Below are 72,089 nucleotides of genomic sequence, written 5' to 3' on the forward strand. Positions count from 1 at the left end.
TTTTTTTTTCTTTCGGCAGTAATGGTTGGGATAATCTATCTACTTTCATCCTTCTCTGGGACATTGATGGCCGCGCTCTTTGTTCAAAACAAGCCTGCTGTTGGTTCATCTGGACCTCTGTATGGATTACTTGGTGCTGCGCTTTCTGAGCTGGTTTGGAACTGGAGAATGTATATCGACAAGGTTTTTAAATCTGCCCTTTTCTCCTCTACAGCTGATTATTATATTTCCACAGTGTTCTGAATTAGAATGCATACTGATTGGTTTTGTTTAATGTGATCAGTTTACAGCTTTGGCATCACTTTTCTTGGTCTGCATGATCAATCTAGCTCTTGGTTTGCTTCCATATGTAGACAACTTTTCAAGCCTTGGTGGTTTTATAGCTGGAATCCTACTTGGATCAGTACTTTTATGCAGCTCTCAGATCGAACAAAACCCTCAAAATAACGGAAAAGGAGCACTGTTTGAGCATAGTGAAAACAAAAGCTTTACAAAACTGAGGTTAAAGCAGAAGCTGGACATGTCAATTCTCAGAACTCTCACTCTTGCTCTCTTTTGTGTCATGTGAGTACCTTTGAGTTTTGACCGGTCATTTTGGTTTATAAAATAACAAGACCCTTATGAGAGAAAGGCTTTCTTTCTAATAATGCAGATGTACTGGATGTCTAGTAGCTCTTTTACGTGGCATTGACATGAACGACTACTGCAACTGGTGTCGATATATTGACTGTGTTCCTACGAAAAGATGGAGCTGCGAAGACAGAGTAATTTCTTGTGAGGTAAAAATAATAATGGTATTAGATTATTGTTATGTTGTTGAAAATAGTTTATTTATTATTATACGAGGAGAAAGGAGAAGTTAAAGAGTGAAACTTTTTATCTTTTTATGATGCATTGCAGACCATGGTGAGCAAGGCAGAGTTGACTTTGACTTGCTTGAGTAATGGGAAGTTCAAGGTTTTTCCTTACACCAACATTTCAAGACCGAGGGTTAATGATATTTGCAGTGAGATCTGCGGATATTGATGATGGTTCTACTAATCATGTAATAGGGTCAATATTCGTTGATGGCTATTACTACTAATACCAATACTATACCACGTAGTATGTAGTACCATTTTTTGGTTTTTCCAGTTTAAACTTGTGGCCTTTTCTGTAGGGTCTCCTAGTTGGATATCAGTGCAACTTGATAAAACATAAAAGCATGACTAAAGACTTTTATTCTGCTTTTTCCCATGTACATCGATTTTGATGATTAAACTTCACCAATTCTCTTGTCGTTTGAGAAAAAAGCAGTTGTCGTTTCTCATTGAAATGAAGATTGCACACAAATTTTAGTTGAGTAAATAACATCAAAGAATCACACCAAGCGCAAAGCGCCCGTGGCCTAATGGATAAGGCGTCTGACTTCTAATCAGGCGATTGTGGGTTCGAGTCCCACCGGGCGTGCAATTTTGTATTTTTATTTTATTTTTTGATAATCCTAGAAAATTGATGTTACGGATTTTTTTTTTAATTTTTGATATATAGAAAAGGTTTTATAAAATAAAATAAAAAGTGAAAAAGCAATGTGTTTAACTATTCAATAACAGGAGAGATAATATACAAAATGTGTTAAGTTTAGTATTAACAAAACCTTTTCTTTTAACATGAATGTGTTAACCTTTTGTTTCGTTAACTATGTTTTTGTGTGTAGATTATTCGGAGAAAAAGGTTACTTGAAATGAATAAATAAAAATGACTTGGGGGAATAAACATAAGAAGGATTTTGGAATGAGGGTTTTCCATTAAAGCTTCTGCCTTTCCTTGGATGAGAGTTTCTCCAATAGTGATAGGATTGGTTAAATACATAATGTGAATGATTGTATGCAAAGTGGTGTAAAACTCTTTGTTCCGTTAAATTTAACTTTTTGTTGTAAGCATTTAAAAAGTGTAATTTTGGATCTAAAGTAATACATTGAGATATCTAAGGATGCTCAAAATGTTTGGGAGTATTTTGTTATGGTAATTCGCACTCTTAGAGTCAGTGCCCAACTCCCAGCCAATACTAATTTCTCATTGCATAAAAAAAATATTACATCCTCTTTTTGGGTCTAAATACTTCCAACCAAAACAGAAAGGAATAATAGAATTGGGTTACATTATTTCTCTCTCTCAACACTCCAAGAGTCCCACGAAATCCTTCAGCCATCTTGGCTTCGCACGCACTCGGCTGGGACGCACCGTTTCTTTCTCTTTCCCGAGACTGGTTTCTCCTTCTTCTTCCTGGATGTTCTGAATGTTCTCCCGAGCCCCCAAGTCTTCGGCTTCATGAGCTGAATGGTCCATCCACTTCTTTGCACTGGCGTGGGCCTGTTGTGGGTCTAAAGTAATTGGGCTCATCTGTTGGGCTCTGCTATCACTGCCCCCCGTCTCAAACACAACCTTGTCCGCAAGGTTGAGTAAATCATACATCTGTATGAACGTATCGAAGTCCTCCCAGGTAGCGTCTTCAGGGGTGCTGAGAGTCCACTGGACCAACACTTGGCGGTGGGGAATGTTGTTGGAGTACAGAATACGACTGGCCAATATGGCTAATGGGAGCATCACGGGTTTGTTGGCCACGCTTAATTCTCGAAGCGGAAAGCAAGTATTATCCAACGAACCATGAAATGGTTTCAACAGCGATACATGGAAGGTGGGATGTATCCTGCTGTAGGGGGGCAATTTGAGAGTATACGCTACATTCCCGACTCGAGCGAGTACTTCAAATGGACCAAAGAAACGGCGACAGAGTTTGTAATTTAAGCGATGCGCTACAGTGGCTTGACGGTATGGTTGCAGCTTGACCAAGACCAAATCACCAATCTGAAACTGAATATCTGTGCGATGCTTATTGGCTTGCAACTGCATTCTATTCCGCGCCTGAGTCAAGTTATCTTTAAGTTTGGCAAGGATTTCATCGCGAGACAGCAAGTCGTGTTCCACAGCCTGAACTGTTGTCATTCCGCGGTGATAAGCAGGAATAGATGGAGGCTCTCGGCCATATACAGCCTGGAAAGGTGTCATGCCAATAGCGGAATGAAAGCTGGTGTTGTAGTGATACTCTGCCCAGGTGAGGAATTTACTCCACTGTTTCGGGTTGTCAGCCGTAAAAGCACGGAGATACTGTTCGAGGTATCGGTTGGTGACCTCTGTTTGCCCGTCCGTTTGCGGATGGTAAGCAGAACTCATTTTCAGCTTGGTACCCATGAGTTCGAATAACTTTCTCCAAAAGGCACTGGTGAAGATCGGATCACGGTCAGAAACTATAGTGCGAGGCATACCGTGTAACCGTATGACCATATTGGAGAAGAGTTCGGCGACTTTAGTTGCGGTATAATTGTGAGGCAGCGCTCCAAAATGGGCATGCTTGGTAAAACGATCAATAACTACCAAAATATTTTGAACTCCTTGCGATTTCGGTAAGCCCACAATGAAGTCCATGGCCAAATCTTCCCAAACTCGCTCTGGCATTTCAAGCGGCTGTAATAGACCATATGGGGCAGTAGTAGATGATTTCACAGTTTGACAAGTAAGGCAAGACTAAACAAAGTTTCGGACCTCCTGCCGCATCCCTTTCCAAAAAAAATTAGCTCCAAGTCTGAAGAAAGTCCGTTCAACCCCAGTGTGACCCCCCATAGGAAAAGCATGGAATTCATTCAATAGCTGTGTTTTCAGCGAAGAATGCGAACTAATCATCAGACGCTTCTTGAAATACAACAACCCTTCCTGGACTGAATATAAGTTGTTATCCAACAAGCCTCGCTGCCACTGTTCATGAAGATTGCGCAAATCCGGACAAGTGACATTTTCCTGTTTTAATGCATCCAAGAACTCAAATCTGGCTGAACTCATGGCCACCCGAATAACGGAGTCTGGTGTTTCGTCCACGCGAGAAAGAGCATCTGCTGCCGAATTCAATTTGCCTGCCTTATACTCAATGGAGAACTGAAATCCCAGTAATTTCTGGAGAAATAATTGTTGTTCCGGGGTCTGAATAACTTGGGTACACATCTCGCGAAGGCTCTTGTGATCGGTTCGAATGATAAAGTGGCGACCCAGCAAGTATTGCCTCCATTTAGCCACTGCCTCGAGTATGGCGCGCATTTCTCTAGTATAGGCCGAAGCCCCTCTGAATCTAGGGCCCAATTTCTTGCTGAAAAAAGCTAGTGGGTGTCCGTCTTGCATCAACACGGCCCCAATACCCACGTTTGATGCATCTGTTTCAAGGACAAAGTCCTTGGAGAAGTCAGGGAGTCTCAACACCGGTGTAGTTGTCATGGCTTGTTTCAGGCGATCAAATGCCAAGGATGCGGCCGTAGTCCAGTGGAAGTTGTCTTTCTTGAGTAGTTCGGTAAGAGGGGCTGTAATGGCTGCATAGTGAGCGACGAATCGACGGTAATACCCCGTTAGTCCCAAGAAGCCTCTTAACTGTTTGACTGTCCGTGGAGAGGGCCAATCAACCATGAAGCGAATCTTCTCGGGGTCGGCTTGAACTCCATTGGCGGACACCAAATGACCAAGATACTCAATAGTGCGCTGGAAGAATTGGCACTTGCTGGCTTTAGCGTAAAACCTGTTGTCACGTAGTACCTGTAAAACCAACGTTAAATGATGAGAATGCTCCTCCTCCGAGTGGCTGTAAATAAGAATGTCATCGAAAAAAACAATCACAAAACGCCGTAAAAAGGGGCGGAACAGCTGGTTCATTGTGGCCTGAAAAGTCGACGGGGCGTTGGAGAGGCCGAAAGGCATGACTACAAATTCAAAGTGGTTGTCATGTGTGCGGAAGGCCGTTTTATGTATATCCCGGTGGTCCATTCTGATTTGGTGGTACCCAGCCCGTAAATCCAGTTTTGAAAAGATGGTAGCGTGCCCCAACTCATCTAACAGCTCATCAATGGTGGGAATCGGAAATCGATCTTTGACAGTGATTCCGTTCAAGGCGCGATAGTCCACACAAAAGCGCCACGTCCCGTCTTTTTTTTTAACCAACAAAACTGGTGAAGAGTACGGGCTCGTACTAGGCCGAATGAACCCCAAAGCAAGCATCTCTCTGACCAATTGTTCGATGATATCCTTTTGGAAGTATGGGTACCGGTAAGGACGGACATTCACAGGGGCAGAACCGGGTTGCAAGAAAATTCTGTGATCATTCATTCTCGGAGGTGGTAATGCCGTAGGAGTGGTGAAGACTTCAGAGAACGTGGACAACAGTTGCTGTACTTTCGGGTCAGTGGACTCATCCACGAGTGCTTGATGGACATCATCGGAGGTGGGGGTTGAGGTAATCGCCGCCAGTTTAAAAACATCTTTGACTTCGCCTTCCCGTATCATAGCATGGAATTGAGTAAAGGAAAGTTGATGAGTAGCCACTTCTGATGAACCCGCTAGTTGAATGCGACTGCCTTTCCAATTAAACTCCATAGTGAGAGCTTTGTGGTCATGAACACAAGGACCCAAAGTTTGGAGCCATTGCATACCAAGAACGACATCCAACCCGCAGATTGGTAACACGTATAAGTCTACTTCGAAACGATGACCCTGTAAACTCAACTCCACCCCTTTGCAGATTTTCGAACACAGTAAGAAATTCCCATTGCCCATATAAACCTTGAAGCGTTTGGTGTCCTCGGAACTCAGCTGTAATTGAGAGACAAGTGCTTCCTGGATGAAATTATTGTGGCTCCCGGTGTCAATTAAGACCTCTAATGTCTCCTTGCCGTGTTGTGCCATGATACGGAATATTCGCGGGTTCATAGAATTGGACAGCGAATTCAAGCTAACTTCCTCTTCAGTACTCTCCTCTAACCCCTGAATATAGGTGTCCTGGCTGTTGTCAATTTCCTCCTCATCGTAGCCACACAAAATCAACATTCTGTTCTTACATTTATGGCCGAAATTAAACTTCTCATCACACGTAAAACAGAGACCCTTGTCACGTCTCTCCTTCAACTCAGCTGGGGATAACTTCTTGATGGGTAACGACTGTGATGGAATGGGTGTATTCTGAGTACTGGTGGAGGATGCTGGGCGTGGGTTTCCTGAGTTAGAGGTAAACGAACCCGAACTCGGAGAAAACTGGGTTGTGCGCGAAATCGAAGGCGGTCGGGAATCATGGAATCGACTCCTAAACAAAATGTCTTCATGGCGATCCTCGAACAGCTGCGCTTTCGCCATAGCATCTGCTAGATCCACTGGTTTCAACATTAATAATTCTCGGCGAATCTCTAACTTGAGCCCCCATATTAAGAAATTGAGAAACATTGCTTCCGATACTCCAGTAATCCGAGGCATTAATGCCTCAAATTCAGCTCTGTAGTCTGCGACCTTGCCTCTCTGGATGAGCTTCGAGATGCGCCCGAGTGGGTCGTCATAAACGGAGGTGCCAAAACGCAGTTGAAGAGCCTGTAAAAAGGAATCCCAATCGGAGAAGGATCCACCCTTTTCCATCCATTGGTACCACGTTGATGGGATGCCTTCCAGATGAAACGGAATGACCGATAACCGTAGCGAATGGTCAATTCCATGAAGATCAAAGAACTTGTTGATTTTATAAACCCAATCGTCGACATTGGTGCCATCAAAACGAGGTATCTTGACGCGCAGCGATTTCAGTAGTCCATGCAGCTCACGGGGGTCTGAGTCGACATTAGAACGACGTCCCTCCAAGCGATCTTGGTCCTGAACTGTATTGTCTCCTTGACCCACGGCTCTGGATGGTGACGGACTGACCTGAGCCATACGTTCCTCTGTCTTCGAAGTGTGCTGTTCCAAGAGTTGTTTGAAGTTCTCCATCTGCAATTCAGAGCGTTGTTCCCACTTCAAGTCTAACGCCTGCAACAGAGCAGCGATTTCGTCGTTCTTCATGGTGAAGAAGATGAAATGGATCCAATGAAAGCACCAGTGTTATGGTAATTCGCACTCTTAGAGTCAGTGCCCAACTCCCAGCCAATACTAATTTCTCATTGCATAAAAAAAATATTACATCCTCTTTTTGGGTCTAAATACTTCCAACCAAAACAGAAAGGAATAACAGAATTGGGTTACATTATTTCTCTCTCTCAACACTCCAAGAGTCCCACGAAATCCTTCAGCCATCTTGGCTTCGCACGCACTCGGCTGGGACGCACCGTTTCTTTCTCTTTCCCGAGACTGGTTTCTCCTTCTTCTTCCTGGATGTTCTGAATGTTCTCCCGAGCCCCCAAGTCTTCGGCTTCATGAGCTGAATGGTCCATCCACTTCTTTGCACTGGCGTAGGCCTGTTGTGGGTCTAAAGTAATTGGGCTCATCTGTTGGGCTCTGCTATCATATTTGGAGGTGTTTAAGATCATTTTTGAGAAGTTTGACCAGTCTCTCAGACGTTGCATCACCTCCTTGAAGGTGACGCATCGCCTAAGGTTTAAAAACCTAGGCTTGTCGCAATAGACGTCGCCTGTTGCGACGCGTCGCTTGTTAGTAGGCGATACATAGCCTACCTACCAGGCGACATATCGTCTGACATGTCCATACAATGTTCTTACAGTTTCGTGTTTTGGCTCTAAAACTCAATTTGAAATACTCTAATCCTATAAAAATGTTAACACTAATAATGGTGTCTACACTATAAAAATGTTAATTTAAAATTTGAGAAGCCTTTATCACACTTCTCTCTCTAGCTCTCAAAGACCATTAATTTTCTCCAAAAAAATCATCAAGACTTGCTTGACTTGTTGATTTCCAAGGTTTGTAAATCTCACTTCTCATTCCTCCATTGTTGAAGCCTCAAGCAATTCTAAGGGAAAAGCTAGGAATAAATATTTTGGACAACAATCTCAACGAGCCAAGCCTTTGTGTCTCTAATTTTGTTATCTCAACCAAATTCATGTTCTAAGGATTATGTTTTCTTTTCCATCAATTTGTCTTTGAGTTTTCTTCTTTGTTTGTTCATATTGTAAATAATTCCTTAAATTATAATATTGTGACTATTTGGTTCAATCCTTCCCGTCATGTAGGAGGAAGTAGATTATGATCTACATTTAATGTAATTCTACTTTACAGCTAATAGGACAAAGAGAAGTACATTCTGTCAACTACTTTTAATGTTAATCTAATATGTTGGAAACATGCTTCTGAGGAAGAGTTTTGAGTCAGAGGCATGCTCTTGGGGAAACGATGTGCCAGAGCCAGTGACCGAGCCCTAGGATCTTGCAAGGTGTCAGCGAAATCTCCAGAATTCTATTGTCCACCTTTTCTAGTATTTGTAGTTCCTCTTGAGTATTTCTCGCGATGAGTAGGGATCCTTCTCGCGAGGTTTTGTCCCGTCTTGACTTCTGGTTTTATATCTTTCGGGCGACATCCTTCTCGTTTGAAAGGTAGGCGAGAATTTACACAACCTTGAACCTTTGTTGGATTTGTGTTGGTTCTCACGTAATGGATGAGACGATGATTGGGCATATTCTGTGTCCTTCTCGTGAATTGTTTTTGATGGAGTATCTATCTTCTTTTCTTTTAATGCGGGAGATCGAGATTGCTTTGTTGATCTCCTTCTTTGTGCGAGCTCCAGGCCGAGTTCCTTGTTGGGCATTCTCGCTCTTTGGGGGGTGATTCGCCTGATGAACATTCAAAGTCTACTCTCTCAAGGGCATTGGCTATCATGCTGAAGCTTGACTTGGGTCTTCATAACTTTTCGTGGGGAGTCAAGATTCTTTGTGGAGTTGTCTAGAGCTTGCTTATTCTTGCTCGACCCAATGGACTTCTATTTTATTTCTGATGTTTTCTTGGTAAAACAAAATGCATTAGAGAAGATCTATTACAGCTTAACAATAAAGGTATGTCTACATATCATATGGGTTTAAGGAATGGGTATAATTAATTACTCATGTTTACTTTACCAAATTTACTAAGGAATAAGAATGAATTATGAGGGTCCTACCTAAATTTGGAATTATAGAGGCTTATTCCCCTTTAATAATGCATGAACAAATTTGCACTTATTTTAAAAGTAAAAATTGGAATTGTCTTTTGTATTAATTTTATTTAAGGGTATTTTTGTAACTTACAATTTATTTATTCCAATTTAAAGTGAAATAACACATCTATGACTATAATGTTGCATACATTCTGAGCTTTACCAATAAAGTAAACAACTTATTTTAATTTCGATTAATTAATCCAATTTGAAGTGAATCTGATTGCTAGTGAATTCGTTTGTAAGCTATTTAATTTGTGTGTATGTAAATACACTACAAAATAGAGAGTATTGGGCAGGTTAAAACTAAAATTTCAGTAATCTTATAAAAAAAATAAGAGTTATCAACTTTTAAATTATTTTCCTAATTACAGTAATATCAACTGTTTAAAAAGAAAAGAAAAATCAAAGTTTTCTACTTAAATAATTAATACATAAATATTATATAAAATATATATTTATAAGAAATAAATTCAACATACACATATTTCATCTAATTGAAATGCATGTGAAAAATGAAAATGATACATATATGTGGAAGAAAAAAAATCATATAAACGGTTTATTGTTGAAATTTCATCAGGTTTTGTTATCTGATCGTTTTTGTCACAGAAGCTGGCCGAATTTTTATTATTAATTTCATTGTCAAAAGTTGAACAAGACAATCCTCTAAATATTTATTCAATTACTTTTAGATTATCCTAATCATGAAAGAAGAGTTCAAAGTTGAATTTATGTTTATTTGATCCACAGCAGAATTATGAGAATTTTTCTGAAAACAACCCCATATAAATAAAATAAACTAATTAAGTGACATAGGGCGAGGCCTAAAAAGCCCAATTTGTTGATAATTATGGGCCAACTTTTGTTACTCTCGTTTCTTCCACTTCCTATTTTTTTCTAGTGAAAATTACATATTATATGGGAATTTTAATAGATTATGCAAAAATATGTCTTTTTTTCAAGAAAAGTTAATCCATGGCTTTTTTTGTTTTAATTTCACTTTTATGGGTTTAGTTTCCTATATTTTTGTATAAAAGTTTGTTTATGTCATATTTTCACTCTTAATCAAGTTTTATGAATTTTGAAGGGTATGTTTGTAATTTGATTATTTTTTTTTAGCTTATTTGATTATTTTTTTATATTAATTTTATATAACTATTTTTATATTAAATTTTTCCATGGTTGTTTTGCAAATTTTTTTTTTTTTGTAATATGAATTGTGTTTATTATTATTTTTTTTATTTATTGTAAACATTTTTTTTCCTTTTTTTAGGTTGTACGTTTTTTTTTTTAAAACCTGGGTAAGGTAACCAGTTACTTATTTAATTTTTCAAAGTTATGTAAAAAAAAATCCTACAGCTAGCTTAAATAACATTTATCTAGAGGGGTAACCAGTTACTTGTTTGTGTTTTTTCACATTTATATAAAAACTAATCTTAGAGGTTAAATAACATGTATCAGGAGGGGTAACCAGTTACAGTGCGATTAGTAACTTATTTCCATAAAAGGGGTAACCAGTTATCATAAGAGGTTGACGAGTCACTTATATTAGAAATGAAAAAAAAAACATCACATTTGAAGGAAAAAAAGAAGAAAAGTAAGTATGATTTAGTAACCTAGGTAACCAATTACCATATAGAACCTAGAAATATACACACACATCAGAATGTGAAGGTAACTAGTCACCTCCTAAAATATACAAACAAACAACGTGAAGGTAATCAGTTACCACAGATCTCAAGACAGAAAACAAAACCAGATCTGACCACGAACCAACCTCCTCCCTCGCCTCCGACCACTTACCTCCAAATTGAACCAAAGAAGTAGTATTTTCCATACCTGTAATATTTTGTAAATTTTTAAGTAGTTAATTGGGTGTAATTGCTAAAGGTAACTGATTACTTTAGTCTGCAATTAAATACGTCACTGAAAAACTTAATTGGAAAATATAACAGTTTTTCAAGGTAACTAGTTACTTTGTTGTTACTGAATGTTTTGACAATTAGAATTCAGACCAATATCAAATATCTTTTTATCGCAAAGACAAAATTGAATCTAAAATAATCATAGTTCTTGTTTTTTTGTATATTTTTGGTCAATCAATGCAACCATATTAGTAGGTTTAATTAATTTTTTCAAATTTCAAGTTAATTATTATGTTTTTTTTTTAAATGGACATCATGAACTTCATGATTATCATTATAATCTGTAAAATAGCTATGAGAAAAATATGAAATCAGTGGTTCTATATTATGTAGAAGAATTAGGAAATTAATAGATTTTAAGTTGAAGAAAATTAGATTAATATAGTATTTGACAGAGCAAGATTTTACAAACAATCTTGACATTTCTAGTGCCAATCAAAGTTGCTTATTGTTAAGTGTTTAGTATACTGGTGCATATATGTAACCATCTAATTGATATTCCTACAAATTTCCATATTAAATCATATTTAAACTCCAATTCATAAAAAAAATTATTTCTTCTAATTATTATTTTTAGAAAGAAAAAAAAAAGCTTCAGAATCTACTTCGGAGCCATCATTGACCAAATAATCCAAGACCAAAAATTAAAAAAAAAAAAAAACAGAAATGTAATTAGCTTGGTGATGGAACTAATGGGGATAATTCTCAACAAACAATCTAATCAAATAAAAAGCAATCAACGAGATTACAAGTATAAAAGATTTAAGAGAGGGGGAGAAAAGAAACCCTGAGAGATGCTTGTGGGACCACAGGATTTACAATAGCTGCAAGAGCTTCTATTCCTTCCACAATCGGCGACCTTACTTGCCCCGCTGCCACTGTTGATTATATTATTCCTGGTTCTGCTGCTACTGCTGGCCTCGCTCTTCATCTTTTCTTGGATGCTTTGGACGATGGAGAAGTTCTTCGCCGGAGATGGAGAAGGACGTCGCTGGTGATGGAGAAGGACGTCGCCGGAGATGGACGTCGCTGGAGAAGCAGATCCGATTGTAGGAAGGTGTTGTTTCACGTGGCTGGAGGTAACTGGAGGTTTGGGTTTGTGGCTGGAGTTGCCGGAGGAGAATTGTGTTGCCAGCCGTAGATGTGTGTTCTTGCTGAATTTTTTTTTTTGTTGGGGATGTTTTTGATCGAGTCAAAATTTCAGCATTGTAGTATTTGGATGTTTAATTACAATGCTACCCTCCTTAATGGATGATTTGTTTGTTTATTTTTTATTTTTCAATGTGGGATAACTTTTCCCATATTCTGATTTTTTGTAGTTAGATTTTTCCATATAAAGTAAATAAAGTTTAACTTCCATATTTTTGCACATTGATGGCTAAAAAGCCATATTTTTGAAAAATCTCTTTATTTTTACATTTAACTACACAACCCATAATTTTTATTTTTGTGGGTAAACCATGGTTATGTTACTAAATTCACAACTTCCGTTAGTTTTCGCTGATATCTGTAAGTATAGAGCCGCACGGCCATGTAAAAATTGATACATTCATTAATTATTTTAAATTAAAAATTAAATAAAGAATATTTAAATTATATAAATATAAAAAAAATCATTTTAATATAAATTAAAACTAAAAAATATTAAAAAAAAAACCAGATTTCTTATTAACCCCGTTTTCTCATTTACACTTTTTTTTCATCCAAGAACACTAACCGAGATTTGTCAAGAACACCTAATAACACTAAATTAAACCAAATTTAAATTTCATCATGTTCATCCTCCTCTCATTGTTCATCTTTTAAACACTGCAAGTTCCATCTTATCACAAAACATTTCAAAACTAATCTTCAAACCATTAAAAAGAATAAATATGGATATTATCAGATTTTTCTTAATATAAGACTTTTTTCTAACTTAAAGCTAATTGTATGAATTTTTTTTTCCATATTTTTCCGTTTTTTTTAAATAAAGCCATATTTTATTTACTTGTTTAGTGTTTAGAAATTTATGTTTTTTTTAATATTATTGTCCTTCCATCTGACTTTTAAATGATTTTGTAATGTGTACTTATTTTTTTTTTTAATATATTTTTAATTGTTTATAAATTTAACACAATTATTAATATATAAATATCTAGATCTATATGCACACATACAGCTTATAACAATGATGCATTATTTATTTTTAAAGTAGTCCATCTTTTTTATATATGTTTTTCTTTCCAACCAGTAAAAAAAATAATACCAAATAAGTCATATATAAATATAAATTCATATAAATCTCATATCAAAATAGGTTAGCTATTGTATGTATTTATATATTAGCTAATATGAAAGATTATACGCATTAAGCAGTCTCAAAATCATTAAGCTGCAACTGATTTGTATCATTTGAAAGATCAAAATATATTATGTTAACTTTGAACAATTTGAATTACATGTATATATTAAGAATATAGTTTTCAATCAATTCTCTCAAGATTATATGTATTCATAGGATATAGGTTACTTTTTAAAGTAAAACAATTGCAAAATATTATTAAATGATTATATTAGGTTACTTTTTAGTAAACCAAGAATTCTAGTATGTTGTTACTTCTATAAGTAATTTAAATTCAAATTTCACAACTAGTCTAGTTACTTAAATGTGAAAAAAAAAGTAGAGAAACTTTTATAGGTTACTTTTTCATTACAAGTCAATTTTCTTTTTTTATTTTGAACATGATAAACATATTCTACTAAAAAAAATGACAAGTATAGGTTACACTTTACTCTGTCAAGTTGCAATTTAAAACATTCATTAATGCTCCATATATTATATGGATAAGAGAGACAATGTAATGAAGAAAAATTGCATAGAAGCAAGTTATTGGTTACCTTTCCAGTATAACTTTTTTTTAAATCTTGAAAGATGTTGAACATATTCTATTTTTAAAAAAATAAAAAGACAACTGCCAAGTTACATTCACATGCTAAATTAAATGCATTAATTCAAGTATCGTATATCAACATATTCAAACTAGATTACTTCATTAACCAAAAACAAAAGAAAAATATACATTTCCAACTGCTGAATTTTTTAGTCTCAATACTATATTGATCATGTACATTTAAAAAATCATTCATTAATCTCTTTCCACAAAATGGTGTTTAGATTTTATCAAAAATATGTAATATGTTGTCTATATTAACTTTGGTTTTGAAATATGAATATACAAAATGATTTATTCTAAAGTAAGTCTAAAGGAATCATTTGTTTGCTTTCATTGCCTTGAGTGGCTTCTCCATTGATAGATTTCTACAAGTTCTCCTATTATGTCATCGTTTTCCACAATTTCTGCACTTCATAATCATTTTTTGCTTTCCACATGATCTTATCATTTTCTTTCTTGGCCTTCCGGGAGGAATTCTGGCTCTTGGGGGTAGCACAAGGATGTCCAAATTTTATGGTAAATGTCATTCAGATTCATTTGGAAGTGGATGCACTCTTTTTGCATATGTAGCTCTCATTGTTTTAGTTTTGTAGTAGTTGGAACAATGGTCGTAACAACTCAACCTTCTCTTTGCAATGACTGCTAAGCCATGTGAACTTGGTACTTCATCTTGATTAAATCGTCGACATGAGCAAATCTTCTCATGAATGTTCACAGTAAATGTTCCATTTTCTTCAATTACTTGGAAAATGGTGGTGTTGCATAGTCTAACCTGTAAACAATATAAAAAAAATAAACAGTTTTCTTAAAAATGTAACATGGTTTAAAATATTCAAATGATAAAAGTACCAGGTTACGTTATATTCATTTTGAAAAATAATTTTAATTTTTTTAACTATAACTTGTTACCTCAAATTTTGTGCAATTCAAATAGTTTTTTCTGAGAACAACTTCAGCTTCTGATGATATATCTGTGAATGTTCATTTTGCTTCATTTCCATTATTCCATATCCATTGTTGTACCAAACTTCTTATGCATTCCAACATTAATGTTATTGGTAAATTCCTTGATGCTTTAATTGTTGCATTGATAGACTCAACTATATTCGAGATCATCATGGTATATCTTTTTTTTTTTTTTTTTGGGTGAGTGGGATCTTATCCATGTTTGGTAACCTGCCTTTTGCAAGTAAGGTCTTATGTTGTCATCTATTTTGTCTAGAACAACCATGTAGTGCTCAAACTCAATCAAAGTATATGCTTTTGTTGCTTTCACAAAGTTTATAGTCAAATCATCTCTATGGATAACAAACTTTACTTTAATGTTGTTGAATAGATAGAAAATGCACGCTCCATGAAAGGCATAGACTTTTTGCATAGCATTTTCAATGCTTTGATGCCTGTCATATATGATTACTAGATCTGCAATAACCTTTGTATTGTAAGGATTTTTTTGTTTGTAACATGTTACTTTATTAGTGCATTAAATCAGAAAGGTAAGGTAACCGGTTACCTTTACGTTCTCCACATGTTTCTTTGAGCTTTGTGAAGAACCATTCCCAAGCTCCATCATTCTCTGAATCACCAACACTGAATGCTAATGGAAAGATATTGTTTCTTGTATCCATTATTGATGTTGTGAACAAGGTACCTCCATATAAAGATTTCATGAAGGTCCCATCAACCACAATAAATGGTCTACAACGTGGCCATCCTTTGATGGAGTTAGAAAATGCTAGATACAAGTATTTGAATCGGTCTTTGTTGTCTCCGATCAATGTAATGATGGTTCCTGGATTTGCCACTTTCAACATATGAAGATACATTGATAATTGTTGTTATGATTCATCCATTTTTCCTCTTACCAATTGTAGAGCTTTTTCCCTTGATCTCCATGCCTTTGTGTAATTCATTGATACTCTAAAGTCTTCTAGCATATCTCTCATTGTATACCAGGTTACACAATCCAACTAAAAAAAAAAGGAAGAGATACAAATACCAGGTTACTTTTTTCCTGTTTCAGGAAACTATTCACAAAACCAAAGCAATTCATCAAACTCTCTCAAATTAATTCAGTCAGGTTACACAATCCAACTAAAAAAAAGGACAGGATACAAATACCAGGTTACTTTTTTCCTGTTTCAGGCAACTATTCACAAAACCTAAGCAAATTCTTCAAACTCTCTCAAATTAATTCAGCTAGGTACCATGTTATATAATCCAACTAAAAAATAAGGCAGGGATACAAAAACCATGTTACTTTTTTCCTGTTTCGGGCAACTATTCACAAAACCAAAGAAAATTCATCAAACTCTATCAAATTAATTCAGTTAGGTACCATGTTACACAATCTAACTCAAAAAAAGGGCAGGGATAAAAAAACCAGATTACTTTTTTTTTGGTTTCAGACAAATATTCACAGAACCAAAGCAAATTCATCAACCTCTATCAAATTATTTCTGCCATGTACCATGTTACATAATCTAACTAAAAAAACATAGGGATTCAAATGCCAGGTTACTTTTGCAGAAAAATAAGAACAACCAACACAAAACATGAAATGCCGACAGTTTGGAATTCATAATGAAATTTTATATCTAACCAATGGTTAGAATCATTCAGATCATTTCATAATTATAATTTTTAAGAGAAATTTCCTGTAATGCCTCGAAATCCCTAATGTGGTTTAATGGCTGGATTAGTAGGCCGGGAGGGCCATAACTGTTTAATTGTGCCATTAAATGAATATATGCATGTTTATGTGAATTATATTATAATATAATGTTATATGCATGCATGTGGGTCCACATTTGATTATTATGATATTTTGGTAATTTGGCCCGTTGAGGGCATATTTGTATATTTGGGTGCGTATTGTGATTTGTGAATGAGATCCCATTATTATGGAGATATATTCGAGCTATTCGGCATGAGATGGTCTTATATTATAAATTAGCGGTTTTGTCATAACGGAGGTCTTTTATTGGGATATTGAGTTATGAGGATATTATTTGATGATAAATTGAGAGTTATTGAGATCAGGAGGAAATTCTGGGAGTTTTGACTATAATGTTCCCGGGGAGGTTTTTGGGACCCCGAGCACTAGGTTTTATTTGAGGTTACTTAAGCTTGAAGTAGCTTGTCAGATAGAACCGTACGTTAGAAAGCCTCTCGTTCTCTTCCCGTTAGTTCATTTTACCGTTCGAGGCATCTTCGAAGAAATCTTGAGTTCTAGGAGTCGGACTCAAGCGAGGATCGAGGCATAGCGATCCTAGGAAAGATTAGAAGCTTCTTGTCCGAAGGATTTGACGAGAAACAACTCAATCAAAGGTAATCTAAGTTTTAAGTTTTGAGTTTTTAGCGTTTCTAAGCTTCGAATTGGATTTTGTGAACCGTTGAGTTTTTGGTTCATTTGAGCCCCGGGATTTGATGGTTTTGGATCATTGGGAAGCTTGGGAACTTTTATTTGATGATTTGGAAGTGTTTAGGTATGTTTTTGGAGGGTTTGGGATGAAGGAAAATGAGTTTGAGGATGGTTCTGGGTTGGGGGCCGCGGCCCTGTTCTTGGGCGCCGCGGCCCTAGCTCGAAGAAGCAGGAGGAGGGTTTTGGCCTTGCTGGGCGCCATGGCCCTGGGTGTAGGGCGCCACAACCCTTGCTCCTGGAGTGGCTGGGGGTCGCGGCTCAAGGTGTTAGGGCCGTAGCCCTTGGGCAGGTTTGAGCCCGTTTGAGTGTTTTGGTCCCTGGAACTTGGTTTTAGGCCTCGGGATTGTTCCTACTACTCGGATTAATGGGGATTGATGTCCCAGAGGCTAGATCTTGGTTTGGGAACCCTTGTTAATCATTTTACTGATGGCGTCCCATATTTGGTTATGATTAGGTGACCGCTAAAGGGCTAAAAGTCAGATCGTTCTCAGGGGTCGTTCTTTTATTCGTTCTCGCTCGAATCAGAGGTAAGAAAACTGCACCCTGTGTATATGACATGCATGATTGATGTTGAGGCATGTTGGTTGATAAATGTGAACTTTGATTGCATATTAAATGCTTAGCAGAGCTTGCTTACTTGTGTATGGTACTGATTAGTCAAGGACGACACTGGTCGCGTATAACTGACCTAAGAGTCAGAAACGGCATAAGCGTCCTGAACGCAGGGCTGAATGAAGATTAGATCTAATCGATATCAGCGTTGAATGACTCTAAAGCATTAATGCTAGACCGACCCTAAGGTCGATGAAACTTATAAGCGCTTGGCTTGTCTAGGACTAGTTACTCAGAGCCAGGGCCTAAGGCCTAGGTGACTGCTTGTCACATGGCTAGGGAACAGAGTTCCATGGTTATGACTCTATGGTCATGAGGTAGGTTATGTTGGTGACTAGTCATCATGCACCTAACCTGTTTAAGCTAGTGAAAGGTTCACTTATCTGCTAAGCCCCGGTGACCCTATCGTCACATGGCTAAAGGGAATTGTACCCACCTTGGTGACTTTTCCAACTGTCACCTCTTTATTTTGGATTGAAAGTCCTAAATGATTATTATGATCATTGTTGATATTATATCATGCTATATTGTGTTTTCTTGCTAGGCCTTGGCACATGGGTGCTATGTGGTGCAGGTAAAGGGAAAGAAAAGCTCACCCAGCCTTGAGTGGAGAGCTTAGGTGGTGATGTGTATATATGCGGCCGCTGACCACCACGACCAAGGAGTTCTTAGAGGAACTAGGGGGTTTACCCTATTGTTGCCGCTTAGGTCGGTGGGTTTGTAAATTTGAAACAGTAATGACCATTTTGAGTTGTAAATAACTTGTAAAATGTTTTGATGGGCCCATGTACAATTTTATGTACTTAATAAAGTATATCATTTCCTTTTTATTGGTTTTTCACCTTAGCCTGTTAATAACACTTAGAAGCATGTTTTTAACCAAAGGACTCGGGTAGCGAGTCAAATTTCTGGTTCACCGTAACTGTTCTGGGGTAACCAGAGTGTTACATTTCCTTTCTCCCAATTACCCAATCAAGAAAGATGAAGTTAGATGGTCATTTTGAAGAATAGTGCTTCTTCTTCGGCGAAAACCTGTAGTCTGAGAAAATGGTGGTTTCGTCTTCAATGCAATGAAGGAGAATTGTAGAAAACGGTCGATCAGCAGCAAATTTGTGGAAAATTTTTAGTATATTGTTAGTTTTTCTTCATCGTAACTTGGAGAATTTTTAAGCTCATATTAGTTGCCCATTATAGAGATCTAATATATATACCCTTTTGTAATTTCCATATTTGGTAACTTTGTAATCAGATTTCCATATTTAAAAAAAATTAATTAAATATCTAGATTTTTTAAAAACGTTGTTTAAAAATCCATGAATATATATAAGAAAGAAAAACCCTAAAAAGAACAAATTCAAACACAAGTTGATCATATTTATGAATTCACACAATCAAATCAATATGTGAACTATACAGCCTGAAAACACTTATTTCTTAACAAATTCAATACAAAATACAATCATAATATCAATACAAGACAAACACCAAAATCAATCTTCCCCACCCAGCTTAGATATGAACATTGAAGTTGAACCTTGAAATTTAAAAAAAAAATGTCAAAAATACAGATTTGAACCCATAGGTATCGACCCACCAAGCCCAGTCTTCCCACCCTAGCCGCAACTCCCAACGCCACCACCCCTGCTCGCAATACCCAAAACCGATACCTTTGCCTTCCTAGTTGTCAATGTCGCACAACCTCTTCCACTCTGTCACACAACCCAGATCCATCACCTAGTCGCCCCCTGTCAACCTCAGCGAGCCCCCAAGTCTCACTGCAACCTCGTTGCCTCATCCCCGACCCTAGATTCTAGCACCATCTTCGACCAAAGTTGCAAGAAGAAGAGGAGGAAGGGGAAGAAGAAGACGAGAAACGGGAAAGAAAGAGAAAAAAATTAGGGCTTTAATTTTAGTTCATATTATATATTTTAGTTTTGTTGATGTATTTTTAAATTTTAATTAATCTATTTTAAATTAAAAAGATTTTTTTTAATTTTTAATTAATTTAAATATTTTTATTTAAAATAATTAAAAGTTTATGACGCGGCATTAGTTTAGATGACCACGAGGCTCCACGTTGGCAAATAATAGAGAAAAATGGATGAGACTTGTAAATTTGTTAACAGAACGGTTGTTTGAAAGGTTTACCCACCAAAAATAAGAATTTTGGAGTTAAGTGTAACAAAATGTAAAACTTAGAGAGTTTTGTCACAAATTACTCATTTTTCTTTCTCCAAATAGATGCAAATATTGTGCTATATTTGGCACAAAAAGTTAATAATTGATATATTTGACACAATTTTTATAAATTTGTTCTCATGCACCATTGTATAAATTGATACAAATATGAATATTTGATTAATGCTCATTCAATATTTATTGAAAATATAAAAAAAAAAGTAATAATTTTCTTTTTTATTTTATTATTATCTAAAAATCTAATTATATAAAAGTTTCCATTTACATTTAATGATATACTAAAAGTAACGGGAATTTTTATGGTAGGGGCTAGAAAAAAAGACCTATTGGTGGGACTATTTTGTATTCCCGATCCGTGAATAGTTTTTACACAGTCATAAAAAAAAATATCGCCGAAAACTATTTACTGGTCAGGAATACAAAAGAACCCCACTGGTAAGATATATTATTAGACTAACTTTTTTTTTTTTTTTTGTAGAATATGCTATATTTTAGCACTATATCACTAATTTGATACTCCATTTAGAGATCTTGTAAGCTTCCCAATGTTTTAAGCAGCCATGCACTGAACTCAAAAGCTTTCCAAGCAAAATGCCAATAATAATACTACACAATGGCCAAATATTCTCAAACTGTCCCCCAAAATAAAGGCAACTCAAGTGGTTGATTCTAATAATTAAAATAAAACAATAATTAATGTCTCAGTTCAGAACTTTTACTCTATTTATTTACACCTTGCAGAACTGAAATTTTTCAAGATTTCGGCTCATAATTAAATTAGACCATAGTACATTTTTTACCTTCCCCTGAAATTATCACACTCTTGATTATTTGAACCCATTATTATTATTAAACATTTATTTATTTATGTCTTCAATTAATAAGACTCATAAATAGCTGACGAACTTGTACTATATATACAGAACAGAGTAGTATTCATTTTAACTCTTTTTTTTTGTTTTTTGTTCTTGTTTTTTTTTTGTTTTTTGTTTTTTTTTTAAAAAAAAAAGCAGCCTTTGTTCTTTTAACATTAAACTACTTTCTCTTATTTCGATCATATGCCAGGCCAGCTATACGCTCCACCTCTCCACCACCGCCAACCAATAAGAATAATAATATTATTAATTCCATTCAAAATACAAAAAACACCTCTTTTGAATTGAGCTTTTTTAGTGAACAAATATTACTTTCACTGCTCATGCTAGATTCATTCCTATGATATGAGTAGTGTACAACTCATTTGAGAATAGTACCAAATATTTGGTCATGGGTTTTTAATTTTTCAAAACAGAAAAATTCTTTAACCCAGAGTACCCACTACTATATATCATCAATATATATGGGTATTAACGAGAAAGATAAGATCATGTATTACATAACTGACCATATGGGTTTAGCTGTTTTTGGATCACTTTAGAGGTGTCCTATTCGTCTGGGATTAAAATACATGCATTCATATACAAACCATACATAAATAAACATATATATATATAGGACAATTATTATGTAGGGGCTTCACTTTAAGTCCTACCGGTAGAACTTTCAGTGTTTCTCGACCTGTGAACAGTTTTCGGCACGAATTTTTTTTATAACTGTATATATTGTAGCTATTTCGAGCATCCTGCAAAGTTTCAGAAAATTCCGAATAGTTTACAGTACCGAAAACTAGGTTCAAACATGTTGATTTCCACGCGCATAAAAAAAATTAGTCACGCGTGCAACAACATATTTGAACCAAGTTTTCGGTACTGTAAACTATTCGGAATTTTCTGAAAATCGCACTGATGGTCTAAATAGCTACAATATACACAGTCATAAAATAAAGTCGCACCGAAAACTGTTTACTGGTCGAGAAACACTGAGAACCCTACGATATGACTCTTTTTGAATGCCCTACCAAAAAAATTTCCTATATATATATATTTTATACATAAATAAACTCATACCCCTTCACGATAAAAAAAAAATGACTAGGACAGTATCTTCTTTCCAAAATAGTGTGAGTTGGCTTACGTTAACTATATATAACTTGACTAATTCATGGCATCGATCAACAAACATATCATCTGTCATAGGAGTTATATTTTAGATTATTATCTTAACCACTCTTCTTTCCCAACCTGATTATGATGTACATACCAAAACCAAATCAACTTATTATGACATCATTTGTAAGATAAATAAAGGTTCTTATATAATATATAGCTATATATATATCCAAAATAATACTCCCTATAAATCACCTTAGGGAAGGAGTGACATTACCCTAATACCCTTATGTAGTCTAATAAGAATATATTTTTATATAATCATAGAAAATGTTGTTCACTTGGATGGAAAAAGGGAGCTAGCTAGGGTTGAAGCACTTAGTAGACTTTTGTGTTTTTTATTTAATTTTAGTTGAGAAAATGATGTATGTAGTGTTAGTTATGGAAGGGTATAGTATTAGTGTCCCTCTTTTAGGGGTGGAGAGAAACTAGAAAGGGTTTAAAAGGCGGCTTTAGTGGGAAGGAATCCTCAAGTGGGTTTTAGCTAGTTCAACCCATAAAGTAATAAAGCAATACCAATACCAAATACCAATGCCCCCCTCACCATCAAATGCTTGGTCAAAAATGACCATTGCCCTATATCATAAATATACACACACATATATATATATATACCTGCCTAACTTATATAATTGTATAGATGTGAAATTTTTTTTTATAAGTAATTTTAATAATTACTAAATAGATCATAGCTATTAATTAAAATAAAATTAACCGTTAAAACTTTGAGAAACAATAAATACACTTTATTTTACACTATCTTAAGTTAAATAATATCCGCACACCATGTATCAGAAAAAGAGTGTAAAAAAAAAGATTTTTAGCACTTCTCTAAAATTTACAAGTGTTAAGAAACTCTCTTTCCCACTCTCTTTTACACTCTCTTATACAAATGATTGTCACATGGATCTTACTATTATTATTAACAAAAAAAAAAAAAAATATATAAAATATAAAATATTGTCATGCATTTAAATGGGAGGGTGTAAAAGAAAGTAGAAAATAGAATCGGTTAGCACTTAACTTATAAATACTCACACAATTACTATTCATTCATTACTATAAGAGCACTCATCAATAGATATTTTCTTAAAATATATATATATATATATAAAGTTATTATTGATCATTTAATTTTAAATATTGGATGTGAAGTGAAAAAGAAAAAAAATGATGATGTATTAAAAAATAAGATAAAGAAGCTCATTGGAAAATTCTTTTGATAGATCATAATATCATTTCAAAGTAGTTGACTATGACATATATAGAGGTATGTGATCGTTTAGTGTGACCTAAAGTAATTTGCCAAAGCTGTATGTACACACACATCAATCAACAAAAATCAAGTTATGCAATTAGTAAATAATGGAAATTGAAGTGATTTTGGGTGCCTAGCTTTTACTTTAGGTGTATTAAAATCTCTTTCTAGCTTGATTGAATATTTCAGTCAAATCAGTTTTTAACTTTAATAAGTTATTTTTAGAACAGTTACAAAATGTGATATTACGTAAAAATGATTTTAATAAGCAAAGCTAAAAACACAAATTTCGCCAATGAAGCCCTTTATTCACTTGTTAAGTCTATTGGTTGACGCTTAGGAAAATTAACAGACTCCTCCATTGAATCTAATTCAATAATTACGACTATAACATGGGTGACTAATAACAAACTCTAATTTTCTATTACTAATCATTTCATTTGTTGCACAATTACTCTTCATTTACTATAACATGGCTTAATTTTTATGAATATTGATAAGAAGTATTGTATAGTACTTTCATAATATAATTTGATTGAATTTAAAATCAGTCCTATAAACCTGATTTATTAGGTACTTAGTAAAATTATACTTAAATGTTTATAATTATTTAATTTTAACATAACTATGTGTTGGGCCCAAAATGTTCGGCCCAAAAACACTTACCTCATTTATCAAATATTCAAAACGGAGCGTTTTGACAAAGAGAGGCTCCGAAAGCAGAAGCTGTGGGTCAGAGGCAATCTGCGCCTCTGACCCCTGAACGAGACATTTTAAAAGTCGGTATTTTTGGAGGGAAATTCAGTTATTCTCTTTTCCCCTTTCCAGGGTTCGCTTGAACCAACTAACTGCTTTGTATATTTCATCCTATAAATATGAGATTTTGAGAGGAGAAAATGATCGAACTTTGAACTGACTTAAGCATCGGAGTGTCTTTCTTGCAGGTGATCCCGACGAGTCAAAGGCAGATTTCATCACCGGAGTAGAAGCAAGTTATCATTCATCGTTGGGTTTTTACTTCCAGATATAGAAAGACAAATTGTTGCCCCAACAATTGGCGCCGTCTGTGGGAACGACAAACACATCGGCCTTAGCCACGTCGTCGAACCAAGAAATCAAGATCCACTATGAACCCAGAAATCATGCCACCAAAAGGCAACGGAGTTTCGGGCCCAGTCGCACAAAGCGTCCCTCCGACGGACATGAGCGACCATATCGAAAGGATGTGTCGTCTATTGGAGGCGAGCCAACAGCGGTCCGACGAAGCAATCAAGACATTGACCGAAGCCCAAGCTAGGCTCGAAGCCGAGATTGCTGAGCTGCGCAGGTCCGCTGACACGACTCGCAACACCCAAGCCCACGAGAATCTTGATTCTAGCAGATCTGACGTTCTAATCGACCGCGTTAATTCCCCACATCAAAACATGAACCCAGGTAACGGGCAATCCCAAGGCATCCCGCCATCCTCCGGGGCCAAAGAGCGACAAGCCCCAACCTCTGACACGCATGGGCGGGCAGAAGCAGAACCCACTGGACCCGCTTAGCCAGCAACCGAAGTCCGGCCTTAACGCACCACACCTCAAGTCGCACACGATTCTCCCTCTGAAGGTCGCGTTCCCTTGATCCGATTCTTGGACAGCTGGAAAGAAGACATGATGAGGGAAATGATGCAGAAGTTCTCAGATGGGCGATCCGCCTATGCCACCGAACATTTGGATCTAGTATCAAGAACCACTGAGAAATTGCCTTTCTCGGAATGGATTCAGAATAAGCCAAAGCCTCGGGACTTCGTCATCCCTTCCCTGCCTGCGTTCAATGGAAAGGGAGACCCTCTAAACCACCTATTTCAATTTCAACAGAAGATGGCATTAGAAGCTAATAACGAAGCCATACAATGCAAAGTCTTTTCAATGACTTTCTCCGGGCCAGCTCTGTTATGGTTCCGACAATTAAAGCCCGGGTCACTCAACAGTTTTAGTGATCTCCGACGGTCCTTCTTACAGCAGTACAGCGCGAACCGAAAGGCGCCCAGAACAATGGTCGATCTCTATCGAATCGAACAGGGGGAGAATGAACATCCGAAAGCATACTTACAGCGTTTCATTGACCTTGTGCATCAAATCCACGACGTCGACCCACTCATCGCAGCAAATCTCTTCGTCAAAAGCCTGCAGGTGGGATCACTCTTACATGAGAATCTCACCATGACACCACCATACGACATGGCAGACGTGCAGACCCGAGCCGAGGGCGTCTTCAGGGTATTAGAATTTCGAGAGCGCGCACAAAAGAAGACTGCACTCATCTCTGCTCCGCCAACAAATAATCCTCCACCACCTGCCAGGGATGACAAGAGGAAACAGAACCAAACAGATCATATGAAGGAAGGAAAAAGGCCAAGACAGGATCGACAGCCATCACGATACCCATCCTTCGAATACACCGTCCCGCAAGAAGTCATTTATGAAGAAAATAAAGACAGACCTATCTGGCGAGAGCCCTACAAAATTACCACTCCATCTGACAGAAGGGATAAAAGCAGATACTGTCTCTTCCACAAAGATCACGGTCATACGATCGCTGAATGCCACAATTTGAACAATCAGATCCAAGCCCTCATGAGGAGCGAGAGGCTTACCCAATACATCAAGGAGACAGGTAGACCAGGCGCCTCGCGACAAAAACCAGCTTCTGCCCCCGCTCCGTAGGCGTCAGACCCCGTGCACACAGCCTCTGACAGCACCCAGGAGCCTCTTAAGCAAGTCCCTATGATCCATGGGATCGTAGAACCCACTGATAACCAAGAGCATGCAACTAAGATCCATAAAAGGATGGAAGGACGAGTGAAGCGATACAAATCATTAGGCCACGTGGTCAATCTCGTCACTTCAGAAGACAGAAGCTACCCAGCCTCTGCTATCACCTTCACCGATGATGACCTGAAGGGCGTCCACCTACCCCATGATGATCCACTCGTCATTTCCCTACAAGTTGACCACTGCCAGCTGGGCAGAGTTCTGATCGACGGGGGCAGTGGGGTCGACATCCTCTTCTGGGAAGCCTTCTAGAAAATGGGGTTGGAGGAGAATCAGATCCGGCCCTCCACCATGCCCATTTTGGGATTCAATAGCCAAAGAGTCTATCCAAGGGGCGTCGTTCGATTAATTGTGGTAGTTGCAGAACGTGCCCTGCCAGTAGACTTTCTCATTATAGACTCCACCACAAGTTACAACGCCATCATGGGGAGAAATTGGATCCACCGGATGCAGGGGGTAGTCTCAACTCTACATCAGGTGATGCGGTGTCAATCACTCAACGGGCGATACACCGTCGACATCAAAGGCTGCCAGAAGCAGGCCAAAAAGTGCTTCCTTACCTTAAAAGAAATAAATAGCTCTGGCTCTGCTTCCCATTACAACTCCCCTGAAAAATAGCAATTACAACAGGACCTACCAACGTGCCTAAAAGGAATCAATCTAGAAGAAGACCAAGAAAAACCCCAAGTTACACTAGATACCTTAGAACAAGTGGGTCTAGATGACGCTGACCCCTCTAAAACGGTCCTGGTAAGTACCAAGCTCTCTGGAGATGAGAGCCAGACCCTCACACGATTTCTCAAGACCAGAATGAGAACTTTTTCCTGGACTCCACATGACATGCCCGGAATAGACCCTTCTGTCATGAGTCACAGCCTGAATATCTCCAACAACTTCCCACCCGTCAAGCAGAAGCAGAGGAGGTTCGATCCAGAGGTGAATCAAGTCATACAAGAGGAGGTCCAACGACTCCTAAGCACAGGGGCAATCGAAGAATGCTTATACCCCAGTTGGCTTGCCAACCCCGTCGTGGTCCCAAAGAAGAATGGGAAAAAGAGAGTATGCATAGACTACACAAATTTAAACAAAGCGTGTCCCAAGGATAGCTACCCTCTACCAAAGATCGATCAGATGATAGACGCCAAGGCAGGATATGAAAGGATGAGCTTCCTTGACGCCCACTCTGGATACAATCAGATCCCCATGAAATCAGAGGATCAGATTCATACGGCTTTCATAACAGAGGGTGGTTTATATTGCTACAAAGTTATGCCCTTCGGTCTAAAGAATGCAGGCGCAACATACCAGAGGCTGATGCACAAGTTGTTTTCGTCATTACTCGGGAGAAATATGGAGGTTTATATTGACGATATGGTCATCAAGTCCAAACAAAGCTCTTCACACATAAACGACTTGACTGAGTGTTTCGACATCCTTGATACTCATAAAATGAAATTAAACCCTTCGAAATGTGTCTTTGGGGTATCCTCTGGACAGTTCTTGGGTTACGTCGTCAGTCAGAGGGGCATCGAGGCAAATCCAACACAGATCGCATCCCTCTCAGAAGTCAAAGAGCCCCGAACCATCCGTGACATACAGGCTCTGACCGACAAAGTAGTAGCATTAAGTCGATTCATATCAAGAATGTCTGACCGTTGCCAACCCTTCTTACAATGCATAAAGAAATCTACCAACACCACCTGGGGACCAGAGCAGAAAAAAGCATTGGAAGAGCTGAAAACTTATTTGAGCTCTCCTCCTATATTGAGCTCCCCCATTGCTAATGAAGATTTATTCCTATATTTGTCTGTCTCACAATTCGTTGTAAGTTCTGTCCTCTTCCGCGAAGAAGACAATCGTCAGAGGCCAGTGTTCTACTGCAGCAAGATGCTCTTGGACGCTGAAACCCGATACAGTATGATGGAAAAGTTGGCACTCGCACTCCTTACGGCAAAGAAGAAGTTACGACAATATTTTGAAAGCCACACCATCATTGTATATACGGACTATCCATTAAAGCAGGTATTGAGTAAGCCCGACCTCTCTGGAAGGTTATCTAAATGGGCCATTGAACTAGGGACGTACGATATTCAGTTTTCGCCACGAAAAGCTAAAAAAGGACAGGTACTTGCCGACTTCCTGGTTGAAATTCAGTCGTTCACCCCTGGCGCTCTGCCAGAATTGTTAGAATCAGAAGATCAATGGGTGTGGACGATGTACACTGACGGAGCATCCAATTCTCAAGGGGCTGGTATTGGCGTTGTATTTTTTTTTTGTTTTTGAAAGAAGGTATTGGCGTTGTATTAGAAGCTCCCTCGGGCCTCAAAATTGAAGAAGCCATTCGTTTAGAGCAATCCACGACGAACAATGAAGCAGAATATGAGGCACTAATCTACGGTTTAGAACTCGCACGAGAAATGGGCATCCAACGTCTGAATGTCAGAGGCGACTCGCAGCTTATGATAGAGCAAGTGGCTGGAAATTTTGATACCAAAGCACCCCATCTGGCTAGCCTTCTACAAAAGGTAATTGACTTACGATCGCATTTTCGCCAGTTCGAACTCATACAAGTACCTAGAGAGCAAAATCAGAAGGCCGATGCCCTTGCCAAGTTAGCTTCTGCGGGAGGATGCACACGCCAGTCCACCATATCTATAAGCCGATCAAGCGAAGACATGGGAGTCTATTCAACCTCATCAGAACCTGAATGCTGGGTAGATCCGATCATAAAATACTTGACCACCTCCGAGCTCCCACCTAATCCGAAAGATGCAAAGCTTCTGCGCCTTCGAGCACAACGATATTCCATGATTCATGGGACGTTGTACCGAAAATCCTTCAACGGCCCATACCTACGATGTTTGCGCCCATCAGAAGCTAAAAAATTATTAGAGGAAATACATGAGGGGACATGTGGAAATCACACAGGGGGACGGAGCTTGGCACACAAGGCACTTACGGTAGGGTATTACTGGCCATACATGATGACAGAAGCGCGGGATTATACCAAAAAATGCGACAAATGCCAACGATTTGCACCCACCATCCATCAACCTGCTCAAACCTTACACTCCATCGTTGCACCTTGGCCTTTTGCAAAATGGGGTATGGATGTAGTAGGTGAACTACCTAAGGCTGCTGGTGGAAGACGGTATGCTCTTGTAGCCACTGATTACTTCACAAAATGGGTTGTGGCAGAGGCGTACGTCACGGTCAGCAAAACAGACACTATGTCCTTCATCTGGAAGCATATTATATGTCGATTTGGGATACCGTGGGAGATAGTCGTCGAAAATGGAACTCTGTTCCAAAATGCAAAGGTACAAGAGTTATACGACACGTACAAGATCAAGCTAAGTTTCGCCTCTGTCACTTACCCACAGGGCAATGGACAAGCAGAGGCTTCCAACAAAGTCATCTTTGCCAACATTAAGAAGAATTTGGAAGACAAAAAAGGAGCATGGGTAGAAGAATTATCGAAAGTATTATGGGCTTATAGGACAACAAAAAGATCCTCCACGGGGGAATCTCCCTACGCCATGGTATACGGAACAGAGGCCGTCATTCCAACAGAAGTCGGTCCACCTACACTTCGGACAAAGATCGCATCTGACCCAACAACAAACAACATTCAATTGCTGCACAACCTAGACCTTCTAGAAGAAGCACGTACAATGACACAATTGCGACTAGAGAATTATCAAAAGGTCGCAGAACGCTACTACAACAAAAGGGTCCACTCACGAACATTTCGAGAAGGTGATTGGGTTCTGCATAAGGTCACAGGCAACAAGAAGAAGCTAGAGCCTAACTGGGAAGGGCCTTTCCAAATCATTAAAGTACGAGGCAGAGGGTCTTACACTCTAAAGAATGTACGTAGTGGGAAAATCGTACCCCGTACTTGGAATTCAATGTCTTTGAAGCAATATTATTGCTAATAGTTGTACTGTGCAATTCAAAAGTAATACAACAACTTTCCATTTTTTCACATTCTTTTAATTTTCTCTTGTATATTCAATTCCTTGGCAATATTATCAACCATATTTCACCAAGTCAGACACGTGACAATCAACTTTTTACTCAAAAAGGTTCCTCAACTATATCCTCACCTAACTTTGTAACATTATTCACGTGTACTCAAAAACCACCTACCACAATGGCTATAAATAAACAGTTATCTAATGCTTGAAGTTGCCAACATCCCCTAGCAATACACCATATGTCTTTAATCTCAATGCACACACCTACAACAAAGAGCAATAATAATGCACAGCGAGGATCACACCACTCACGTTGGCACCAGGATGAATCTCAACAGTTCGTGGCAACAAGGCCACTACACACAATCTGCGTACACGATCCTACCGTCTCTGCGTGCACGTTTCACTGGATTTTTGTACCGCATTCTAATATGACTTGACTAAGCTCACAGGGAGCTACGACCAGCCATTTTGCAGTCTAATCTGCCCTGACTATGCTGATCTGGCCGTCCAACGGAGGTGCACTGCAAACCCTACCCTCTTACCCGCATAAGAGGAGCACTTCCTGCTGTCTAATCTGCCCTGACTATCACAGCAGAACCATCTGCTGTCATGCTTCGGATTCCTCTCCAATGTACACCAACTGGTTTGGCAATCCAAGGCTGGGAGGAACTTTTCCCGCAGTCGCACCCATATCCTACACAATGGGTGCCTCTGACAGGATACGCGGCAGCCCAAACGACCCTTCACCACACTACACGGTATGGGTGCATTGGAAAGATACCTGCCTCGCAATTTTCACCTCTTTGCATCTGCCTCGACAATCGGTCTGGATCACATTAACCCCCCCTGACCTCATGGGAAAATCTCCGTCTCCAAAGGCCGAGCTCGTTCCGATCAAGACCACTACAACAACTCCTTACGAGTAAGAAGGTCTGCCACCCAACAATAATGGCAACATCGCAGGAATACGACACACTTATCACTATAACTTAAATTGGCAGATGCTAAGTATGGGCACACATATTTGCTCAACTCCTTTCTCAATAAATGAAAACGAATATTTGTACAGTAACTTAAATTGGCAGATGCTAAGCATGAAATCAGAAGGCGGTGTATACTAAAAAATAGCAATAAATCAAAAGTTGTTATTTATAAGTTATATTACATTGACGACAATATTAACTCCTGATTTCATAATTGATCTGTTTTCTATGAACAACTATTTTCTTGCCCATACTTAATCCCACTCAATACGACACATGTACTCTACCATCGCACTCTCTAGCTTCGGATGGCCTAACCCATAGCGTTCACACGATATGTAGTACGGGATGCCACTTCTGATAAGCTCTTCCATAGCCCAAGTTGAGTAAAGCCACTGTGGGTTATCAAAGATTCTCCTCAAAAAGGGAACCTTCGTCCACTCACGGTGCTCACCTGCAACAACAATGCTGTCAGCTCCAACCCTTCATCAAAACACCAAGACGGATCACTCACACAAACACTTAACTGGGCATCCTCTCCCACCATCTGTATAACCTTTCGCTGTATTTCGCACGCAATGGCCTAAAGGGTCTATGAAGCTTACGATCTGAGTAAACCGTACGACTCGCACCTGTCATCACGCTGTCGATTAAGTCCTAAACAGCACCACACACATACAGTACACACACCAAGACAACCAACGAGAAACGAAGTTTTATTTGTATTGATAATTTGCTTTATTACAATCAACTACATACTAGTGGCCTAAAGAGCCCAAAGAATGTATATACAGAAATTAATTCACAGCAAAACATGACAAAAATTAGCAAAACAATAGTGTGTCGTTCATTCTATGGCACCTCTTTCACCCTCTGGCTTGCCCTCTGCTACAGACGCGGATCCTGATGCCTTCTGATCAGATGCCACAATGGAAACACTATCTTCAACAGCTTCCCCATTGGCATTATACATCGACCAGCGCGTCGCCCCTCAGCTTCAACTTCTCCAAATGGCACGGTGGATAGGAAATCTACAAATCCCCAAGTTCATTCAAATACTTGTCGACGTCATACTCTCCTATTTTTACATCAACGCTCTTACAATACATCTCCAGTTTTGCCCATTTCTCCTCTGGGGTCTGCTTCTTATTACGCAATGCCAGATCCAGGTACTTTGCAGTATCTACCTCAGCCACCCTCACAAGCTTGCGTTCGGTGATCTCCTGATCTCGGATACGCTGCCTAGTGGCTTCAAGCGCTGCCTCTGCTGCCCTCTGCAAAAGCAAAAACATTACGGAATCAACACACGTGTTTCATGTGCCAATTTATTTTCTAATGCATCAGCAACAAAAGAAAAGTCGCATACCTCTGCCATCTCCTCCAACTGCTTCTTGGCTTCGGCTACCGCCTCTTCTGTTTCCTTCAACTTCTTCCCCAAAAGAAGTTCAGCTTCCAGCTTCTGCTTCTTGGCATCTGCAGCGCTGGCTTCAAGACTGTTTGCCCTTCGCTCCAGCTCTGTCTTTTCTTTGTCTAAGATCTCCTTATCAGTTTGCAACGACACAATATCTTCTTCAAGGTCGTTCATCATACTGCTAAGCTTCTCCATGCGGGCTTCATGCTGAACACAGAATTGACTTTTTTCCATCCACTTATTGGTCATATCCACCAAGTCAGCCTTCAGTTTGTCTCGTTCTACTTCGAGTCCGACAGTACTGACCAGCTTCTCCTCTGTGGCAGTCACCCTCTTTTTTGCCTCTGCCAGTTCTGCCTCTAGCCTCTTGATGGCCTCCACAAGCACGCCCCGATTCGCCTCAGCCATCTTTCTCCCTGACCGCTCCTCTTCTAATTTCGCCATCTGCTCCGCCAGTTTGGAACCATTATGCATAGCCGCCGCACATTCTCGCCTTGCAGCCGAAGCGCATACATAACTCTGTGACAAATCAATTATGTCCATTACACCTAATATTACACACATATCACGAAATTTAAAAAGAGCCTAATTTTTTAATCAACTTACCATCCAGATATGGTTTGATACTTGCTGCAACAAATCACCTTGACCACTCAAAGATCCAATTGCTTCCGTAGGTAGATGGGATCTGCTTATGCGTAGCATTTCCTCCATAACTTCATTAGACGCAAAGGGGCCATATTCCGACATTACTCCTGTTCTGTCACTTGCTTCTCCCCCTGCAGATGCAGCCGCAGAAGCAACGGGGGCAACTGGCTTCTCACCTTCTGCTAACGTCGATACCATAATGCTATCAGACACCAGCGCAACTGCCCCCGCGCCAGAAGGATATGTCTTCGAAGGGCGTACAAATAAGCTATCATCTTCACCCAAATCACTGGGGAGGTACACCGGCGTCTGCACGGCAGAAGACGTGAGCTGCTCCAAGAAAGCACTAGGAGATTCAAAAGTGTTAGTACCCTTCGGGGACACAGCAATGACATCTCCTGGATGAGACTCAGAAGCGATAGGCGGTAATGAAGAAACGACAACACCAAGAGTGTCAACACCTGTTACTTTGACAGCCCCTGATTCCTGGCACCCAGGGATAGTTTCAGACTCAACGGCTTTACTTGCCTCAACTGGCAAAGGAGTGGTATTCGCAGACTCAAAACCCTCTCCGAAGGCATCCTCTAGAAGCTTGTTTTTACGAGAAGCAGAGGAAGGACGTCTCCCCTCTGAGCCACGCTTATGGCCAATAGCAGACCCTTAAGACAAATCAGAAGCAGGGGGCAATGCTTCTGATGGATTCATGCAGACAGCAGGAGACTTCGCTTCAAACGGTAAGCCACCCTGCACTCCATCTCCAATCGCTACTCCTGATAATTTGGACGGAGAAGAGGAAACGACCTCTGCATGAACCACCCCTTCTGAGCCTGCTGCCAAGGAAGACCCACCTACATGTGAAGTAGGAGACGCCCCAGGTAAATGCCCAACAGGGGCAAATCCTCGTGGCTTCTTGCACAATGTGAGGGCCTGACCTGTTGGTAATTTTCCTGGGGAAAGTCTGGGGATTGCATAGGCAGATCCTTGAGTGGTGGGGACAGAACCTTTTGGGATTCGAAGCTTGGACGAAATGCACTTCCCATCATCCGAATCTTCGCCAGAGGACTCTTCACGCTCCTTTCTTTTTCCTAAGGCTTCTGTGGGCAAAGGCATTTGTTGAAGAGGCTGAATTGGCAGAACATCAGAAGGCGTGGACGATCGCCCCTGGATGCGAGAAGACCTGCGCGATAAACCGCATTTGTCAGGGGAAGACTCTGTAGCCAGGCCAGAACCCTCCTTCTTTTTACCCTCTGGGACCCCTTGACGCTTGGCACACGCAGCGTAGGCTTCAGAACACGCCCTTTCGAACTCAGCCTTCGTCAGCGACAAAGTTGAAGGATTAGGAGGGGATTTCTTTAGGAAAGCTCCCAGCTTCTTCGCGCATGCTGCGGTAATCTTGCTTAGGGTCATGTCACCCTTCTGCGATCTAACTTGCACAGCTCCAGGGTCGACTCGATCCACGAAACAAAGCCGAGTCATAATCTGCATACAGTAGGGGTTCAATACACCCCTGATACTAATGGCATTCTCCTTAGATTCATGTAGAAGCCCCTTCTCTGTCAGCTTGCTCTGTCGCTCAGAACTCATGCTAACTTGAGGCCAAGAAAAATCTGATACAAAGAACCGAAACAGTAGTACAGAAAGTTAAACTAGTAGACAATCATCCAGATATGATTAATTCACATTAAAGTTAATAAGAAATAGAATGAAAAATGTGACTCACCTTTTATAAACACCCTGGCCAGAGGAAAAATTTCCTGAGGCACGAACTCAGGATACCACGCTCCTCCAACAGTGAAGAAGTATTTGTCCCAATTTCGATGGGAGCTATCGAAATCGGTGAAGATTGTCCGATCCTTTTTGGGAGAGAGGTAGAAAGTTTTCCAAGGCTTTCCCTCTATCACCTTGTTCGTAGACTTGGTGAAGCACGCGTAAATGTCGTCCGATTAAATATTGACATTCCTGAGGCTCCCTATCATCTGAGCCCCGACTATAGACTGAATAGCATTTGGGAGAAATTGCGAAATGTGAGCCCTGGAGTTTGAAATTATCTGAACAACCAGAGCCGGGAGAGGGAAGCGGAGCCATTCGATGTGTCTCAAACTCATGACTATCTCAGTAGGCTTCACTACATCCTTAAATCGCCATTCTCGAAGCTCGGCCTCCGAGAGCATTCTCACCGTGACATTGTCTGGAATGTCGAATGATTTGCGCATGCGTTCGAATGCATTTTTGTATCCAGCATGATCCAAAGGTTCGGGAGATGAACGAGAAGACATTATCACATCGAATGAGATGATTGTCGAAGGTTTGAGCTGAAGGAAATCTCTAGGGTTTCTTCGGAGCTTCTCTCTGGAAGTTGGAACAAAGTTTGGGAATTTGAATGAAAATTATTTTGAAATAAAAACTACTTAAATGAAAGGTAAAATTTTGAACCGAACGTTTTACTCGGTAACCATGTTTGCATTAAGTGTAACTTGTCAGGTAATCAAATAATCATGTACCTACGAATTACCTCGGTTTACGGAGAATGACGGCTCTAGGCAAACCTTTTGGTGTTGAAGAGTCGGCCCAAGACTCTAACAGATTAACATACCACGCCTATCCGAAGCTTGGGCCAGGGGGCATCTGTTGGGCCCAAAAACACTTACCTCATTTATCAAATATTCAAAACTCAGCGTTTTGACAAAGAGAGGTTCCAAAGGCAGAAGCTGTGGGTCAGAGGCAATCTGCGCCTCTGACCCCTGAACGAGACATTTTAAAAGTCGGTATTTTTGGAGGGAAATTCAGTTATTCTCTTTCCTCCTTTCCAGGGTTCGCTTGAACCAACTAACTGCTTTGTATATTTCATCCTATAAATATGAGATTTTGAGAGGAGAAAATGATCGAACTTTGAACTGACTTAAGCATCGGAGTGTCTTTCTTGCAGGTGATCCCGACGAGTCAAAGGCAGATTTCATCATCGGAGTAGAAGCAAGTTATCATTCATCGTTGGATTTTTACTTCCAGATATAGAAAGATAAATTGTTGCCCCAACACTATGTAAGTTTAGTCATGTTTATTAATAATCTTTTGTTAAAATTTAATATTTGGGAGCTTATGCTTCCACTGCCCTGCCAACAAGTTATGATTTAAAATATTAAAAATCACTAAATTTAATTTATTACGAGATGTCATCTCAAGTCTCATTTTACTTTTTTTTTTTCCTATCGTTATATGATATACTTGTGGAATTAATTATCTATTTTACTTTATGATTGAATATTTTCTCTCAATCAAGCCATCAAAGCATCTCTAATTAATTTACTAGTTTATAAGCCATAATAAAGATTTTGTGCCCAATTAATTAGATTTTTAATTTATAATATCTGCGCGGGAATAATAATGTATACGATATGCATTGTATTGAGAACAAACCTGCTTTTACCGAATTAAATAATTTATATGATATATTATATATTATATACATTAAGTATCTATATATATTATTATAAAAAAGAATTAAGCAAAGAAAAAAAAATATTCCAGGAATGATTCTATAATACTAAATCATATGGGTAGGTAACCGAAATTTTTAATTTTAAAATTAATTAAAAATAATTATTTATTAATTATATTAATATAGATTCAAATATTATAAAATATCATTAGATATTTATTAATTATATTAATATAAATTCAAATGATATAAAATATCATTAATAATATTTAATACTAAATTTTTATTAATTATATTAATATAAATTTGAATGTATAAAATATAATTATTATAATGATATATAATACAAAATTAAATATTTAATAATTATATCAATATAAATTCAAATATTATAAAATATTATTATTATAATAATACATAATATATAATTTATAATCTTAAATATTTTTTAATTATATTAATATAAATTCAAATCTTATAAAATATTATTATTATAATAATATTTAATGTAAAACTAGATATTTAATAATTATATTAATATACATTTAAATATTAAAAAATATCATTATTATAATAATATATAATACGAGAATAGATATTTAGTAATTATATTAATATAAGTTTGAATATTATAAAATATCATTATTATAATAATATTTAATACAAGACTAGATATTTAATAGGGAATTTACTCATTTAGTACTCTATGTTTTTGCAAAGTATCATTTTAGTACCATCTTTTTCAATAACGCTCATATAATACAATGCATTTTAAAATCATACATATTTGGTGCCCTAGACTCAGATTTGATAAATAAAATTTTGCCAATATGACTAAACTACCATCAGTTTTATATAATTAAGTAATTAAATTTGAATTTGGAACTCATATAATTGAGAGCAATTTGATTAAATTAGTAAAATTTTATTAATTAAATTTGAGTTTAGGGTACCAAAGATGTATAATTTTAAAATACAAGGTACCAAATATGTACAATTTCAAAATAAGCATTATTGTAAATACATGGTACCAAAATAATATTTTAAAAAAACACAGGGTACCAAATGGTTACCTACCCTATTTAATATTTATATTGAGATAAATTCAAATATTATAAAATATTATTATTATAATAATACATAATATACAATCTTAATTTTTATTAAAAAAATCATCACTTATATTTAAAAAAGAAAACATGTTATTTTTTTATTACTTAATCTAACTTATATATATTCATATTAAATAATAACAAACATTATAAATACATTATATATAAATGTCGTGTGTGTACAAATAGTATGACTGTGTAACTACATAAGAAATTAGAATATAATTTCTCTTCTTTCAAGAATAAACAAGTTTATTCTTTAGTCATTGATGTGAATTAAATAATATCATGAATATTTTGGTTTAATTTTTATTTTAATATGTTTATGTCATTTATATAATATTGTTTATATATTTAAAATTTATATGATAATTATAAAAACTTAGTAAAAATAATTAATAAATTTTCTAAATAAAACTAAATAAATGTGTATTGCACGTTATTTACACATAGTATAAATATATATATATATCTCTTCTAATTAATAAGTGTGTAGATAACGGAAATTCTTGGTTTTAACGGTTTTTTATTTTTTTAATGTTAACTTTAACAGAATATTCTTATATTTAACAAAATATTCTTATGTTTAACTGTAGTTTGTAAATACTTAAACTTAAATAAAATAAATAATTAAAAAAATTAAAATAAGATATTTTTGAGATATTTTACAATGATAATTATTTAAAAATAATAAATAATTAAACAAATTAAAATATGATATTTTTTTAAATATTTTACAATGATTATTATTTAAAAATAATAAATACTTAAACAAATTAAAATATGATATTTTGAGTTATTTTACAATGATAATTATTTAAAAATAATGAAATCATACGTTTTATAACTTAAATAAAATTTAATTCAACTTAAACTTACTTATTAGAATAATATCATATTAAACCTATAATATAATCTATTGTCAATTAGCAACAAATTGTTTTTTTAAAAAAAAGTAGCAAGAAACTTAAATTTAAAATCCACGTGTAATATTTAATTTTTTTTTTTGGTAAGTAAGTCAATTATATTGCCAAAACCAAGAGTACAAAAGCTGAATGTAATATTTAATATTACATTAAACATATAATATAAAATCTCTTGTTGTGACTCTCAAATTAAAAAACTAGAACAAACATAAACTTAAACAAAAATAAATAAATTATTTAATTAAAATAAAATATTTATTTGAAATTTATATAATATTAATATAAATTTAATAAAAATAATTAATAAATTTTATAAATAAATAGAACTAAGCAAACGTGTATATTATATGCTATTTGTATCTAGTATATATATATATTTATATATGCTTAAAGTCACTCAAGGAAAATCGATCTTGAGTTTGGTTTTTAATTAATTGTTTTTTCGCTTAATTGAGAATGATTTTTCAGTCATATCTAATTATATTTATATATTTATATATATATGTAATACTTTGATGATCTAATTATACAAACGTGCATGAAGCATGCATAAATTATAATTCATCAATAGTTAATTTTTTATTGTTTTGTCATTGTGCTCTACAAGCCAATATGGAGCACAGTAAAAATATATAGTAAACAAAACAAAACATTAATATTCATACATAGCTATTCAACAAATAATTATATATTATATATAATAAAAAAAAGTCGAAGATTCTGACCTTTAACATATCAATTAAAAGTGATGTAACTTATGTAAAAGAATCAATTTGTAATGTCTATAGCTAATTAATAATTTTTGACTAATCATTTAAGATTCAAAAAAAAAATAGTAAATTAACACTTTATTTATAAGTTTAATAAAACGTAATGACTGAATAAACTAAGAAAGAGTTTTTATATCCAAATTATTAATTACTTAATTTAGAAAGAAAAAAGGAGCTTGATATATATATATATATTTTATTTGAGCTAGGATGACGTGGATGAGAGCGCGCTCTCTTACATATAAATATATATTACTATTATTACTATTATTTATTTGTTTATTTAATTTTGCTGAATCTAAGCCTAGGTAGAAGCTAATTAGGTGGCCCAAAAGAAAAAGGAAAATATAGATTAGAAGGTTGAGAATATGATTATTATCCAGTTGTATAGTTATATGATTGCCACATAGGCACGTATCACTTTAGTGTTTTATGACCTAAGTTTTCATTTCATTACCTATTTCCCCATTATACTTTGTTGTACTTAAAATATACACTAAAATATTATACATAGTAATTTGACAGTTTAACCTAGTCAATCACATTTATTAAAATAGACACTCGCTATTTTAAAAAGCAATGACATATCACTATGTATAATATTTTGATGCATATTTTGAGTACACGTATTATTAATTTTTTTTTTTTATTTATAATTTTGCTTTATATATGTATATATATATATGTAAGATGTGTATGTTATAGATGTTTTATAAATATATATACTAATAATTGATTGCGCAAACTTATTTATTTTGCTATAACCTAGTTACTTAATCCAATATCACATTCTAATCTTAATTAGTGATTGAAGGAAATGAATTGCACAAAGTCAGATCTAATAACTATATATCTTTTCTATTTCAAAGAAGTTTCTCGTGGCTTAAAATTAACATGGCTTAAATTATAAATTTTTATATTTTTTTTTTGTCTTATTATATTTGGGTTGAATTTATTATTATTATTATTATTTAAAACCAAGCAGGGAAAAATACATCCAACTCAAAATAATGAATTCCATTATGCAAGTCTACCTCAAATCATAAATTATGGTTGAAGTTATATACTAGTCATAATCCTAATAGGTTTGTCATGAAAATGATGTTACATTTAAACACTGTGTTTTTACTCATAGACCATACTAATAAGACAATAATAATCTTTGTAATCAGATAACACAAGTACAGAACAAGTCATTGAAATATAACTTTGGTTGGAGATCTCAGTTTGTGTTTTGAAGTATAAAAATTTACCCTATACATATATATATATATATTTTAATCTAATCTCTTTTTAGTTAGAGAAAAGAGAAGAGGATTCCCAATAATGCTTGAATCTAAATCTTTAGCTTTAACTTGAAATTTTTTAAGCTATATAAACTCTATAAAAGAGGGTAGTCAAAGATGAACTCAAATTCCAAGTCCTAACCCTAATCTTGAGGCAATAACATCTAATGTATCCATTCATAAGAGATTTGCAAATCTCTCATCTGAAGTACAAAGTAGGCTTTTGAAGAAGAATCCCTTTATATCTTCTTCATTATTAACACATAAAGGAAAGAAAATGTCAGTGGTCCCAATATAAGAACCCCAAATTGAATTTGCTAATTAATATGAGTGGTAATATAAGCAACTGGTCAAGAATACTACTATAGACCAATAGGCATATCAAAAACCCAAACTTCTTTAACCAGCTCAAACTTTGGACAGATGCAATATTTTTCATCAAAGCTCACTATAGCTTTTTTTCTCTTCCTTTTTTTTTTTTTTGCTTTTTTGTTTTTTGGGGGGGTTGAGAATAAATACATTTATGATTTCTATAACAATCATTCTTGATATCACTTTCAAATATTGAGAGGTTTAGGACCATCCAGTTGTATCCATCTAAGACCATTAAGAGAAGAAAATGAAACATTCTTCTATGAAGACTATTTTTGGACAATTATGATGATGGGTGTGAAAGGGATGTTGCCACGTACAAAAATCAAGCCATCCATTGCATTTACTTTGACCTAATTTGATGGCCCCAAAGCAAAGTAATTTTGGAAGACTACTACTATTCCATCTTCAAATTCATTTTTATAAAAATAGACAATATTATTATCATTATTATTTATTATTACACAATGTCAATTCTACCATAAGATTAAAGAAAGAGTACTAGTACTGCAATAGAGCTGTATATATTCTTTGCCAGCTAAATTTACCCCTTTTGTTTAATATTCCTGATAACATAAAAGTTAAGAAGAAAAATGCCACATTTGTTACCATTAATAACCAAAACAAAACTTTCACCCACTTGTCCAACTCTTATACCATATTCCAATACCTGCCATAACTAGTATGACAAACTTGAAAAATCTTGTAATTGGTTTTGTTATTTGCTAGGCAAATGGTTGGAAAGTTGGTTACTTACTTACTCAGAATTTAAGCTCGAGGAGACAATTTCATGTTATACCAAGAACTTGCATTTAATAGTTGTTCCCTTTGCTTTAATTTATTGTACTAGTAGTTTTATACATATGTGGTAAATTAATTTGTTTTTTTTTACTTAATGAAAAAACACATTAAATTTCAATATTCTTGCCGACTCATATCATATAGTTCCGTCTATATGTATATGTATATGTATATGTGGATAAGGCATCATCAAGCCGTTCACAATTCAATAATAGCTTGACACCAAACAACAAAAAAATGCTTTGTTGTATTATATTAAATTATGCAAAGAAAATAATAATAATAATGAATGAATGCAATTCATTGAAATGGCTAGTCATAAAAGTGTGTGAGGTTGCATATATTCCACCCGACCTTTTTCTTTTCCTTAAATTATTTTGCTTCCTTTCCTTTCCTTTTTTTTTTTTGGGAAGTACCGAATCTAAATTTATAAGTATAGTTAGTGGACGCCAAAAATAAATAAAAAAATAAATAAAAAAAGAAAGGACTCTACTTATATGGTTTGGTGGACCAAAATAATATATAGGGGCGCCCATATCAATGGCCTTAATATATTTCTCCTAAGTCTTCGCTTTCCAATGAAATCTTAAAAGACCAACATACTCTTATATATATATATGTATCCCATTCTCCAAAAACCCACGAGCACCCAACTTTATACTAAAATTATTTAAATAAATAAATCGTTACATAGCCCAATATAAATTTAGATTTCCTGGTCCCCCACCCCACACACATTAATATATATAAAATTAAATTAAATTAAAAGAGAGAGAGAGACAGAGTTAATTAAACATATATATAAAGAACTAAAGAAGAAGAAGAAGAGAGTTAAATAAAATAAAATATATATTTTAAAAATTTGTTGTGTAATTAATTTAATGTGTAAAACAAGTTAATGATTGAGAACCCATTTAGTGGACTGCAACAAAATATTGGGACCCAGTTGATCATTCCCACTAAGATTTACTTTCTCCGCCGTTTGATGGGTCCTGTGGAGAAGGGAATGAAGGGTGTGGATTAAAGGGATACTCAAATTTTGAAGGTTAATGCGTATAATCAATTCAACGTGAGGGACTTAAAAGAGCATGAAGAAGCACAAACAATCCATTTTGTCCCAAGAAAAAAGAAAAAGTGAAACTAAAATTTAAAAAAATTAAAAAATTAAAAATAAAAACTAATAAAGAAATAGTGTAATGTGTCCTGAAAAGACTGATTATGCATGGTAGAAGGTTACAAGGAACCTCATCATTCCAACTTATTTATCTCTTTTGAAAAAAATCAACAAAAACAAAACTAAATATCTAGGAATAACAAACCCAAAAACCAAATCAATTGCACAACAACAACCAAAACCACCAAGTTTCAATGGAATAGAGGATTTTTTTTTTTTTGTTTGTTTAGTAAAGGACCAAAGTCAGTTGCTCGAGGAAGAAAAAGAGGAAAAAAAGATGGAAAGCCAAAACCCATAGAATAGAAGCGAGCACTCAAATCAAAAGCCTCTTCTCTCCCCTCAATTCTTGAATTTGTAATAAGTTGTTTTTTTTTTTGGGTGTGAGAAGTTTTAGAGTAGAGATTTCAGAATCCCAGTCAATCCAGTCAAACACTTTGGAAACCCAATGACCCCTCCCAAAATCTAATATTCATTATAATTCTAATTCTAATACTAATAACAACAAAATAACCAACTAAATTATAATTAAACTTACTTACCACTACCCTCTTTTTCTCTCTCTCTCTCTAACCCCACCCTTTTTATATCTAATTGTTTGAATAAAGGGAAATTTGATGATGGGTAATTGGGCATTACTTTAATAAAAAGGGGTTTGGAGAAAAGGAAGATATTGGAAGGGAGCTCATGAGAAATTCATGGTTTCCTAAAACCACTCCCATAAGTCTCCCCAACACCTAATTAATCACACTTTTTTTCTTTCTCTTTTTTTCATTTTGTTCAGAACTTTCCTTTTTTTTTGTTAAATTGTGCATGTTTTGTTTATTATCATTGTAATTAAAAATAATAATAACAACAACAATTTTATTATAAATAATAAAATGTTTGCTCTTCCTTTCTGCCCATTAAACAATGAAAATGGCATATTACCAATCATCCTTTCCCCTCTGTAGGAAACACTCATCATTGCTCCCAACAATCCTTTTCAACCTTAGAAACCTGAGCTTCTAAGATATTCCCTTCTTCTTCTTCTTCTTCTTCTTCTTCAACTTCAACTTCAACTTCAACTTCTTCAACTTCTTCTTCTTCTTTTTCATTTCTAATTTTAATAATTATTATTACTATTCTAATGTTTTCTTCTCCATTTAAATACCTCTCTTCTTTATAACCCTTTTCTTCCTTTTCCTTTACTCTTGACTCGGTTTGGTCTCTTTTCTTTTCTTCTTTTTTGTGTTTTGTGCTTGTTTTTGGATCATAAAAATTTGCTTATTTATTATAATTATCGAATGGATCCTTCTTCTACTGCAAACTCTGTGAATGGATTCTACTCATTCCTTACTCGTGGGATCGATGATCTGGAACGAGTCTACCTCTCTAACAACTTCATGTCAATCCAATTCCTTCAGAGAGCTCTTTCTCTTCTCCGATCGTTCCATTCCCAACTCACCCTTCTCGTCCAAAAGCTCCATTTACCAGTTGGGGACAAGTGGCTCGACGAGTACATGGACGAGAGTTCCAAGCTCTGGGAAGCTTGCCATGTTCTCAAGTCTGGGATATCTGGTATGGAGAATTACTGCTCTTCTGGGTTTAACATAACTTCCTCTCTCGATGGTCATCGCCATCTCACTCCACAACTCTCTCGCCAGGTAAGAGAAAGAAAACCCAATTCGAATTAATCAATCGACATTACGATTACTGGGTTCTTTTATTTTTATTTTGTTTTGGTTTCTAACTTTTGGAGAAAACAAAAAACGCAGGTGATCAGGGCAATATCTGGGTGTAGAAGAGAGGCGTTGGGATTGGAAGAAGAGAACAGAGCGCTAATGGAAACGAGAATCCAACCCTTGTCGTTGAGGTTCGACGAGAAGGTGTCTATTGAGTCGAAGCTAAATGGGTTCAATGGATTCAGGGGAGTGCTTTACGCCATGAGAAACGTTAGCTCGCTACTGCTGATGATCCTCCTTTACGGACTGGTGTACTGTTGGCCGGAATCGAGTTTGCTGAGGGGAGGAGGAGGGTACGAAGGTTGCTTGTTCTTTGGATCGGCGTTTATGATATCGACGGGGAGGTTGCAGCAGAGGGTTGCGGCGGAGATCGGACAGATCGGTGGTCGGCCGGGGATTCTTTTGTACGAGTTCAGGAGGTCTAAGGCGGCCATGGAAGAGCTGAGAAGTGAGTTGGAGAGGACGGCGGCGGCAGCGTCGACGACGAGTCAGGTAATGGAGTGGGAATCGGAAGGTGGGATCGGAGAGAGAGTTGAGAACTTGAGAGATTGTTTCATGGTGTTGAGATCTGGAGCTGAAAACATCGTTGCCCAACTCGATGATTTCTTTGATGAAATCGTTGAAGGCAGGAAGAAGCTTTTGGACTTTTGCAGCCATAGGTAGACGAAGAAGAAGAAGAAGACGAAGAAGAAGAAAAAAAATATGAAAATTAAATTAAATTTAAATATTAAAAAAAAAAAAAGAAGAAGAAGAAGAAAGATGTTTGTTTAGTAGAAATGGTAAAAAAAGAAAAAGGAAAAAAAAATTATGTACGAAAAATATTACATATAGTAGTAGTAGTAGTAGTAGATGATGAAAATGAAGAAAAAACCATAGTTGGGTTGGTTGTACTTTTTTAACCCTTTTGTCTCTGTGTTCTTCTCTCTCTCATTTTTCTTACTACTTTCTTTTAATTATTTTTTATTTTCGCAATTTTCTATTTTCCCTTCATTAATTTTTTTTAATAGCTGTAATTTTTTAGAGCATTTTCCTTGGAGGGAAAGAAACAAAAAAAAAAAAAAAAAAAGGGAGAGAGAGAGAGAAGGAAAGAGGAAAGGGAGCTCTAATTTTGTTGCTTGTAAAGATTGTGGCATTTTGAAAGTTTGGGTTGTTGTAAGACTTTTTTTTTTTTTTTCTGATCATAAGATCATAGATTTGGGAGATAATTAAATTAATTAAAAAGAAATCATTTTAATTAAGAAGTAACATAAAAGCAAAACATAAAGAAGAGAATAGAAGCTTCGTGTTACTCTAATGGGGTGAAAACATGCAAATTTATCATTCATTCGTGTCATGTCTATAGTTGTTTTTTTTTTATTATTATTATTCTGATGTTGTTTAGATTATTTCTTTGAAAAGACTTCCCTCCCTCATTTTTCCTTTTTTTTTTCAATATTTTTTTTTTTTTGGTTTTCTAATGAATAAACATTGGTCTTTGAGTTGTTATAGTAAAATACTAATCATTCAAGTTGTGAAATAATGATGAAAAGTGAAGCTTAGAACTGTAGAAAGAGAGAGAGACAGAGAGGGCACTGTGAGATTCCTGGGTTGCTTTAATTTCAAAAGCAGCAGCTTCTTTTGCTCTAGGAAGCTTTTGTCTGATTCGATTCACTTTGAAAGCAATGTATTTGATGATGAAAGCTTCTTCTAACCACGACCCTCTTCCTGACATGTCTCCTCTCTCTCTCTCTCTCTCTCTCTCTCTCTCTCTCTCTCTCTCTCCCTGGTAAATATATGTTTCTAATTTCTTCACCCTTTTTTGCGGTATTGGGGGAATTTATCTTATATATATATATATATACATAAATAAATAATACTAAGCAGAAAATTATGGGTCACTTTCTCAATTTCAAACCATATCTCATGCATTTTTTGTCCCTTGCCGGAATTTCATGCTTTGCCACTCTTTGGACTTTGGAGGTATCCATATATCAGTGTCCAACTTAATCAAATCAAATAATATATTTGCATTTAAGATAAACTAAAAAAGAGGTTCAAATTAAACAAATACATTAAAACACGTAAAACAAAACAATTAAGTTGTTGTTGTACCAAAGCTTTGACCCGTTAAAAAGAAAGAAGACAAAAAATAAATAAAACAATTGCCCCAAACCGGCAAACTGTGGGTTATATTCATAACCAGACAAAATGCCATTTGACCCTTTAGAAAAGAGAGGAAGAAGTGAAGAATTATATAATACGTGCGTGTGAGTTTCGGTCAAAATTTTCCCCCCTTCCACAACCACAACAAGCTTCTTCTACGAGTACAGAGAACCAAAATAGACACATCAAAAGAAAAAATTGTACATATTATCTTATCTATCCAAGTACAAACAACATAAGGAGACAGATGAATGGATAGGCAAGGACCAAAAACAACATTAATGTACTGGCTTCCAAATAGTAGTACTTTTCTTGCTCTGCCAAGTATTACAAATAAATACAGAATGTATACAGATAAGCAGCAAATTTAATTGCATCCTCATAAAGAAGTAGATGGCAAGGTATAATTTGTACAAAATCACAAAGAGAGTCAAGTCGGGAAGGTAGTCCTTGTGTTTGATACTATAAAATCTTTAGTAACATCTTCTTCTTTGGTGTGTATAGATTCATTTTTCTATGATTTACAATTAGGTAAGTTGGAAATGTGAGTTCATGGCAGCAGTGGAAACGTTACCATGCAAGCGATGATGGCAAGTCAGAGAGCTGGACAGTGATACCACAGATAATTAATTGCAGGACGTCTCTTTTTCATCGCGTTCAAATATCAAATCCCGGCATTGCAAATTGAGTAGCAAATGTCTCAACTCGATTTCGGAGGTCACTGATATCCTTATTGTTCTGAAGACCTTTGACAAAATCCTTGGCCATGATTCCATGTTCCTTCTGCACAATACAGGTAATTTGAGCTGCTCTTAGAAGAAAGTCGGCAATAGTCTCAAAATCGGCCTCTAAGCAACCTCTTGATGTCATTGCAGGAGTACCTAAAATAACACAAGTAAGAAACTTTAGAAAAATAAAGCCAGAAATTAAAAAAAAATATTACAAAAGGAAGAAAAGAAAATCATTAGCTAATACTTGAGATGTCGACATTCAGAAAGGAATTATTCAACAGCTAGTAGGTTGAAATTCCATTAGTAAAAGACTGCCATAAATACAGTTCTTAATCATGATTAAAAGGCCAATAAATCAAGAACATGTAACTTGATAAACGACACAATTATAATTTATTCTAAAAGGCCACTGAATAATGCTAGAAACACCTATTTTAAGGACCAAAATTGTGTGTTAACAGATTTGGCATGATTGTTAACCATACAAATAGCCACTTTTTCAAATAGCGGGGTTCCACTATGAAACAAATTGTGATTTAAAATCATCACATATCAGTTGGTGCACAATTCTTCTGCCCTAGCATTACTCAACTCAATTTACTTATTAATAAGTAGTAGTACTATGCTTCGTACCACCAAGAAAGGGTTGAGAGAATAATACTCACCAATTCTCACTCCTCCTGGAGAAATTGCACCACTATCACCAAAAATAGCACACTTATTAAGAGTGATGTAGCACATCTCACAAACCTTTTCATAGTTTTTGCCTGAAACAATAATCACAACGTCAGAATAGAATAACAAACGATACGCAATTAAATTTGAATAGCCAAAAAAAGTAAAAAGTGGGAAAATGAAATATGCCCAGCCAAAATTTGGGAGGAAAAGTGATAATATATATATATATATATATATAACAATTGCACCGCCCATCCATGCATTGGCATGCAGATGGCAAATGGCTAAGCAGTTCAAAGAGTAGTACATACTTATGTACTAGATGTCACCACGAATATGGTAATTGTTTAGTTTTTAAAACTATTCACAAAGTACAATTTCTAGATATCATCTAAAATAACATAACAAAATTTAAGATACAGTATTTCTAGCCAATTTATTGGTGTTAAAAAACCAGAAAATCAAAATAATGTGACAAGTCAAAAACCAACAGTTAAAAAAAAAGAGTGCTTGAAAGAATGCGATCCATTTCTTTTAATTATAAAAAGAAGAGAAAAAAAACGGAAGTATGAATCCTAAATCTTAGTATTTTACACTTGCTAACAAATAAACGTTATTCAAGCTTTTATTTTATTTTTTTCCCAATTTGTTCTTAAAATTGACAATGAACTAAATGGCCCCTACTTTATTGAGGTCTCTGTAATAATCATGAATGGAAGATCCAAAAGCAGGAAAGTGCATCAGAAGAATCAAACCCAGATCCTAAAACCTAGTAGTTCTTTAGCTATGTGTCCCACACAAAACATAAGGACCACTTTGAAAATAACGAAAAAGATAAAGTACAATGCGTATGCAATTAATGTTTCAGAATCCAAAGGACAAGCATGAAGATCTTCTCCAGTAAGACCTAATTGATGAAACATTTCTTCTTCCATTTGAACAGGTAACTAGACATCTTTCTTTTTTCTTTCATGAAAATAAATATGCTTTTGAGAAGAAAAAAAATCACCTGCTAATCCAAGAGCAGTCAAATCCCAGAGCAACAAATGATTGTCAGTACCCCCAGTCACCAATCTGCATTTTCTTCTTAACAAACAAGATGCTAAGGCCTTTGCATTTTTCTTCACCTGTTGCATATATGCTTTGTATTCTGGAGTAGCTACTTGTTTTAAGGCTATGGCAAGAGCAGCAATGTGATTATTGTGAGGACCCCCTTGTAATGCTGGAAAAACAGCAAAGTTTATCTTCTCCTCATCAAAATGGATATTACCCTCTCCATGCTTTCTAGATCTTGTGCCTTTCCTATAAAAGATAATACCTCCCCTAGGACCTCGGAGACTTTTGTGTGTTGTGGACGTGACAACATCACAGTAATCAAATGGACTTACACATTCCTGTAATAAACAAGAACCACCAAATTAACAAAATATGTCACGCTTCTTCTGCTTATGATTGTAACCAAGAGGAATGTCGACCTCTTTATCAAAAGTATACATTGATACATACATTACATACACAAACCAAAGAACAAAAGAAAGTACAGTATAGAATGCACAACCAAGTTAACCAACCTCAGAAAAGCTTATACTGATTTCATTATTTGACAAGAAATTCCATTTAATATAGGATATCTTAACACGTAAAATATATTGGACAAGCTACCAGTTCATAGACTAATAGTCTAATACAAAACAAGTATTCTAACACCAAAGGATTTAATAACGCCAATTTCTTACTTTGCACGTTAAAAAATTATAAACAGAGTTAGCCTATTCACATCAAAGCTAATATTCCAGAGGTAATCAAGCTTATTTAATTTGAATTCAAAACAAAAAAGAAAACAATTTGACAAACACGCTGTCATTTTAAGACTTGTTAACATAAAACAAAGTGAAAAGCAAGCACATTTCACACAATAGAAAACCCTTTAAAAGCAATTAACATATCCAGAAGCAGAAGATTACACACCTTAGCAGCGACTAGCCCGCTAATATGAGCCATATCACACATCAATAATGCTCCGCATTTATCCGCAATGCGCCGGAACCTTGCGTAGTCCCACTCTCGTGGGTATGAACTACCACCACAAATAAGAATCTTGGGGCGAAAATCAATTGCTTTCTCCTCGAGCTTGTCATAATCTATATATCCCGTTTGTGGATTAACTTTATAAGGAAGACTTTCAAAGAATATGGAAGCAGCCGAGACTTTCTTCCCACTTGGAGTATAATAACCATGACTCAAGTGCCCTCCAGATGGTGAATCCAACCCCATAATCCGATCACTAGGAAGCAAAAGCCCAGTGTACACCGCAAAATTTGCAGAGGTGCAGGAATAAGGCTGAACATTTACTCCCCACTTCTCAGAATCAAGATCAAAAGCAGTCAAAGCACGCTCACAACAAAGCAATTCAATTTGATCAATATGCTGATTACCAGTATATAGTCTTGCCCCAGGCATTCCCTCAGAGTACTTGTTCGTCAAATGGCTACCTAGAGCTTCCATAACAGCTTTACACACAAAATTCTCTGAAGCTATCAATTCAATCCCCCTTAACTGTCTTTGCCTCTCTTTCTCCATAATCTCGTGAATCTCCGGGTCTGCAACCTTAAGCGATTCGTTTCCCCAAGAAGGCACCGATTTCCGCCTCCCATCAATCCCCGATTCAACGAAACCGCGTTTCGGAATATTCGCAGGGAAAAACGACGAACCGTCTCTCGGCCTCTTCAAACACATAGGGTGCCCCAAAATGCTAAACTTCTCATCTTCCTCATATTCCACCTCCCCATTTTCAACCCTAATCTCCCCATCCTTCCTGTCGAGCAACTGAAGCGGAACAGAGTTGCCAGAAGAAGAAGAACTCACCGAACAGCGAAACAAATTCTCATCGGCCATCGGGGGCGTCACCGGAGCTGAAGACATATGAGTACTAAACCTCAACGAGAGACTCGGTTGAGCATTGGAAAACTCCATAATTTCGAATTCTTAAGTATAGCAACAACAAAAGCAACGACAACAACCTCTGAAGAAACTACAACGGAAGTAACGGAGTGAAGAGGACCTTGGAAGTGGGGCCTGAGTAGAAGAAGTTGTTTCCATAAGAATCCAAACCCTAGCAGAGAAAAATATAGAATTGGAGAAGAAGAAGTAGAATGAAGACGACGGTGTGTTTTATCGGGTGGCAGTTAAGGGGGGATGAACCTGGATGTGAATTGTTTTCGATATTTGATTTTTTATTTGAGTGACCGGGTACAGCCGGTGGCGTTAGAGTTTTGCCGGTAATGACACGTGGTCAAATATTATTGGCTCGTAGGGGATATTGACTCCGGACATAAGTTGTGATTCCATGTGGACGAGATAACGTCCAGATTCATAGTTAACCTTACCAGTCCTTATGGACAGTTGTAGGTTGTTGATTTCTCTGTCCATTTTATTATGTACTTAACTGTCTTTCCGTACCAATCCAAAAATATCTTAAATAAATTAAATAATCAATTATTTAATGAACCATCTAATACACGTTTAAAAGTCTAATTAGGTTAGAGGAAGGATTAATTTGTCAATTTCGTTTTGTTGACGGTTGAAAGTCTTATGTGGAGTGGATAGAAAATAGAAATAGGAAGGAGTGAAAAAGTATAAGGGAAAAAAAGGTAAATGTATTTTCTCTCTCTCTTTATATGTTTGGCAGGGAGAAATGAAAGAAAATGGAGAAAAAGTTATTTTATTTATTTATTTATTACAGTAATTAAAATTGAGATAAAATAATTATTTTTGATACTTTTATTCCTACATTAATATTAATATATAGTATATCATAATTACATTTTTATCTAATTAATATAAAAGAATAATAATTTTAAGCAAGTCACATATATATATTTATTTATCAAAGAGTATCTGTTATCCAAAAAATTAGCATTGATGACGTGGCAAGTGATTCCTGGACACGTGGCTGACACCTGGAAAAGCTCTGCTAGAGTATCGACCAGAAGACGCATTAGAAGCAGTAAGCAGCCCAGTCTTACCTGCGACCAGTCTGGTCGATGGTTCCGCGTACAAAGCAACATTAATGAGAAGATCTTTGTAAATCCCGAATTTAACTCACACAATCTCCTGAGTATCCGACTATGTAGGAGATGATATCTGTAACAATCTTTTGTAATCCTCCTTGAGCCTATAAATAGCAAAAGATAGCTCAAGGAAGAGACTTTTTTGACTCTTTTGGACCTTTTTTGGGACTTTTTGGCTTTAGAGTTATTTGAGATTATAGTAATTCTCCCAGTGATATTGTATTGTTCTTCAGAGGATTAGTGAAACTCATTGAACCCTTGTTCTTTGATCACTCCTTTGATTCTATATCAATAATAGTCTAAGTGGACGTAGGTCATTACCATACCCTGGGGCCGAACCACTATAAAAACGTCGTGTTGTTATTACTTTTTGTCATTACGTTCTTCTCTACACATTCATTCATATCAAGCATATTCTGACTCCGTGTCAGTTGGCCAAATCCTGGGTCAACACTATCAAAATGTCATGTTTTTTTAACAATTTAATCAATTACTAAGTTCACTTGACATGCATGAGCAATTTAGTTAACAATCTCAAAAAAGATAATACCATTTAGAAGTGTCCTAACTTGAAGATTGTCCACTTGAAAACAATAACTTCAGTAGTAATTCATAGTGTCGTTCTTTTGGAACTACAAAAGAAGCCTGCATTTTCGCTGCACTTTTAATCAAGTATAAGAAGGCATTAAGTTGTAGATGTTCTGGAACTTCAATGTTAAGCAACTCACCATAAACTTCTTCCTTTGAATATATGCGCGGTCGACCTCTTTCAGCAATGTTATTTCCCTCTCCAAGTGCATCAACAACACTTGTTAAACCAAATTGAAGATTTTTAGCATATTTGTCAAGGGATTATGTCATGGATGCCTTTCTTTTAACACCCTTTGTAGAGTTATTAATTTGGGAGTTGCATTGTGGAGATAATAATTCAAAACAATCACTTGTTACTTCATTCAAGTTTTCAACATTCAAAAATGGCTATTTATGATTTTTACCCCCCGAACTATTACCACTACTGTATCGTGCCCCCTAATTTTTTCAGGCCGTTAAAAATTCCCCCCGAAATATTCACAGTAATGTAAAGAAGGACTTCCGTTAACTTTCAACACATGTGGCTAACAAAAGGCTGATATGACTCTTTACATGCTGATGTGTCTTGGCCATGTCAGCGCCATGTGTGTAATTTTAAATTAAAAAATCTATAATCATATTAAAAATTAATGAATTAAACACTAAAAAATAGAATTAATAAATTAAACCATTTTTTATACATTAAAAAAAATAAAAAACCATATTTAAAAACAATAAAATTACACACATGGCGCTGACATGGCCAAGACACATGAGCATGTAAAGAGCCATGTTGTAACGCCCTGGATAACCAAGACCGTTACACTGTGTGTTTAAAATAGTGCGGGACTTGCTAATCAAGTCATTTAAACGAAATGTGAATTCAATGGCATCAACAAGTTAGGAATAAAAGATTTTGGTCATAAACAGGCTATTTTCATTTAAAATGACAGTTTAATACATGAAAACTCAAAACAGGGTTTAGACGACTTAGTTACAGCAAACTCCAAGAGTTACAAACAATTTAAGCCACTCTAATGGCAAAATATACATTTTAGGTTTCCGTTCCTGTACAATTCCTCGACCGTGGCAGCCGAGCAGCTGACAATGTACACCCCGCCCCCATAGCTCTCCAACTCATGGTTGACTCAGCCTACCCTTGCCTTTACCTGCACCACGTAGCACCCGTGAGCCGAGGCCCAGCAAGAAAGCATAATATCATGGCAAGATCAACATCAATAATTAAACATTCCACAATGCATAACCAGGAATTCAGCAACTCATGACATTTATCCAATCAGTGATAACACTCAGCAAATTAACGGTTTGTCATCCCGACAGTCAACAAACTATATTCATAACACAATATTCACGTTCATAACCAATACATTATCATATCAATCAAATAGCATTCAGGGTTGGCGCCCTTAGTCGCACCCTCTATTTAACACACTGTCTTCGGCTCACTTGAGCCGCCCCCAGTGTAATACTCACTGACTCCGGCCAGCTTAACCGAGCTCAGTGATAAATAAGCTGCCTCAGCTACCAGTGGCCGAGCCGCGCCCTGTGCGCAAATATTGATTCCGACACTCTTAGGCCGGTTACCGCATGTCCCATGGCATAATAATGCCATCTCATGACATGATATACAAGTGTAGGGAGCTCTTAGTCCCGTCGAGTCCACATGGTTAAACACATTCACATAGCAATGCATACAAACATAGGGAACACTTAGTCCCAACCTAGCCACATAATCAGGTGCAGCTTTCTTACCTTTGGCTTTCAAACGAGCTAGCTACAAGCGATGCTCCTTGAGCGCGATCCCTGAGCCCTAGCTTAGCACCTAGTCACAACCAAGATAAAGGATACCATTAACAATCTTAAATGAGCTTCTAAACCAAGTTCTGGTCCTCGGAACATTGAACTTCATCAAATATGGTAAAAGACTCAACCCTGAGCACCCTCGGTTAAATTCCCAAGCCTAAAATCTCAAAATCCCAAAATCCCTTAAGCGCCGCGGCATGGGCCATCCATGCCGCGGCATGGCCCCTGACAGAACCCTCCATGGGCACAAAAACAGGTAAGGGCCGCGGCATTGCTTGGACCATGCCGCGGCCCGCCCTCCTTCCTCAGCATGCCACAACATCGAAGGGCCGCGACTCACCAGGAACCATGCCGCGGCCCGACCCTTCGAACCCAGAAAAAAACACCATTTTCAATCTCTAAACCTCACCTAAAGCCATCCTAAAGCCCCCAACTCAAAACCAATTAATAATAACAACATTACAATGATTTAGACAACGCAACCCAACCAAAAATCCAGCCTAAGACTCACCAAAATCCCAATTCCAACTTCTGAAATTTCAAACCCACAAACTCAAAACCAGCCATGAAAACTCTCAAATTTAACCATCAAACTTCAAATTAATCCTTACCTCAGCTGTAGAATCGTTCTAGCATCCAACCATCCTCAAGCCCTTCAACTCCTCAGGTGCATATCCCTTTATTCCATCCAAAACTCAAACTTAAAAACTATCTCATTAAACTCAGAAATTCACATCAGAAAACCTTAAAACTTACCTCAATTGACTGGCTTAACTCTGCTAGTTCTTCAAGCTTCACCAAAGTCCCTAGCCCTAAGCTCCATCCTGAGCTTGCTCTAGAATTCCAGCTCCAAAACCCACAAGGAATGGTGAAGAGATGACCCAGCCGAATGAGAGAGAGTGAGGTACCTCTAAGTGTTCTGTTTTTCTTTCTTTCCTTCTTCTTTTCTTTTCCTTAAGTTTCTAAGTTTATCTACAACCTCCACTAACATCATAAAGCAGAATATAGCCTAACCTTAAATAAGCCAAATGACCACCTTGCCCTCCCAATAATAACTAAACCTTAAACATTCTAAGGGCATTTTAGTCATTGCTCCCAATTCCCACTAATTCCTCAAGTGTCTCAAATATTTACCACTTAATTCCCGTCATCTAATTAGTCACCAATTATATTTCTCAATACCAAATCATCTCCAATACATTCTCCAAAGTCCCATTTATACCCCTAGGCTCACCCCGAGCCGGGTATAAATCCCCGCCATGACTTTTTCGCTAATCTGCTCACTAGGATCGTCTCAAGTCACAGATCACAGATATATCCACATAATAATGTGGTCTCAACATTAGCCTACCAATATACACAGAAGTACACAATTACGCTCTCAATGAGCCAAATTACCAAAATACCCTCACAGCAGAGTATATAGCCCCATGCATGCTTTTATCATCATATAATAATATGACCCACATAATCATGCATATAATCATATAATAGCACCGCAAATCAATTATGGCCCTCCCGGCCTCCTAATCAAGGTCCTAAACCTTACTAGGAAATTTGGGTCGTTACACATGTCAGCATTCTGTTAGCCATATGTGTTGAAAGTTAACGGAAGTTCTTCTTTACATTACTGTGAATATTTCAGGGGGAATTTTTAACGGCCTGAAAAAATTAGGGGGCATGATACAGTAGTGGTAATAGTTCGGGGGTAAAAATCCTAAATAGCCTTCAAAAATTGATTAAAGTTACCTTTTCCCAACGTTGAACTTCTCTTTTGCACTAACTGCACTTGCACCATTGGCTCCATCTTTTGCAAATAGTTCAATTAGTTTGTCATAATGTTGAATTTCTGTATGCCTCCATTTATTTGCACTTGGTTTAGACTGTAAAAAAAATGTAAGAAATACTTAATTTCCAATATGCAGTAAACATAAATACATTTTAATTGCATTTTGACTAACCCCTATAAGAACTGTTCATACTTTTGGCTCTGCTTCAAACAACTTGGTATTTGAATTCCAAGAAAATCCACTTAAGCCTTTAAAAAGATCGTGACATGCATGAAAATTAGCTTTTAAAGTTTTCATCCGTTTTTTCAAGTGTTCTTCATCAAAATGATACTTGAGCTCATCTCTACAAATTTTCAAAACATTATTGTAGGCCGTTGTTGTAAAAGTTCCATTCACTCTATTTCCATTTTGCTTGTTGTTCCAACAATACATCAATTAACACAATATCCATTTGTTGAGACCACTTGACATTATCCTTTCACTACTACAAAACTGTACTTAGACAACACACGAGAGACAACAATTTTGTAGAATTGTTGTCTCGTGTAAAAAATAGACATGTGACGACAATAGCGCTTAAATTGTCGTGTCATGCAAATTAAAACTTACATGAGACAACAGTTCTGGTGAGACTATTGTAGCATGTCTACTTTTAACACGAGATGACATTTCTACGAAAACTATTGCCTCACCCAATACAATTTTTTTAATCAAGTACAAAATAATTTATATATTTTTTAATATAATTTAATATATGATATAAATATGTTGACCCTTGATTTGGTCAATGACACGGAGTCAAGTAAAACGACAGAAATGAGATGAAATCCAACCAAAAAGATAAATGACACAAAGATTTATAGTGGTTCGGCCCCAAAAATGGTAATGACCTATGTCCACTTAATATTTTTATTAATGTATGGAAACTTGTGATCAGTAAACTAGGGTTTTCCGAGTTTCACAAGCTTAACAAAAAATACAAGGTATTGCGTAACAACAATAATTTTATCTCCAGCTTCCCTCCCAAAAGTCCCTTCTTTTGAGCCCTCTGAGTCTTATTTATAGGCTCAAGGAGTTCCTTATGGGCCGATGAACCTTGATTACATTTAATACAAGTATATCTCAAATAATAATGGATATTGCAATTATCACATAAATGCGAGATTACATATTAATAGATAATATCTGATATACTGCGACCAGCCTGGTCGCCCATGAAATATGCCTTCTGCTGAGTGAATTCTCTTTTGGTCGATGGTCGAACAGAACGTACCCACTTGAATAGTCACGTGCATCTCATGTGCATATTAATTTTGCCACTGTAATGACCCAACTATTTCTTAGACTTTAGATTATTAAAACTACTATACATAGCTACTATTTTGGGAAAACATACATAAGGAATAACATAACTTTATTAAAAACCCCAAAATAAATATTGTGCAAAATACAAAGTAACATATGAAATATAAAATATGGTATGGGTACCCATTGTTTAATACATATAAACATAAACCATAAATTTGAATTGTTTAAAAGAACTAAGTGCGAAATTACAAAAGAAACATAATTCAAAAGACTTAAAAAAATAACGTCATCCTCGATCGTTCACGCAGTCCATTCAACCCATTCATCCTCAACACACAAGCCAAGCTGCCACGAATCTTTCCGCCTTCCATAATCATTTTCATGCATCAAGCTAAAAATAAAGGAGTTAGCTTAATGCCCAGCAAGGAAAATCTACTAACAACATATATCATAAACATAAGACTTAATCATAAACATATACTATAAAACATATGACAATAAAAACATATATCATAAATGACTACAATATTAATGGTCATTAACTCATAAACATGGCATGTGATAAACCATCTAGGTCCTCTGTTTACTAATCGAGGTAGGTTAGATCACATGATAGTATATGATAACCCATCTAGGTCCTCTGTCTACTAATCGAGGTAGGGTAAATCATAACTCTAAATCATGAAAATGATAAAAATTCTCGGGGCTTGCTATCTAAGCAAGTCATATGCCCAAGCGACTATAAAACATATTTATACATATACATATTACAACATAAAACATATCATAACATAAACATATAAACACATATAATCTATCCTATTTTCCTTACAAAAAACCGGGATATTTGAGAACAAGAATAGGATTGGAACACTCCTAAAAAACAACAGTAAGAATGGTGAGTTTCTAAAGAAAAGAGATGAAAAGAAAACTAAACCATCAAAGAAGAAACTTACCGAGAAGAACCTTAAGTTTTCAAGAAACTTAAACACCTAACCAAGAATCATATATAAGAGTTAGGATCTGAAAGAAAGAAAATAAAGAGAACTAATGAACCATAAAGAACTGAACTTAAGGATAAGAATACCTTGAATGATATTATGAATTGATCTAAACCTCGATACCGAAATCTCACTATATCTCACTTCCCAAGTGTTTAGAAAAGCTTAGAATGACAAAGCTTTTAACCCAAAAACCCAAGTGTTTCTCTCTATGATAACCTTAGCAACTTGGAGGCTCTGAAGACTGCTTGAAGAATGAAGAAAATGGTTGAGTACTAGGTCCTATTTATAGAGTTCAAGGAGTGAAACTAATCCCTTTTAATTTGAATAAATAAATGAATTTAAAATGAAAAAGATTCGAATTTTCGTTCAACAGATGCCTAAAACTCGGTCAAAATTGTTCAAAGGCAGGTCCAAGTGGTTAAGACCGTTTTTAAATTTAAAAATCCTCAAGATTCAAAAATGCAACACCAGGGGTGATATATCGCCTACCCTGGGCGATATATTACCTAGACCATTTTCCCGAGCCCCGTTCGAATGTTCGTGCAAAGTCGACGTGTTTTCCATATCTTCCGTAGGCGATATATCAGCCTCTATAGCTGTGATATATCAGCATACGTTGATATATCAAACACGTATTTGCACTTTTTTAGCATGTTTTGAATTGAGTAAACAGCTTTGACTAAGTCATAATACGATCCTAACAGCTGCTGGAAGGTTCTACAGCTTCTAGATCTTTCTTTTAACTAAACTATTCATTAAAATACTTAAATCCTTAATAAACATGATTATGACAAGTGTCGCATTCTTAACAATTCTATCTAAACCTTAGGTTATAATAAATATATTTCTAGGACCAACAATATTAATCAAACCTTATGTTATAATCAATATTTCTAAACTATAGGTTAAACTTATAAAATCCATAACTATTGTTATGAGTGTCCAACTAAGTCCCGGCTTGAACCAAAATCCACGGAATCTAACATACTACAAACTAATGCTAACTACTACTACTATCTAGCTAGTTAAGTAAATATTATGGGACACTACAATTCTCCTCTACTTAAAAGAATTTCGTCCCCAGAATTTACTTACTAAACAATTTCGGATACCGAGCTAACATGTCTTCCTCCAACTCCCACGTTGCCTCCCGTTCAGAATTATTACTCCAAAGGACCTTGACTATCATAATACTCTTAGACCATAATTCCTTCATCCCTCTATCTAGGATGCTAACTGGTCGTTCCTCGTAACTCAAGTCTTTCTAGAGTGTTATCGTATCGTACTTGAGGACGTGAGATGGGTCTGACACATATCTACGCAATATCGAGATGTGGAACACATTATGGCTATCTGCTAGAGTTGGCGGTAGGGCTAATCTATATGTAACTGTTTCCACCTTGTCCAATATCTTAAGATGACCTATAAACCGGGGACTAAGTTTGCCTTTCTTCCCAAGCCGCTTCTCACCTTTCATAGGAGATATCTTTAAGAAGACTTGATCTCCGACTTTGAATTCCACATCACGCGGCTTGGCATCCGCATAACTTTTATGTCAGGAGCATACGCTTTCTATAAAGTTGCATTTCTAATTAGGGCCACTGCATTCTGAGCTTCTCTAACAGCTTCGGGTCAAAGAAGTTGCCTTTCTCCTACCTCATCCCAATGTAACGGTGATCGACACCTCCTTCCATAAAGTAACTCGTAGGGTGCCATCCCGATCGTTGACTGGTAGCTATTGTTGTAGGAGAATTCTATCAGTGGCAAATACTTACTCCATGATCCTTCGAAATCGAGTACACAAGCGCGTAACATATCCTCTAAAATTTGTATGGTACGCTCAGACTGGCCATCGGTCTGAGGATGAAATGCCGTACTAAGAGTTAACTTGGTACCCATAGCTTGTTGCAAGCTTCCCCAAGATCTCGATGTAAACACCGATCCTCTATCAGATATTATGGTCTTAGGGATTCCATGCAGTCGTACTATTTCTCGGACATAAATGTCTACGTACTGTTCTGCTGTGTACGTAGTCTTGACAGGCAGGAAGTGAGCTAACTTGGTTAGTCTATCTACTACTACCCAAGTCGAGTCATGCTGCTTATTTGTTTGTGGTAGTCCTGTCACGAAATCTGTTAGAAGTGTGTCCTAAAAGCATGTAAAGACATTTGTGTTTTCAGTGAATAAATAAATACAATGGTTTATTATTATTGTTATATTTAGATTGTTAAATTATTGTTTGAATAATTTTGTAAATATCAGAAAAATTCCATATTCATTATTGAGGATGTGATCTTGTATTAGTACGAGAGAATTAAGATCACATGAATGAATAAAAATAGTCAACAACAACAAATTAAAGTTATGGAATTCTTTAATTGGAGTTGTAAGTACGGTTTACAGAGTATCATAATGATCCAAATAATCTAGATTCGGATTATTGATGTGGTAAGACATCTCGGTAAATGTGCTTTATATAATATGATTATATATGACATAGATCGATATGAATTAAAGTCTTTATCCAAAAACCATTTAACAATAAAGACTTGTAATTCATATCATAACTGATGATCATTTATAGATTAACCTAAATCCTGAGTGTTCATGAACTCCTGTTCATGTTTATTAAATCTTTTGATTCATTCGTTAAGGTCTCTTCAAAGAATGAGGCTAATGACTTTTGTTTTGGAGATTTAATATCATGGATGGCTGGGAACATGTATCAACAATACGGAATCTAATCTTTCCTAACGAATCGTATATTAGTTCCCTTAAGGGTTAATTCTGGAACTAAATGATTTTGAGCTCAAATCTATAATTAGATTATAGATTAATTATTCACTAGTGAATTAATGGTACTTAAGGAATAAGAAGTAAATTAGAAAGGTCAAATGGTAATTCTTCCATTCTAATTTATGAACTAATTAATTAGAAGGTTGAACTATTGTAAGATGGTTATATCAATGGACGACTTAAGATAAGATTTCTGTAAAAGTATATCTATAACATAAAGAGTGCAATTCTGAATTTATAGTGGAGTAATATCAGAATTAATAAATTAACTATTATAATTAAAGAGTTTAATTATTTAGTTTATTTATTGGAGCTTAATGTTATAGGTCCATGGTCCCCGAAATGGCTCAAACAAACACTGACAAAGGTAAACACAAAAATGGGCAAAAATGACTTATGTGATAAGTAAAATATTTTTCTATGTGTAATTATGTGTAATTAATTATTGTTTAATTACACAAAAACATAATTATTGTTTAATTATGTGTAATTAATTAATTATTTGATTTAACAAAAATATAATTAATTTTGAATTAATTTATTTTTGGGATTTTTGGTATTTAAATAATAATAAAAATTGGGAAAAATCACATGCCATCATTGGCATGTGGTACACGTGTAGCACAGTGCACAGTCACTGTGCTACACGCATAAGAGACTGTAATCAGTTTCTAGGTTCCACAATTTTAGTTATTTAAATATTAAATAAATAATGAGATATTGTAATTTGATTAAAATATTATTATTTAAACAAAAATCTGATAACTGATTAGTTATTTTCAAATTGTTTAAAATAACTAAGATTTTATTTTAATATATTGGATATATTAAATATAGGATATCAGTTTTTTTTCAGAATGTAACTTTTCAGGGATAGAAAAATATCTAGAAATCTCTCTTAGAGAAAGAGAACAGTGACACAAACAAAAGTCACTATTCTTCACAAAACCTAGGTCCAAATTTTATCAGATCTCATTTGTTGAGAACATCTGATAAATAGTGTTTGCCTATTGTTTGTATAGCGAGCCCATACTCGTTCTTTGTGTGCTGAGAACATTTTGGAAGATCTTGGTGTGAGATCTCAAGGATTTAGCCATACAAAAAGATAGCAGCAAGGAAGGACCTGAGGTAATTTTTCTATTCTTGTCTTTGATTCAATGTATATATGCATGCGAAGAAGTAGATCTAGAAATCTTATGAGATTAAACTAACAATTTGATTGTTGTTCCGCTGCGTATAATCTCTGATTTGATCAATAAAAACCAACAAAATCCATGGCTATGTCTTCCCATTTCCATTATGGGATACTAAGCAGTTGCAATAAGTCTGCAGGCCACTGATGTTCTGCTTTCACTTGCTGGCATACTAAGCATTTAGACACATATTCCGCTACATCTTTCTTCATTCCTGGCCACCAATACAATGCCTTAAGGTCGTGAGTCATCTTGGTCGACCCTGGGTGAATTGAGTATGGGGTATTGTGCGCTTCTTCTAAAATTTTCATCTTAATTCCATGATCATTCGACACGCATACCCAGTCCTTATATCTCAAGAACCCCTGTCCTAATATAGAGAAATATGTGGCCTTGCCTTCTTTGACTGCAGCTATGTAAGATACTAATGTGTCATCATGCTCTTATCTGATCCGTATATCTTCTAACAGACTTGACTGGATGGACAAGTTGGTCACTTTACCAATGACTACTTCTATTATGGCATTGATCAGCTCTTGCTAAAGCGACTTTTCTATTCCGGATATTGCTGCTAGATTCCTGTAACTCATTCTGCTTAGCGCATCAGCAACTACGTTTGTTTTTCTCGGGTGGTATAGGATTTCACAGTCATAATCATTTAATAATTCTAACCACTCGCGCTGCCTCATGTTGAGCTCCTTTTGCGTGAAGAAATATTTTAAGCTTTTGTGGTCCATATAAATCTCACACCATTCTCCATAAAGATAATGGCGCTAGATTTTCAATGCGAAGACCACCGCTGCCAATTCCATATCGTGCGTTGGATAGCATTGCTCGTATTCCTTCAGCTGCCTTGAGGCGTAGGCTATTACTTTATCATTCTGCATCAGCACACAACCCAAACCTTACTTTGACGCATCACAGTCGACTACAAACTTGTTGTTGGGTGTCGGCACACAAAGTACTGGTGCTGAGCATAGCTTATCCTTAAGCCACTGGAAGCTCTCTTCACATCTATCTGTCCAGTTGAACTTTTGTTGTTTCCGGGTCAGGTTGGTAAGCAGAGTGGCTATCTTAGAAAAGCCTTCTACAAACCTCCGATAATAACCTGCTAGCCCAAGAAAACTTGTAACCTCTTACGCATTCTTAGGTCTTGGTCAATCTTCACAACCTCTACTTTAGCTGAGTCTATAGCAACTCTGTCCTTGGATACTATGTGGCCGAGGAACACTACTTGCGAAAGCCAAAATTCGCACTTCTTGAATTTGGTGTAAAGTTGATGTTCTTTCAGTCGCAACATGGTCATCCTTAAATGTTCCTCGTGCTCGACTTCGTCCTTGGAGTACACCAAAATATCGTCGATGAACACTACGATGAATTTGTCCAAGTAATCCTTGAAGACCCTATTCCTTAAATCCATAAATGTGGCTGGAGCGTTGGTAAGACCAAAAGACATAACTAGAAACTCGTAATGTCCATATCGAGTTCTAAAAGCTGTCTTAGGAATATCCTCTTCCCGTACCTTGAGTTGGTGATACCCAGACCATAGATCAATCTTTGAAAACATGGTTGCTCCTCGGAGTTGATCAAACAAGTCGTCAATTTGGGGTAGCGGGTACTTATTCTTAATTGTCACCTTATTCAGCTTGCGGTAATCTATACACATCCGCATGCTTCCGTCATTCTTCTTCACAAATAGAACCGGTGCTCCCCATGGAGAATGGCTCGGTCTAATGAAACCCAAGTCTAAGAGTTCTTATAGTTGCGTCTTTAACTCCTTGAGTTCAGTTGGTGCCATCCGGAATGGTGCCTTTGAGATAGGCTCGGTGCTCGGTATTAGTTCGATTGTGAAGTCAATTTCCCGAGTCGGCGGCAACCCTGGTAAGTCATCAGGAAATACTTTTGGGAATTCTTTTATGATGCGGACGTCTCCAACCTTCAGTGGTGTTGCCTTTACCACATCCGTGACGCTGGCTAAGAATGTGTGACATCTTTTTTCTATCATCCTCTGAGCTTTGAGAGAAGAAATAAGCGGCGTACGTAGTCCTGAAACATTTCCCATAAAGCATAGTCTCTGACCGTCATGAGTTTCGAACATCACTTGCTTGCGTCTGCAGTCGATGGTTGCGCCATGCATTGCTAGCTAATCCATGCTCAGTGTTATGTCAAAGTGTTTGATCTCTAACTCTATCAGGTCTCCTTCTAGTTCTACGTCCTCAATTTTGATCGATACGCCTCGTACTATCCGTGATGATAGGACCACTTTGCCCGAAGGTAATTCTGTCACAAACCTAGTTCTAAATCTTTCACAAGGTTTGTCTAATTTCTCTATCATTCCTAACGAGATATACGAGTGTGTTGCTCCCGAATCAAATAATACTGAACATATATTATCGAGGATAGGAATTTGACCTGTGACCACTTTGTTACTAGCTTCAGCTTCTCCCTGAGTCAAGGCAAAGACTCTGGCAGGAACCATCTTGTTGTCTCTTTTCTCTTCTTGCTTGAGCTGGGGACATTCCCTCATCCGATGACCTTCCTGACCACAATTGTAACATCCCTTGGTGTTTGCACAAAACTTTCCAGGATGTTTCTTTTGGCACTTAGAGCACTGCGGGTATTCTACATAACCCGACCTACTACTTCCATTGTTAGTCTGTGCTCTTTTGTCATTGTCAGATTGCTTGTTGTCAGGGTGCCTTCTCTTCTGACCATTATTGTTACTAGGCTGATGGTTGTTGTGGTGGTTTTGACCATTCTGAGGTTGATTCTGCTGTTTAGGTTCAGGCTTACTGGCCTCCTCTTTACTAACATTCGCCTGAAGCCTTTCTACTTCTATAGCCGTTTCTAGAGCATCGGCATAAGTAGTGGTTCCAGGAGTTTCCAACTTGACTCCTAGCTCAATCTTTGGTCTGAGTCCTCTAACGAACTTGGTAACCCTCAAAAAGTCTATTGGAACCAACTCTGGTGCAAACTTGGCTAGTTGGTCAAACTGACGAGCATACTCTGCTACCGATAAGTTGCCCTGCTTCAAACTGGTGAACTCTTCTACCCTTGTGGCGATGACTGCAGAGTTATAATACTTTTTGTGAAAGAGATCCACAAATCTAGTCCATGTCATGGTGGCGACATCATTAGTCTGCTGTACTAAGTCCCACCATATTCTAGCATCCTTCTTTAGAAGAGAAGAAATGTAGGATATGCAGTCTGCGTTGCTGAGATTCATGTGTACTAGGATCGGCTCTACATTCCTAAGCCATTCTTCCGCCTCGAAGGGGTCCGATGCCCCTTCAAAGTTTGGAGCGTGTTGCTTACAAAACCGCTCGTAGATTGGCTCCATGTACTGGGCTGGGTAGGGCGCATAGTTCGCCATTGGCCATCCCCCATAAGGACCTACTTGTTGGGGTGCTTGAACCATTTGCTGAGGATGAGCCTGTTGGCATTATTGCTGAAGCAATTCTTCCACTTGTTACTGTAGTCGAACAATTTCAGCGGTGTTGTCAACCGGAGGCGGCGGTGCACTTCTGTTAGCAGCAGTATTGGTAGCACGCGCTCCTCTTCTGCGAACTGGAGGGGCTTCATTAGTCTCGTGAGCGGCGCTGGAGGCATTGGCGTTTGTGCATGCAGACCTTCTGAGCGACATCTTCACCAGAGTTCTAACAGTCGAGAAAAACATGTTAGAACTTACCCTAATAGGCTCTAAGGCAAAACTTAATCTAAGCAAACATAACTCGGACCTATTAGTTATGATTTCTTATGAAAAATATATAAGCCTTCTTTATAATTAAGGTGTGTTTCTATACTTAGAAAAATAAGTCATCTTTATTATTTTCTAAGCCTGTTTCATCCTATATGACTTAATTTTCAGGCTCGAAACTCGTCGTTGTCCCAAAGTTAACCATATTGAGGGAGGGCTGGGATCAGTAAAATCGTTCCCACTACTATGGCCCCCTAAACTCTCAATATAGAACTTGGTCCATTGATTTGTATCCACCTTCACCGAACTTGGTCATTATTTATTATGATTGTAAAAAAAATATCAAACTCATACATGTTATCAAAAATAACAATAATATTCATTTGGAAAAAAGTTTTTCACTAAGTACAATCATAAATGCAAAAATAATAAATAAATAAAGAAGTAAATTAACATAACTAGGGTGAATCTAAAAATCAGGATCTTCTACATCTGACCCTTCATCTAACATATCATCATCTATCTCCTCATAATCATCATTATCTTGAGCCTCAAAATTTCCTCGGGGAAGATTCATAACTATTATATGCTTTTGCTCATTAGTAAATTGAAATTCCAACTTAGAGGTGAACCTAAGTATGAGAAAATAATATCTCATGGCTACCGGTAAATCATCTTCATCATCTATAGTCTCCCATATTTCTTCTAATGTTGAAATTACAGAAGGAAAATCTTTAAAAAGCCTAATTACTAAGAGATATTGCTCCGTAGTTCTCATCATAATTTGCATAGTAGTTTGGAGGTGAACTATCTCCTTGTGGAATAAAATCAATCTCCGAGTGATTCTTTCTAACACTACTATGGTTTTCCTTGGCTCTCTAATCCTTTTTAATGCCTTAATGGCTCGAATATCCTCATAGGTCAAGCCTCCATCCATTCTTAACTGAAAACATAAGGGCTAAAACGTTAGCTATAAACATAAACATAAGCATAATAAACATAAACACTTACATTGGCGGTTAGATTCGGAGCTTGTGCGTGTGTATCAAGGAGAACTTCATGCATATGAACCGTTTCTCTGATACCAACTGTAATGACCCAACTATTTCTAAGACTTTAGATTATTAAAACTACTAGACATAGCTACTATTTTGGGAAAACATACATAAGGAATAACATAACTTTATTTAAAATCCCAAAATAAATATTGTGCAATACAAAGTAACATATGAAATATAAAATATGGTATGGGTACCCATTGTTTAATACATAAAAACATAAACCATAAAATTTTAATTGTTTAAAAGAACTAAGTGCGGAATTACAAAAGAAACATAATTCAAAAAACTTAAAAAAAAATAACGTCATCCTCGATCGTTCATGCAGCCCATTCAATCCATTCATCCTCAACACATAAGCCAAGCTGCCACGAATCTTTCCGCCTTCCATAATCATTTTTCTGCATCAAGCTAAAAATAAAGGAGTGAGCCTAATGCCCAGCAAGGAAAATCTACTAACAACATAAATCATAAACATAAGACTTAATCATAAACATATACTATAAAAACATATATCATAAAGGACTAACAATATTAATGGTCATTAACTCATTAACATGGCATGTGATAAACCATCTAGGTCCTTTGTCTACTAATCGAGGTAGGTTAGATCACATGGTAGTATACGATAACCCATCTGGGTCCTCTGTCTACAAATCGAGGTAGGGTAAATCATAACTCTAAACCATGCAAATGATAAAAATTCTTGGGGCTTGCTATCTAAGCAAGTCATATGCTCAAGCGACTATAAAACATATTTATACATATATATATTATAACATAAAACATATCATAACATAAACATATAAACACATATAATCTATCCTATTTTCCTTACCAAAAACCGGGATATTTGAGAACAAGAACGGGATTGGAACACTCCTAAAAACCAATAGTAAGAATGGTGAATTTCTAAAGAAAAGAGATGAAAAGAAAACTAAACCATCAAAGTAGAAACTTACTGAGAAGAACCTTAAGTTTTCAAGAAACTTAAACACCTAAGCAAGAATCATATATAAGAGTTAGCATCTGAAAAGAAAGAAAATAAAGAAAACTAAAGAACCATAAAGAACTGAACTTAAGGATAAGAATACCTTGAATGATCTTATGAATTGATCTAAATCTCGATACCAAAATCTCACTATATCTCAATTCCCAAGTGTTTAGAAAAGCTTAGACTGACAAAGCTTTTAACCTAAAAACCCAAGTGTTTCTCTCTATGATAACCTTAGCAACTTGGAGGCTCTGTAGACTGCTTGAAGAATGAAGAAAATGGTTGAGTACTAGGTCCTATTTATAGAGTTCAAGGAGTGAAACTAACCCCTTTTAATTTGAATAAATAAATGAATTTAAAATGAAAAAGATTTGAAATTTTGTTCAACAGATGCCTAGAACTCGGTCAAAATCGTTCAAAGGCAGGTTCAAGTGGTTAAGGCTACTTTTAAATTTAAAAGTCCTCAAGATTCAAAAATGCAACACCAGGGGCGATATATCGCCTACCCTGGGCGATATATCGCCTAGACCATTTTCCCGAGCCCCGTTCGAATGTTCGTGCAAAGTCGACGTGTTTTCCGTATCTCCCGTAGGCGATATATTGATCCCTATAGCTGCGATATATTGGCATACGTTGATATATCAAACACATATTTGCACTTTTTCAGCATATTTTGAATTGAGTAAATAGCTTTGACTGAGTCATAATACGATCCTAACAGCTACTGGAAGGTTCTAGAGCTTCTAGATCTTTCTTTTAATTAAACTATTCATTAAAATACTTAAATCTTTAATAAACATGATTAGGACAAGTGTCACATTCTTAACAATTCTATCTAAACCTTAGGTTATAATAAATATATTTCTAAGACCAACAATATTAATCAAACCTTATGTTATAATTAATATTTCTAAACTATAGGTTAAACTTATAAAATCCATAACTGTTGCTATGAGTGTCCAACTAAGTCCCGGCTTGAACCAAAATCCACGAAATCTAACATACTACAAACTAATATGAACTACTACTACTATCTAGCTAGCTAAGTAAATATTCTAGGACACTACAGCCACGTCATCAGGTGAATATTTTTTGGGTAAACATTTGCCCTGAGTTTATTTTACTGCGACCAGCATTTAATAAACTTACTCTACCAACGTTTCGTCTGACCTGTCACATCTGTCAGCACCTTTTCAAAAAAGTAAGCAATCATGACCGCTACAGTTTCCCAAAAATATTTTGACGGCTAATACGATTTCCCATGCATCGAAAACTTACCCCCATCATTACCTCTTTAACTGCACCACGATCAGTATAAATACATCACCTCTCCCACTTTTAACTTTTTACCGTATCCTTCTCCTTCCTCAAGAACTCAGAAAAACTTCCTAAGAATAAACCCAGAAAACTTCAGCGATCCAAGACGCATTTGATCAGATTCGAGCAACACTTCTGTGATTTCTCTGAAAACTGCAATCCAAGTAAGTTCTTAAATCCGTCTTCTCTGTTGTACAATCTAGAATAAATTTCGTAAGTTTTCTGGTTTGTGTTCTAGTGTTCTTGAGAAATTTTTTGGGTGATCGGGTTTGTATGCAGAAACATGATAGAATAGGAGTTTCAGGTAGTAGGAAACATTAGGTGAGGCTTAGAAAGTAATGTGGGAAATAGGAATATTGTTTTAGGGCCCAAAATTGAAGTAAAAACTCGATTTTACTATTTTCGAAAAAACTGGGTTTTTCTTGCCTTTTTTCGGAGTCGAAAAATTTTCCTGAAAAAACTTTTCACTTCCACTTTTTGATTTGTTTTTCGAACTGTTCGCATGTTTTTACTGTTTATGCTAGGATGTTGCAGGTCATATAAAAGCTTAACTTTTATACACGAGCAACATTATCCTTACATTTCTTCTTCTTCTTCTTCTATCTATTGGTCGTAGATTCTCATTTTCCCTTTACTCTTCTCAGATATTAATGCACGATCCTTGGGGAGGTGAGAGGCCAGTAGACGATGATCTTCTCGTGTTGCTGTTCAAAGATCAAGAACAACCGCCACTTCCTTTTTCTGACCTTCCTTCTTCTTAACAAAACCCCACGACCAGCTCCCTAGACCGCCAGCACATGGGTCGTGTTAAACACATAGCTCGTAGGAAAAATAAAACCACCAATTCTCCTTCTAACCAACCAGCAACCGATAATGAGGGTCCTTCAAATGATCCTTTGCTTATAAATGTTGCACCACCAGAAATTCAACCCAAAGCCTGGCCTCGCGACGACCTTCGACCAGAAGTGGATTGGTATGTCACTCCTCCTAGTGTCATATCAGCTAGGACGATGACAAGATACCTCAAGAAGTACAGTCTTCCCGGGGTTACCTTAGTCAAGCCTACACCCGACCAAAGGGAAAATGTGCATGGAGCCGCCTTTAGTGCCTGGTCAAGGTTCCACATTGAGGTAGGGGCAATCTTGCGCCTACATGAATTTTTCCTAGGGTGGCCAATTACTTCGAGGTCCCCCCCCTTCCAAATTACACCCAACGGATATAGAGTATTATCAGCACTCTATATACTTTACAACCATAAGAAGTGGCATGTGCCTACACCGAACAAGATCAACTACCTGTTAGATCTCAAGTCCAATCCCAACCAGAACAACACGGGGTTTTTCCACTTCTGTCACCAGGAATCTGCTCGCATATTCCTGAGTGACGTAACCTACAAATCCAACATAGGAAAGTACTTCCTTATGACAGACCTAGTTGCTGACAACCTGGCCTTCACCTGAGGAGGTAAATTTCTTAATCTTTGGTCGTTTCTTTTTATTGGTTTTTCCTTCACCGTCCTTAGAACATTAATGTTGTGTCTAGGTCCATGGTACCGACCAGACCCCACTCCAAAGATGGAGATGAGGGCCGCAACTCTGGCCAGCATGACGAATATTGAGAAGAGCGTCAAAGAGCTGGTCACTGAGAACAATCTGGGGCTGGTAGGCCTTTTGGCACCTCACCAGGAAGTGAGGGAGTCCACCACAGGGAGTGCCACTGGAGAGGAAATCCTCGAGCAACAGTAAGATGTGTCACAACCCCCGAGACGGCGGGCAACGAGAGTGACCATCCAGGAACCCTCGAGCTACGGCTGCCCCTGCCCAACATGGGAGGGGCAAGCAAAAACTTCCGGAGTACACCGACCATGTACTTGAGTCTTCAGATGAGAATGATATAGATTTCTCACTCTTAGATAGCTTGCCCATCCCATGTCATTTATTTGACAGGGTAGGCAACTTTAAATTTACGACCAGTAATTTTAATTCAGACTTCTTCGAAGCAGAGAATGAGTGTAGCAGTAGTTCTATAAATAATATATCAAAAAGTAATAATAGCTCGGGTATATTACTTAGAATTTCCCTTCTTCATTATTTCCTTGCTTT

The 72,089-nt window shown here is 36.6% G+C and overlaps 5 protein-coding genes and 1 non-coding gene across 6 annotated transcripts in view; 5 read left to right on the forward strand and 1 right to left on the reverse strand.

Annotated features, from left to right (window-relative positions):
* The window catches only part of LOC133804507 (inactive RHOMBOID-like protein 8), a 2,720-nt gene extending 1,432 nt beyond the window's left edge, over positions 1-1,288 (forward strand). Inside the window, exons 3-6 of the mRNA XM_062242661.1 lie at positions 20-183; positions 284-564; positions 653-779; positions 901-1,288. Coding sequence (XP_062098645.1) covers positions 20-183; positions 284-564; positions 653-779; positions 901-1,026 — 698 coding nt within the window. The 3' untranslated portion in view covers positions 1,027-1,288. The remainder of the gene's footprint in view (positions 1-19; positions 184-283; positions 565-652; positions 780-900) is intronic.
* An 88-nt stretch (positions 1,289-1,376) lies between these two features.
* TRNAR-UCU (transfer RNA arginine (anticodon UCU)) lies at positions 1,377-1,449 on the forward strand. Its single transcript has one exon. It is a non-coding gene; the product is annotated as a tRNA-Arg (tRNA).
* Positions 1,450-25,028: 23,579 nt separating this feature from the next.
* On the forward strand, positions 25,029-26,444 carry LOC133806666 (uncharacterized). The gene is made up of 2 exons (XM_062244760.1): positions 25,029-26,034; positions 26,164-26,444. Exons 1-2 carry the CDS (start codon positions 25,029-25,031, stop codon positions 26,442-26,444), a joined length of 1,287 nt encoding a protein of 428 aa, XP_062100744.1.
* A 558-nt stretch (positions 26,445-27,002) lies between these two features.
* On the forward strand, positions 27,003-31,296 carry LOC133806667 (uncharacterized). Its single transcript, XM_062244761.1, has 3 exons — positions 27,003-28,443; positions 28,500-30,064; positions 31,261-31,296. Exons 1-3 carry the CDS (start codon positions 27,003-27,005, stop codon positions 31,294-31,296), a joined length of 3,042 nt encoding a protein of 1,013 aa, XP_062100745.1.
* Positions 31,297-43,761: 12,465 nt separating this feature from the next.
* On the forward strand, positions 43,762-45,714 carry LOC133804114 (uncharacterized). The gene is made up of 2 exons (XM_062242265.1): positions 43,762-44,737; positions 44,849-45,714. Exons 1-2 carry the CDS (start codon positions 44,378-44,380, stop codon positions 45,476-45,478), a joined length of 990 nt encoding a protein of 329 aa, XP_062098249.1. The 5' UTR covers positions 43,762-44,377; the 3' UTR covers positions 45,479-45,714.
* Positions 45,715-47,145: 1,431 nt separating this feature from the next.
* LOC133804113 (serine hydroxymethyltransferase 7-like) lies at positions 47,146-51,567 on the reverse strand. The gene is made up of 4 exons (XM_062242264.1): positions 50,335-51,567; positions 49,376-49,760; positions 48,354-48,455; positions 47,146-47,838 (listed from the first exon to the last, which is right to left on the reverse strand). Exons 1-4 carry the CDS (start codon positions 51,337-51,339, stop codon positions 47,615-47,617), a joined length of 1,716 nt encoding a protein of 571 aa, XP_062098248.1. The 5' UTR covers positions 51,340-51,567; the 3' UTR covers positions 47,146-47,614.
* Between the last annotated feature and the right edge of the window lie 20,522 nt (positions 51,568-72,089).

The sequence above is a fragment of the Humulus lupulus genome, chromosome X, assembly GCF_963169125.1.
Source record: "Humulus lupulus chromosome X, drHumLupu1.1, whole genome shotgun sequence".
NCBI lineage: Eukaryota > Viridiplantae > Streptophyta > Magnoliopsida > Rosales > Cannabaceae > Humulus > Humulus lupulus.

Excerpts from the sequence above, each read along its gene's own strand:
- LOC133806667 (XM_062244761.1), top strand. The coding sequence starts at position 27,003 with ATGAGAACTTTTTCCTGGACTCCACATGACATGCCCGGAATAGACCCT. Across the intron at positions 28,444-28,499 it reads ATCCAATTCTCAAGGGGCTG|AAGCTCCCTCGGGCCTCAAA; the intron begins GTATTGGCGTTG and ends GCGTTGTATTAG. Across the intron at positions 30,065-31,260 it reads GGTCTTACACTCTAAAGAAT|ATGCTAAGCATGAAATCAGA; the intron begins GTACGTAGTGGG and ends TTAAATTGGCAG.
- LOC133804114 (XM_062242265.1), top strand. The coding sequence starts at position 44,378 with ATGGATCCTTCTTCTACTGCAAACTCTGTGAATGGATTCTACTCATTC. Across the intron at positions 44,738-44,848 it reads CTCCACAACTCTCTCGCCAG|GTGATCAGGGCAATATCTGG; the intron begins GTAAGAGAAAGA and ends CAAAAAACGCAG.
- LOC133806666 (XM_062244760.1), top strand. The coding sequence starts at position 25,029 with ATGATGAGGGAAATGATGCAGAAGTTCTCAGATGGGCGATCCGCCTAT. Across the intron at positions 26,035-26,163 it reads CCAATACATCAAGGAGACAG|AACCCACTGATAACCAAGAG; the intron begins GTAGACCAGGCG and ends ATGGGATCGTAG.
- LOC133804113 (XM_062242264.1), bottom strand. The coding sequence starts at position 51,339 with ATGGAGTTTTCCAATGCTCAACCGAGTCTCTCGTTGAGGTTTAGTACT. Across the intron at positions 49,761-50,334 it reads GCGGGCTAGTCGCTGCTAAG|GAATGTGTAAGTCCATTTGA; the intron begins GTGTGTAATCTT and ends TGTTTATTACAG. Across the intron at positions 47,839-48,353 it reads TCCAGGAGGAGTGAGAATTG|GTACTCCTGCAATGACATCA; the intron begins GTGAGTATTATT and ends GTGTTATTTTAG.